Source organism: Lactuca serriola, chromosome 2 (assembly GCF_051521515.1).
Source record: "Lactuca serriola cultivar US96UC23 chromosome 2, Lser_US96UC23_V15, whole genome shotgun sequence".
NCBI classification, from domain to species: Eukaryota; Viridiplantae; Streptophyta; class Magnoliopsida; order Asterales; family Asteraceae; genus Lactuca; species Lactuca serriola.
Window position 1 is genome coordinate 172663194 of NC_136409.1, and position 72089 is coordinate 172735282.

The 72089-nt window shown below is 33.2% G+C and overlaps 5 protein-coding genes, 1 long non-coding RNA gene and 1 pseudogene across 11 annotated transcripts; 4 read left to right on the plus strand and 3 right to left on the minus strand.

The window, feature by feature from the left end:
• The first annotated feature begins 959 nt into the window (after positions 1–959).
• On the plus strand, positions 960–5241 carry LOC145087432 (putative cytosolic oligopeptidase A). Its single transcript, XM_079025377.1, has 16 exons — positions 960–1394; positions 1464–1631; positions 1820–1943; positions 2153–2229; positions 2359–2502; positions 2601–2831; positions 2925–3015; positions 3139–3260; positions 3374–3481; positions 3576–3821; positions 3942–4087; positions 4161–4278; positions 4368–4559; positions 4636–4701; positions 4769–4840; positions 4927–5241. The coding sequence occupies exons 1-16, from the start codon at positions 978–980 to the stop codon at positions 5002–5004; spliced, it is 2400 nt and encodes a 799-aa protein (XP_078881503.1). The 5' UTR covers positions 960–977; the 3' UTR covers positions 5005–5241.
• Positions 5242–20087: 14846 nt separating this feature from the next.
• On the plus strand, positions 20088–22192 carry LOC145087433 (putative inactive purple acid phosphatase 29 pseudogene; annotated as a pseudogene). 3 transcript variants are annotated; one of them, XR_013700809.1, is made up of 2 exons: positions 20088–20330; positions 20623–22192. The product of XR_013700809.1 is annotated as a putative inactive purple acid phosphatase 29 pseudogene, transcript variant X3 (transcript). The 3 variants fall into 3 exon arrangements; XR_013700808.1 differs by having other exon boundaries at positions 20751–22192; XR_013700807.1 differs by having other exon boundaries at positions 20089–20330; positions 20694–22192.
• A 2845-nt stretch (positions 22193–25037) lies between these two features.
• Positions 25038–27207, plus strand: LOC145087434 (endoribonuclease E-like protein). The gene is made up of 6 exons (XM_079025378.1): positions 25038–25296; positions 25602–25879; positions 25945–26110; positions 26195–26439; positions 26524–26711; positions 26799–27207. The coding sequence occupies exons 1-6, from the start codon at positions 25101–25103 to the stop codon at positions 27004–27006; spliced, it is 1281 nt and encodes a 426-aa protein (XP_078881504.1). The 5' UTR covers positions 25038–25100; the 3' UTR covers positions 27007–27207.
• Positions 27208–30037: 2830 nt separating this feature from the next.
• On the minus strand, positions 30038–31770 carry LOC145090600 (uncharacterized). Its single transcript, XR_013701663.1, has 3 exons — positions 30882–31770; positions 30585–30816; positions 30038–30506 (listed from the first exon to the last, which is right to left on the minus strand). It is a non-coding gene; the product is annotated as an uncharacterized LOC145090600 (long non-coding RNA).
• A 786-nt stretch (positions 31771–32556) lies between these two features.
• Positions 32557–35433, plus strand: LOC145087436 (glycine-rich domain-containing protein 1-like). The gene is made up of 5 exons (XM_079025379.1): positions 32557–32702; positions 33119–33288; positions 33383–33500; positions 33595–34284; positions 34361–35433. Exons 2-5 carry the CDS (start codon positions 33131–33133, stop codon positions 35171–35173), a joined length of 1779 nt encoding a protein of 592 aa, XP_078881505.1. The 5' UTR covers positions 32557–32702; positions 33119–33130; the 3' UTR covers positions 35174–35433.
• Positions 35434–38739: 3306 nt separating this feature from the next.
• LOC145087437 (Homeodomain-like superfamily protein) lies at positions 38740–41351 on the minus strand. 3 transcript variants are annotated; one of them, XM_079025381.1, is made up of 4 exons: positions 40859–41351; positions 39851–40416; positions 39002–39766; positions 38740–38899 (listed from the first exon to the last, which is right to left on the minus strand). In XM_079025381.1, the coding sequence occupies exons 1-3, from the start codon at positions 41223–41225 to the stop codon at positions 39011–39013; spliced, it is 1689 nt and encodes a 562-aa protein (XP_078881507.1). In that variant the 5' UTR covers positions 41226–41351; the 3' UTR covers positions 38740–38899; positions 39002–39010. The 3 variants fall into 3 exon arrangements, with proteins under 3 accessions (XP_078881507.1, XP_078881506.1, XP_078881508.1); XM_079025380.1 differs by having other exon boundaries at positions 38979–39766; positions 40859–41350; XM_079025382.1 differs by lacking the exon at positions 40859–41351 and adding an exon at positions 40519–40787 and having other exon boundaries at positions 38979–39766.
• Positions 41352–55187: 13836 nt separating this feature from the next.
• On the minus strand, positions 55188–55992 carry LOC145087438 (uncharacterized protein At5g65660-like). The gene is made up of 2 exons (XM_079025383.1): positions 55552–55992; positions 55188–55416 (listed from the first exon to the last, which is right to left on the minus strand). The coding sequence occupies exons 1-2, from the start codon at positions 55789–55791 to the stop codon at positions 55246–55248; spliced, it is 411 nt and encodes a 136-aa protein (XP_078881509.1). The 5' UTR covers positions 55792–55992; the 3' UTR covers positions 55188–55245.
• Between the last annotated feature and the right edge of the window lie 16097 nt (positions 55993–72089).

Consider the following 72089-nt stretch of genomic DNA (forward strand, 5'->3'; position numbering starts at 1 on the left):
TTTAAACAGAGAAAAAAAAGACAATCTTCATTTTTTTATTTATTTTTATTACAGAACAGGGTTGGAACGAAAGAACCCCAAGTTTTTAATTCGTTTAGAGCCCCGAATATGGTTGAGCCGTCCCTGATTTATATCATTTTAATTGCGATGATAGTTTTAATTTCTAGCTATCCATAATAAGTTTCTTTGAGAAACGTTGAACATTACACATATAAATATAAATATAATGTTGAAATGAAAATACAATGACTCTTCCTTCAAGTATCGTTAGACGAAATATCTTTTTCTAATTAGTCGATTTTTATTATATTATTAAGTTGTTTCTTTTAACATAAGAAAACAAAATGCTTCTTAGAAAGACTTAATTTTATTTGTGTAATATTACATAAATATAAATATTAAATGCTTCTTAAAAGACTTAATTTTATTTATGTAAATATTACATAAATATAAATATCCCTATACTAATAAAAGAGTAGTTCTTTTGTCATGTGTCATCATATTAGACTTCTTAATTAATGTGTTGCCACTTGTCAATATATGAGTTCTTCATTTTAAATTTTTTGAACATCCTCTTTAATGTATTAATGTGATGCTATTTGTCAATGCATTTATTCTCTATTTTAAAATTTAAATTTTATATTAATATTTTCATTAATTCACGAATAAAAAATATCTAATATATATTAAAAATTAATTTTACGTATTTATTTGAATCAACGATTATAATTTCACATAATTAAAAAAAATATCTCTTAAATTAATAATTTATTTAAAATAACTGATTAATAATTTTAGACTTTCATTATAAAAATTTAATTAATTTTATAACCTTGATTCAAAGGGTTATAAACTAGTCTATTTAACAGGATAATAGTTCTACAAGAAGTTATTCATTTGTCTTCCAACGGCGTGTTCAAATTTACATCATGAATTAACAGAAAACAAAACAAAAAATAGAAAAAAGAAAAAGGAAAATGAGGAGAAAGATCACGTTCGTCGGGAGTCTCGGAACTACTACCCGTGTTATCGTGGTAGTTGCGATGGCTATCGTCATTTCCCTTGTTCGCTCTTTCCATCGTCCCCTATGCTCTTCTTCATCTTCCACACCTAAACATCTTCTTAAATCTCGCATCTGCCCCCTCTGGTCTCCTTCCTTCTTATTCTGCCTACCTCTTCCTCCTCGCAGTACTCTCCTCCGCCACTCCTACTCACCTTCGCTTTCCCCCGCCGCCGCTCATCGCCGTGGTTCATTCTGCTCCGCCACACTACCATCCTTAATGTCGACGGTTTCTGATGATAATCCTCTATTGAAGGACTTTGTATTCCCTCCGTTTGATGCAATCGATGCCTCTCATGTGCGCCCTGGGATGCGTGCCTTGTTGAAGAAGCTTGTAAGTCTGTGTGATTGATTATAAATTTGTGTTTATTCGATTGCTGATTTGTGGAAAAAAACATTGCAGGACAGCGATTTAGTTGAATTGGAGAAAACTGTGGAGCCGTCGTGGCCTAAGCTGGTGGAACCGTTAGAGAAGATGCTGGATCGGTTGAGTGTTGTTTGGGGAGCTGTTAATCATCTTAAGTCTGTTAAAGATACCCCTGAACTACGTTCTGCTATCGAAGAAATCCAGGTTTATTTCTATTACTTTTGGCTGATATGATTTACCTTTTGAAAAGGCAATATCTATACATATAATGATGTCTGCTTATGTGCGTTTATACGTGTTTTCATTTCGAAGGTAAAACTTTAGTTGATACAGTATATTATAGAGGAAATGGATGTTGTGATCTTCTGACTTTGCTTAAATTCTTGTTGCAGCCTGAGAAAGTCGAATTTGACTTGAAATTGGGTCAAAGTAAACCTATATACAACGCTTTTAAGGCTATAAGGGAGTCACCGGACTGGGCAGGACTAAGTGATGCTCAGAAGCGAATTGTTGAATGTAAGTATCTTCAAGTTCTTCTGATTGTCAGAGAACAGTGGTTATTTTATTGTGTTTATTAGTTATCACTTCAAGTTTATTGTGTCCAACTGATAAATGTTTGTATGATTATGATGTAAACTAACTATCTCCAAGTTCTCTGTTCAATCATGCAATATCAAGCATCTGTGGATTTGGTCTGACATGTCTCACTTTGTGTACACATGCAGCATCACTAAAGGAGGCCGTTCTTAGTGGTGTCTCCCTCGAAGATTCTAAGAGAGAAGAATTTAACAAAATTCAACAGGTTTGATCTTTTTATTATTAAAGGCAGTTAGAATTCTTTTGATGATGCTTGTTCAAGTTTAAATCAATTTATGTTTCCTGTTATCAATTTCCCTAACTATTTTGTTATTCTCTGTGAATTGATCTTCAGGAGCTGACAAAGCTTTCTCGAAAATTTGAGGAGAATGTTTTGGATGCCACTAAGATTTATGCAAGACTAGTAACTGACAAAAAGGAGATCGAAGGATTGCCAGCTACAGCTCTTGGCTTAGCTGCACAAACAGCCATATCTAAGGTTCTTGTCATCTTGTGAGCTTAATGTTATTGGGTGCTTCTATTATGTAACCAGTGTCCCAATTGTCCTTATTTCATTATATGCATATTTGAATCCAGGGTCATGAAAATGCAACTGCTGAAAATGGGCCATGGGTGTTTACGTTGGATGCTCCAAGTTTCATGTCTGTCATGCAACATGCCAAGAACCGAACTTTACGGAGGGAAGTTTATGATGTTTATATAACCCGTTCATCTGTTGGAAAACTAGATAATACTCCAGTTATTGAACAAATTCTGAAACTTAGATTGGAAAAGGCCAAACTTCTTGGCTACAATAACTATGCAGAGGTTTGAATTTCTGTTCATTGCTTATACTTCCCATCTACCTTATAGCTTCTTAGTTACTTTATATGATTGGGTTATTGGGAATTTTATTATCAGGTAAGTATGGCAACCAAGATGGCTACTGTTAGTAAAGCAGAAGAGCTTCTTGAAAAGCTCAGAAGTGCTTCCTGGAATGCTGCAGTTCAGGGTAATATCATTATCTTTTAAACATTCAGTGTTATATTTGATTCCATTTTATATTGTTGATGTTCTTTTCACTAACATTCTATTGAAAAATGGTTCATGATACCTATTCCTGTGTATCTTGTAGATATGAAAGATCTGAAGCAGTTTGCCAAAAGTAAAGGCGCCCCTGAAGCTGATGACTTGAACCACTGGGATATCGCCTTTTGGAGTGAGAGGCTACGTGAATCAAAATATGATATAAATGAGGTTCCCTTTCTTGAATCATGCTTTTATTACAAATTCTGAAACTAGTATCATTAATAATTAATACCCCTTTTTCATTCACAAATAATAGACATTTGTATTTATATATACTGCAGGAAGAACTTCGGCCTTATTTTTCATTGCCTAAAGTGATGGATGGCCTTTTCAACCTAGTGAAGATGCTATTTGGCATTGATGTTGAAGCAGCTGATGGTTTAGCACCAGTAAGATATAATCTAGATTCTAAATTATCTATTTCTTTTATCATCTGGGATTTCATTTCGTTCTTATGGTTTTGTTTTTCTTCTAAATGTATAGGTTTGGAATGCTGATGTCAGATTTTACCGTATCAAGGATTTATCAGGGAAACCCATTTCCTATTTTTACTTTGACCCATACTCGCGCCCAGCTGAGAAAAGAGGTGGTGCATGGATGGATGAAGTTGTTGCAAGAAGTCGTGTATTATCAGATGACAAAAACTCTGTTAGGTTACCAATTGCCCATATGGTCTGCAATCAAATGCCACCTGTTGGAGACAAGCCAAGCCTTATGACATTTCGTGAGGTACATACATACATACTTGTGTTGTTTATATTTTGGTTGAAATCTCGTAATTAATCCAAGGAATCCATTTGAGTTTGGGAATATATATATATATATATATATTTTTGGTTATTAATTTAGGTGGAGACTGTGTTCCATGAGTTTGGTCATGCACTTCAGCACATGCTAACAAGACAAGATGAAGGGCTTGTAGCTGGTATTCGTGGCATAGAATGGGATGCTGTTGAATTACCTTCCCAGTTCATGGAAAATTGGTGCTACCATAGGTAGGTACCTATATAATATAGATTTTTTGAATCTAGAAATTAAAAAAAATGATTAATATATGAGACACTACAGGGATACATTGATGAGTATTGCAAAACATTATGAAACTGGAGAGACTCTCCCTGAAGAGATATATCAAAAGCTTCTTGCTGCTAGAACATTCCGTGCTGGCACCCTTAGCCTACGTCAGGTAAGATTCACATTAATTCATTTATCAAATAAAATAATAATTAGTAAATAGAAAAATAAATTAATGACATGTTGTTATGTTGTTGTTAGCTAAAATTTGCAACAGTTGACCTGGAGCTTCATAGCAAGTATGTACCTGGTGGGTCGGAGTCGATCTATGATGTTGACAGAAGAGTGAGTGAAAAAACTCAAGTACTTGCCCCGCTTGAGGAAGACAGGTTCCTTTGTGGTTTTAGCCATATTTTTGCAGGTGGTTATGCTGCTGGATACTACAGTTATAAGGTATCTATCCATCTTATATACTTTTATTCTTTATGCTAAATTCAATTGCTAATGGATGTTGATGTTATTTTTGAAGTGGGCGGAAGTGTTGTCTGCTGATGCTTTTTCGGCATTTGAGGATGCTGGATTAAATGATGACAAGGTATGATGATATTTGTACATATAATAATAATATTTTCATCAACAAATTAATAATTAATAATAAACAGGCGGTGAGAGAGACAGGGAAGAGGTTCCGTGAAACTATTCTTGCACTGGGAGGTGGAAAAGCTCCACTAGAGGTTAGTTACTTACTTAGACAATGTCCCCTTTTCAACAATACAATTTTACAAATTTGATTATTATGTTATGATGACGTACATGACAGGTTTTTGTTGAATTTCGTGGGAGGGAACCATCTCCTGAGCCACTTCTGAGGCACAATGGGCTGTTACAAACTGCATGAACATGAACATGAACATGAACAGGGAAAAAGAAGTTGTTGGTCCTTTTATTCATCACCATCAGCAGCAGCATATGATTTGGTTTTTTCTTGAATTAAAAGTATGATGCATGCATATGCACTTGAGATGACGTTTCTAAATGAACCTTTAAATAGCAAAAGCCAAAATGATGGATGGTACATTTGCTTTGGTTTGCTTTGCTTGCACAATCAACAAAAACTAAAATCTCACTTTTAGAATGGTTTGGTTTGGTTTGGTGTTTTTTTTCAATCTATTTAGTGGTGCGAATATTCCAATGTGCTTATTTGGTGGTGGTGGAAACGGAATGGAGTAATGGACTACTACTTACTGCACCTCCACCCATTGTTGCTCAAATGAGATGCCATCAACCCTAACTATAAAAAAATACATTGTTTTTTATTTATAATACTGTCATGCACTTAAAAATGGAATACTCGAGTGAGATAGATATTATTATAAAGTTTTCATACAACGAATCAAACACTAGAAAAGTTTAAACTTGATGTTTTTAATATAAAAAATGCTTGTTTTTTAAGACAACTCTTTTGACCATTTTTCCCTTGTGTATAAACATGGATGATGTCATTTGGAATCAGACACATTATAACGTCTAACATTTTTTTTTTGTCGGTATGAGGCCCTCACAAACTCACTACATTATCGAAATAGAGCCATGCATCTGAGTGGAAGATGTTTTGAGATCATTACGACGTTAAAATTAGGGCATAATGCAGTTTCTAACCAAAACCAAACCGAAAACCGCAATAATCGGTTTTTTGATTTTCAAAACTGAAACCGCACCAAACCAATCAGTTGCGGTATTCCAATTTTCGGTTTTAAACAATGCGGTTCGGTTTTTTTTACCCCAAACCGCAATATATGTTGTAAAATTCAGTCCAACTTAGACCACATCAAACAACCTCAAATGAGTTAGAGAAAACCAAACTGATTAGACATTAAACTTGTCAAAAGAAAATTTTAAAGTTTTAAACAATAGAGGCTAGCCCAAACTTTTCACACGGCTTAAACATGTAGCGTTGTGGGACTAAGGAAACAAAGGAAATTTCTTATACATATTGTTTTCAGCTTTAAATCTTTTAGTATATTTTTAACTTTGAAAATATACTTATAAGTTATAACAATGTGCTATCTTTTTCAAACAATAAATAATAAAAGTTAATAAATTAATCCCACAAATTATGAGCGTAAGTTAATGTTAATTTATATATTCATCAATTGTATATACTTTTTTCTTTCTCGATTCAATAGTTGTTCTTGTATGTTAATCACATTAAATACATGAGACAACTATTGAATCAAGAACTTGAAAACGAATTTTGTCCATATAAATCATATGTGATTAGATACATCTAATCACATGTGAATACATGTATCCAATCAAATATAATTTATATGGAACAAATTTGTTTTCGCATTTTCAATTCAATAAACTTTCTCATGTATTTAATCACATGTATTATATGTATTCAATCTCATGTGATTTATATTGACAAGATTCGTTTTCGCATTCTCAATTTAATAATTGTTCTTTTTCCACATTAATCATATTAAATACATATAATCACATGTGATTATATGTATGAGAATAATTGTTGAATCAAACACTTGAAAAGAAATCTTTTTCACACATATCATATGTGAGTAGATATATATAATCACATGTGATTAAATATAAGAGAACAACTAATGAATCGACAACGCGAAAATGCATTTTGTTTACATAAATCATATATGATTAAAACATAGAATCACATGTGATTATATATGTCTAATCACATGTGATTTATGTGGATAAAATACATTTTTGTTATTCTTGTGTATCTAATCATATATGATTATATGTAGCTAATCACGTATAATTTATTTAGACAAAAATCAATCTTATCCATATAAATCATATGTATACATAAATCACATGTGCTGATGGTGGGGGTGTTGGACAAAGTTCACGAAAATAAATACTTTCCACATAAATCATATCTGATTAAATACATTAATTACATGTGATTATATGTATCTAATCATATATATTTATATGGACAATATTCATTTTCGTGTTCTTGATTCAATAGTTTTTTTTAGTAACTCTAATCACATTTGATTAAATACACGAGAACAACTATTGAATCGAGAAAACGAAAATGAATATTGCCCATATAAATCATATGAGATTAGATACATATAATAACATGTGATTATGTGTATCTAATCACATATGATTTATGTCGCTAAGATTCATTTCCACGTTCTCGATTCAATAATTGTTTTTTTTCAACTTTAATCATATGTGATTAAATACATTTAATTGGATGTGATTATATATTTCTAATCATATATGATTTTATTTGGAAAAACGAATATTGTCTGTAAAAAATCATATGTGATTATATACATACAATTACATGTGATTATATACACGATAACAAATATTGAACCAAGAACACGAAAACAAATCTTTATTCAAATTAATCATATGTGACTAAATATATCTAATCACGTGTGATCATATGAATCTAATCACATATGATTTATGTGGACACAATTCATTTTTGCTTTGTCGATTCAATAGTTGTTCTCATTTATTTTATCATATGTGATTATACGTATAATCGTATGTGATTAAGTACATGAGCATAACTATTGAATCGAGAAGGAAAAAATGAATCTTGTCCACCTTAAATCATATGTGATTATATACATATAATCACATGTGATTATGTACATATAATCACATGTGATTATATGTATCCAATCACATATGAGTTATGTGGACAAGATTCGTTATCATGTTGTCGATTCAATTATTGTTTTTTCTCAAATTTAATCATATGTGATTAAATATATCTAATCATATGTGATTATATGTATCTAATCACATATGATTTATATGGACAAAAAAGATTATTTTCCATATAAATCATATGTGATTAGATACATATAATCACATGTGATTTTATACACGAGAACAAATATTGAATCATATGTGATTAAATACATAATCATATATTAATAAATGCATTAGAAAATTTATTGAATAAAAAATACAAAAACAAATATCGTCCATATGAATCATTTGTGATTAGATATATATAATCACATATAAATCATTTGTGATTAGATACATATAAAAGTAATTATTCAGTCAAAACCGCAAAAATAAATATTGTCTACACAAATCATATCTGATTAAATACATATAATCACATGTGATTATATGTATCCAATCATATATAATTTATATGGTTTAGATTCATTGTCACATTCTCGATTCAATAATTGTTCTTTGTCCATTTTAATCATATGTGATTATATGTATCTAGTCACATATGATTTATACAGACAAAAAATAATGGTGTCTATATAAATCAAATGTGATTAGATACATATAATCACACATGATTATATACACAATAACAATTATTGAATCGAGAACACAAAGATAAATATTGTCCATATATATCATATGTGATTAAATACATATAATCACATATGATTATACATATCTAATCACATATGATCTATCTAGACAAGATTCATTTTCACGTTCTCGATTCAATAATTGTTTTTTCCACTTTAATCATACGTGATTAAATACATTTAATCATATGTGATTATATGCTTCTAATCACATATGATTTTATTTGGAAAAAACGAATATTGTCTATATAAATCATATGTGATTAGCTATATACAATCACATGTGATTATATACACGATAACAAATATTTAATCAAGAACGTGAAAACAAATCTTTATCCACATTAATCATATGTGATTAAATACATCAAATCACATATGATTATATGAATCTAATCACATATGATTTATGTATCTATTCATATATGATTAAATATAACTAAATACTTATAATCATATGATTAAATATATGAGAAAAATTATTGAAATGAAAACTCAAAATTGAATATCGTTCATATAAATCATATGTGATTGGATACATATAATCACATGTGATTATATGTATCTAATCACATATGATTAAAGTTGACAAAAAAATAAGTATTGAGTCGAGAGCGCGTTAATGACATATGCGATTAAATATATCTAATCACATTTAATCACATGTGATTATATGTATCTAATCACATATGATTTATGTGGAAAAGATTCATTTTCACGTTCTCAATTCAATAATTATTTTTTGTCCATTTTATTCGTATTTGATTAAATACATTTAATCACTTCTGATTAAATACAAGAGAGCAACTATTGAATCAAGAACGCGAAAACAAATCTTGTCCACATAAATCACATGTGATTAAATACATATAATCACATGTGACTAAATACACATGTGATTATATGTATCTAATCACGTATGATTTATGTAGACATGATTTATTTTTGTATTCTTGATTCAATAGTTGTTCTTTTACAACGTTAACCATATGTGAATATTGTACATATAAATCATATGTGATTAAATACATTTAATCACATTTGATTATATGTATCTAATCACATATGATTTATGAGGACATTGTTCGTTTTTGCTTTCTCGATTCAATAGTTGTTCTCATTGTATTTTATCAAATGTGATTATAGGTATAATCATATGTGATTAAGTACATGAGCACAACTATTGAATCGAGAAGGAAAAAGTGTATCTTGTCCACCTTAAATCATATATGATTATATACATATAATCATATGTGATTAATTACACAAAAGCAATTATTCAGTCGAAAAATGTGATGGTTTTGGTGGGTGGTGGGTGGTGGTGGCGAGTGGTGCAGGTTGGGTGGTGATGGTGGTGGCGGGTGGTGGTGATGGTTGTGGTGGGTGGGTGCTGGGTGATGGTGGTGACGGGTGGTAATGGGTGGTGGTTGGTGGTGGTGGGTAGTGATGGGTGGTGGTGGCGAGTAGTGGTTGGTGGTGGTTATGGTGAAAGTTGGCGAGTGGTGATGGGTGGTGGGTAGTGATGGGTGATGGTGGCGGGTGGTGGTGGTTGGGTGGTGATGGTGATGGGTGGTGATGGTGGTGGCGGGTGGTGGTTGGTGGTGGTGGTGGTGGGTAGTAATGGGTGGTGGGTAGTGATGGGTGGTGGGTGGTGGTTGGTGGTTGGTGAGGGTGGTGGTGGTGATGGGTGGTAGGTAGTGGTTGTGGGTGGTGGTGGTACGCAAATGTGATGGGTGGTGGAGGTGGTTGGGTGGTGATGGTGGTGGCGGATGGTTGTTGGTGGTGGGTAGTGATGGGTGGTAGGTGGTGGTTGGTGGTGGGTGATGGTTGCGGGTGGTGGTGGGTGGTAGGTAGTGATGGGTGGCGGGTGGGTGGTGGGTAATGGGTGGTGGTGGTGGATGGTGGTGGGTGTTGGTGGTGGTGATGGGTGGTAGGTAATGGTTGTTGGTGGTGTTGTCGGGGTGGTGGTGGTTGGGTGGTAATGGGGGTGGGTGGTGATGGTGGTGGCGGAGGTGGTGGTGGTTGTGGGTGGGTAGTGATGGGTGATGAGTGGTGCTTGGTGGTGGTGGTTAGTGATGGGTAGTGGAGGCGTGTGGTGGTAGTGGTGATGGGTGGTAGGTAGTGGTTATTGGTGGTAGTGGTCGGCGGTGGTGATGGTTGGTGGAGGTGGTGGTAGCAGGTGGTGGTGGTTGGGTGGTGACGGTGGTGGTAGCAGGTGGTGGTGGTTGGGTGGTGACGGTGGTGGGTGGTGATGGTGGCGTCGGGTGGTGGTTGGTGGTGGAGGTGGTTGGTGGTGGTTGGTGGTGATGGTGGTAGCTGTGGTGGGTGGTGGGTAGTGATGGGTGGTGGGTAGTGGTTGGTGGTAGTGGATGGTGGTGGGTGGTGGTGGTGGCCAGTGGTGGTGATGGGTGGTAGGTAGTGGTTGTTGTTGGTGGTGGCGGGCGATGGTGGGTGGTGGTGGTGGTTGGGTGGTGATGGTGGTTGGTGGTGATGGTGGTGGCGGAGGTGGTTGGTCGTGGTGGTGGTTGTGGGTGGGTAGTGTTGGGTGGTGAGTGGTGGTTGGTGGTGGTGGTTAGTGATGGGTGGTGGTGGCGGGTGGTAGGTAGTGGTTATTGGTGGTAGTGGCTGGCGGTGATGATGGGTGGTGGAGGTTGGTTGTGGTGGCAGGTGGTGGTGGTTGGGTGGTGATCGTGGTGGTAGGTGGTGGGTGGTGGTGGTGGTGGTGGTGGGTAGTGATGGGTGGTAGTTGGTGGTGGTGGCGCGTGGTAGTGGTGGGATGTGTTGGTTGGGTGGTGAGTGGTGTTAGTTAGTGAGTTTTTTAATTATTTGTAATTATTTTTTGATTTATATGAATTTTATTTTATAATCTTATTTAAAAAAATTGTGTTTTTAAAATTTGTTCTCAAATGTTCTCGCGATAAGAAATGGTCTCCATTTGATTGGGCGTCTTCCTATTTATACATATTCTACCGGACCTAGATATGATACATTAGAATCTATTGGTCCAACGACAATGGAGAATAGAGATAAACTCCCAATGAGGTAGGTTATGGTTGAGAAGGGTACACAACGTGGTCTCAACAACTTAATTTATCACCAAAAGATCAAGGTCGAACCAATTATTGCTCAAGGCAAAGACGAACCATGCTCTAGGTCGAGCCATGATCAATGTCCATATTATTAGATCGAATGTCATTCTATTATAATTTACTGTCTTGATGATCAAAAATTGTATTTTTCAAGTCTTTTAAAGAAGATAGAACTTGGAAAATTAGTTTTTTAATTGTATTTATAATTATTTTAAAGAAAATAAACTTGGAAAACCAAAATTTCCATGATGATCGTATAGGAGTATTAATTTCATACAATAGTTTTATTCATAAAAACTAGGTGTGAGACTCATGTATTACATGAGTTTATTTTAAAAAAAAATTAGATATGAAATTTTAACAATTTGAAAAGTTTGAATTTATAAGAAAATTGAATTTTTTTTTGAATTATTAAAATTAAAGAGGCTTTAATGTATTAAATATATTATATATATAAACTTTTCTAATAAATACCTTACATATTGAATGTAGAATTTTAATTTAATAAAATGAAAAATACAATAAAATGACAAGTGGAAAATAAAAAATTTAAAAATTCTAGAAAATGTCATATATCCAAATGAAAGAGAAGATCACATGTGGCAAAAAATTCTTTATTTATTAGGTAAGATATGATTCTAATATATTTGAGTTTCTTTAGCATAATATTTCTAAAGGTTTTTTTGAAGTTAAAATTGAAAACAATATTATACATGCCCGACCCTGACATTTTGGAGACCTTGTGCAAAAACTAAAGTGAGGTTCCATAAAAAATTTCTTGTAAATATTATTAACTACATTTATTACCACTAATTCAAAATATAAAGTTGCTAAAAAACATCTCATAAATTTACTACCACAAAATAATGTCTTCACTCATTGGTAATCAAATAAATCTGTAAAACTGTTATAAACAACTTTAAAAAAAAAGAAACACATTATTATTTTCTAAACATCGACCTTGTAGCATTTTTAGAAGAAAATTCATCTATGAAATTTTTTCTTACTTTTTGGTGAGTTTATAAAAAAATAAAAATGTTTTCTAAAATTTATAAAGAAAACAGATTTGCATTTTTTTTGGATATAGATATTTTCCTTAAATTGTTGATAAATTTTAAATTTATGATTAGATTTTGATTTTTATTGATTTTTTTTCAAAATTAAAATGCATCTAAAATTGGAACCAAATGTTACCGGGCTAATTTTATTTATTATAAAACATAAAAATAAATTTCACAAAACTACCAATACTATAACTATAAATTATCCCAAAAATCGAAGGCCCCCCAAGATCGGAGGCCCGATGCGACCGCACCGCCGGCACCCGGGCCGCCACTAATATTATATGTACCAAAGAGATTGTTATTCATTGTCCATTGAATTTAATTCCCTCCTTATCTTGAAATTTAACTTTTATCATCCATATGCCCCACAGTGCATTTGTCTATCTATAATCAGACTGGGATGCCGTTTCCAAAAAAAGATAATCTGCGAACATGTGATGGCGAATTCATCGGTTGTAATTTATTTTGTGGACCCAATTTGGATACGAAGAATGAGTTGAAACGATTTTTAAATACCCACAGAATTTAAAGAGTGTGTTTTTATAATGGAAAATAATAAAAAAAAACGTTAAATTTACATAAAAATTCTAATTTGGCAGTGTATATTTTTTTTTTCTTAAATTTGACATTGTGTTTTTTTAAATTTTTACATTTCTGACAACTTGATCGGTCAACCCGGTTACTTGCTGACGTGTCGAAATTGAATTTTTTCACACAAAAGACACTAAGTTTTTATTCTTTTCGATTTTGACACTAAGTTTAATTTTTTCTTTCATTTTTGACACTCCGTTTTTTTTTGTTCCAAATCGAAATTTTTTTTTTCAATTTTGTTCAATGTTGATCATTTTCCATTTGAAATTGTATAAATATTTTTTAATAGATTTTAAACCGTATTAATACATTTTTTCATTTAAAACCATATTTTATATTAATACAATGTTTTTTTTTTTTTTTTTTTTTACATTCAAACCATAATTTTGTATATAAATATGTATTAGTCATATAAAAATCGTATTTTATATTAAATACGCAACTTTAAAATGAGTTTGGAGGTGTGTAGCTGATCAATGCCCAGAGATCAGGTTTGCAACCCTTGAAATTTTTACATCTTTTTCGAAACATATGGTTAGTTTTTTGGTTATCATGATATAACTAATGCATATTTATACATAACATTATGTTTTGGATATATAAAAAAAACTTTTATTTATATAAAAATGTGGTTTTTAAATGAAAAAAAAAATCATTTATACGGTTTAAAATGTAATAAAAATATATATATTTATACGGTTTCAAATGAAAAATGGTCAAATTGAACAAAATTTGAAAAAATGATGTTGGATTTGGAACAAAAAAAAACAGAGTGTCAAAATTGAAAGAATAAATTAAACTTAGTGTCAAAATTGAAAAAATGAAAACTTAGTGTATTTTGTGAAAAAAATTCAATTGTGAAATGTCAGCATGTCATGTCAGGATGCCAAATCATCAAAACTGACATGTCATCATGCCGCATCAGCAGGTAACCGGGTTGACCAATCAAGTGGTTAGAATTGTAAAAAATTTGAAAACACCGTGTCAAATTTAAGACAAAAAAAACACAGTGTCAAATTAGAATTTTGGTGTAAACTTAGTGTCTTTTGTGCTATTTACCCTTTTTATAACCTTTGTTTACATATTCTCTTAAATAGGGGCATATGGAAAATCTATTGAACAATGAAGACCAAGAATGAGTTGAAATGATTCTTAAATACATCTAGGATGGAGATCAATATTGTAAAACTCGTCGAGTTGGCCGATTACTCCTCCGAGTAGTCATTACTCGGCCCCTTACCGAGGTAAGTTATAGAATCTCGAGTACTCCCTGATCGGCCCCTTACTGAACTGAGCAGTATTGTAAAAATCGGTCAACTCGATGATTAATATGTATAATATACTTAATGATTTATTATTTAACACACACACATGTGATTATTACTACATATATATCTTAATTTTTCAGTAATTATTCACGAAGTGAGATTATGTGTTTTTTTTAGATTTTGCATATTCATATGTATCTAATTTTGTTATATATTTCAATCAATTTATGATTTTAACTTGAGATTTTGACATATATAATTTTCCTAAAAATATATTTACACGATTTACCAAATCCGAGTACTCCTGAGTACTCCCGAGTACTCGCTACTTGGTAGTCGGCCGAACAAGTACCGAGTAACGAGTTCTACAACCTTGATGGAGACCTTTGAAGCTGGACCTTGCCAGATTCAAATCCACATATGTTTAAACAAGTTTGATGTTTTCTTAAATTTATGCCCATAACAAATGTTTTAGTTGCCCTTTGTTTTCTTTTCAGTTTTTCCAATGCATAATTGAGTAGTACAACCCTTCTATATAGAAGAATAAAATGGTCAGTTACTTTAATTGTGATCTTGACCCCTTTTAGTTATTTTGAATGTACAAAAAGATGTTCATATTGTATATACTTTGTTCTAATTTATAGTTTGGTTCATTCATTTTCTACTTATTGGATTCTTTTAATTAAGCATGCCTAAATTATTGTATTTTTCATTTCAAGATGGTTCTAAATTCGAATTAACTTCATACATATAAATTAAATAAATTAAATTGTTTGATGAATTAGCAATACTACATCAATATGGGGTATAAAATTGATCTTTTAATATACAATATAGCATCATTTACGAGCATATGAAAGTCATGTATTAATCTACATCTACAAATGCTAAGTTCATGGAACACAAAGACTGAGTAAAAGCCATTATGGTAAATATTAATAGAATTTTGTAATCAATTGGTAAACTTCTCATTACAAGTAGAGTTATTTATACGTGTTCGAGTCTTATGAAAAATCCAACACGTTACAAGATTGGTCTTTGGGCAAGAATGGTCATTTGGACATTGTTCTCTCATTGATTTTGGATAAAGACCAAAATCAAAGTGAGGTTAGATTGGACTCTGGAAATATGCATTCTAATGTTTACCGAAGTCGGATTTTTGCCTGTTTCTGTGCATCATGGTTGTTTTGTTAAGCTCCAGATCAACAATCTCATATGTCCAATGTCATACATGAGCTAAAAAATGGTCAACGGCAGGAGGACATGCTTCTGTTTCATGGTTTATTTGATTATTTTAACAACATTTGTTTAACAAATAATCATTATTAGTTGCGTTGTTGACTGATATCTGAATCTGAAATTGAAAAATGTTTAATACTGTTAAAAGTTGTTGGTAACAACATTTGGGGAAGTTTAAGTTTGACCCGAAGAAAATAATACATCGTTGTTTCATGTTATTGTTTTTGTTGATCTTTTAGTCCTACTTTTATAGCAAAAAAAAAAAAAAAAAAATCGACGAAGCCCCAACTTGTCCTAGTTTTGACTAAACTGCATAAATGGTCCTTATGGTTTGTCGAAAATTACCACTTTTGTCCATAAATGTTTGGATTAGAACCACAGGTTCAAAGTTTTTCATTTTGTTGCAAGTTTGGTCTACTTTACTTTAAATTTTTTTTATAATGATGATTTTACCCTTGTTTTTTTCTTTTCTAGTTTTTTATTTATTTAAACATTTTTATGATTAAAAGAAAAATAAAAAAATACCTGTAACGCATGTGTTTCTGGGCTTGTCATTAATGTTGATATAATAGTCTAGGTTAACCTTTGTAACCCGTTTTGAAATAATAAGAGTGTATTATTTGAGTATTATGTGTTTTGTGCTTAATTGCTTAATTATGTGGTTTGATTAATTAAGAATAAAAATAAGCGTCAAAATTAAAGTGTAAAATAAACTTGATATCTTTGGATAATGTTGTAGTAGTTGAAACGAGGTTTCCGAATATATATAGAACGCCCAAATCTGACTTCGTAGGAGGAAGTTATGATTTATCGAAGTTTCGGGTTAGCGGTATGCAGCCTGAAATACTCGATTTGAGATCGAGCGGTTTTTAGCTGAAGCAATCTAAACGAGGATCGAAGGTCTCGTTGTTGGTATCGAAGCGATGAAAAGTTAGGCGAGAACAGACGTCAAACGAAGAAGTTATGAATTTATAACGAAGTTTTTCGGTCCCAGCCTATTAAAAATAAATAATAAAAATAAAGTCAAAATTAGTCGACGGAGTCTAAACGAAAGTTGTAGAGCGTAGTCTCACCTACGCGTGGATATAAAGAACGTCGAAAACGGATTTCGTATGAAGAAGATATGAATTTTCGAAGTTTATTAAATAATTAATAATTAAATTTAATTATTAAATCCGACATTATCCGAAGAGGAGTCATCAGACTCATCCGAAGTACGCCCAGCGTACTAGCGTACGCCCCGCGTACAGCGAAGCATGACACGGCTCGCACTCGAGTTCTTCGGATGACGAACGCCATGACGATTTTTGACGAGTACGCCCCGCGTACTCGTGTACGCCCCGCGTACTCCGAGGCTCCAGCCTCCTATAAATAGGATGCGAGGGCAGCCGACTCCTTTGCTATTTTTCTCTATTCTCTCTCCCGTTTTGCATCGATTTGCGTGCCATAAGTACCCCGAATCCCCGGTAATATTCTCGAGCCCCGAAGCAAGTCCCGAGATCCCGAAGATCCCGAGAAGTGCGGTTCCCGAGCCGAAGCTCTGCCCGCGAGAAGTTCGATTTTTGTAGAGATCTTCCAGATCTGCTGAGGATTACTACTTCTGCAAGCCGTAGTGCTGTCTGATCATCTTCTGATCAAGTGAGTGTATACTACCTTTCATAAACACGATAATAATACAAGTATGGTTCGAGTGTATTAAGTATATTGTTGTATATATGTGTGAGTGTGTAGTTGCTTTCTTCTAACGCATGATTATGAAGTATTTTATATGAAATACGTGTTATGTGTATAATTTTGTTGTTATGTGTGTGAATGTATATTCACTCTCTTCCATCTCATAGATCTGAATTGCTTTCTATGAAATACGTGTTATGTGGGTGTGCCTCATCTGTTATGTGGAATATATATTGAATGAAAATGCTATACAAGTTTTAAACTATGTATAAAAATATATTTTTATCTACTAATATATTGGGTAGAACATGGGTAGATAGTTGGTGTGAAATAAACAGATGAGAGGCCTCGATGTTGTTGTTGTTGTTGATCTAGTTATTCAGCGGAGTATGAATAACGACCACGGACTCTTTCTAGACAGTCCAGTGGAACGCTAGCAGGTTCATAACCTGTAGGTGTTGTGAACGATGTGTTCACCGGTGTACTCTATCCCCCTCATGGTTGCCTTTAGGATATCTATTGTTGAGGAAACCCCTTAGCAGTGATGTCTGTCCCGATGAAAATCCTAGATTAGGTCCCTTGAGATAGATGTTGTTTTAGGGACGTAAAGTGAGGATAACGGGAATGGGTAATCGGGATAGTGATTGGTTGGTGAAATTAAATATAAATAATTTATTGTGGGTTGAAAACCCTATATGCTCACCAGGCTCCCAAGCCTGACCCACTCAGTTTTATTTGTATTACAGGAAGTGGCGCAAGGGCGTAAGATGGATGAATCATCGAGTTGTTTTGTTTACAAGTCTGTATATGTATATATTTGTTGAATGACTTGTAATGTTATCGTTTATGCTTTATGGTCTGTATCGGAACATGACATCCCGAGTTTTGAATATATAATGAAAATGCATCTCTTGATGAAATGCTTTGATAAATATTATTTTATCATGTTTTGTTTGGGGAACAAATTCTGCAACACTTTTAAATCAAAAGGATTTACTCTGAAGTTATTTTAAAAGAAAGCATAAATGAAATCGGTCTTTTTTGGCCGAGATTTTGGGGATGTCACAATACCTCTCTCTCTCTCTCTCATCTCTCTCTCTCTCTCTCTCTCTCTCTCTCTCTCTCTCTCCTACACAGTTCATATCTTCCACCTGGTTTTCACATGCTGAAAAATACGACCACCACGATCATTAGCCGGAGACATGAACATCACTAATGTTATTGATTGGTAACACCGATCCTTTACAATGAAATTGTTCTTGGATATCATCATAGCTTCCTTCTCATCGGGATTGCAAATTTAGGCAATATCCCTTTTAAATTCGAGCATAACCGCATAGAGGTACCAGATTCCACATTAGAAAAATCCACCAGCTTAATAATGTTACGAGAAGGGTCAGGAAGCTCATCCATAATAGCATCAACAACAAAAGGGACATAAGTCGACGAACTAGAACCGAATTTATCAAAGTTGCACTACCCTTCAAACTCGAAAATCGGTTTTCTGGGAATCTCTTTTATATCAATCTTTTTGACAAGTAATGAAACCGGTTTAGGTTGCAAAGGGTCAAAATGATGGTTAGAGGCGTCAACAGGAACCGATTTTGAGCCAACAGTCGATTTTGCACTTATTTCCCCTTTCAGTGTAAAAACATTGAGATTCAGATATGGAGGATACCCTCCATGAAAACAAACAACAACTAAATTCAAGGAAATAGGAGAAAAAGGCGGTCAAGAAGGAAAGACGAAGGAACCAAAACATCTACCTGAAAGTCAACTACAACCCACCTTAAATCTTCATTGTCGAATTCTCCTTCTTGTTTTTCCAACATCTCAAAACACAAATTGATTTTGATTTTTGTTTTGAGGTATGAGAATGGAGGGTAACAAAAGAGAAGGGGCTGCCTTTTTTTTTTTTTTTTTTTTTTTTTTTTTTTTTTTTTTTTTTTTTTCCTCAGAGAGTGTGTTTATGTCTTTGGGAAAATGATAGGGGTGGCGGTGATATTTAGAGAGAGATAAAGAGAGAGAAATGTATTTTTTTTATTTTTCTTTTAATCATAAAAATATTTAAATAAAAAAACTAAAAAGGTAAAAAAAAAAAAAAAAAGATAAAATCGTTATTACAAAAAATTTTAAAATAAATTAAACCAAACTCTTGCAACAAAATAAAGCGATAATTTTGAGTAAACGTCCGAACAATTTAGTCCCTAGTTTTTAATTCGTCCCTAGCGAAGAGATTGTTAATTGTCTATTGAATTTAGAGAAATTAAATATCTTTTTATTTTTGTTCCTACAAATCACTCCTATCTAATTAAATGAAGACATATATTATGTGTTATATTAATATATTAAAATATCATTAAATAATATACATATTACTATTCAACTGTGTCCGAGGATTTTACTTGAAATTAATTCCCACCCTATCTTGAGCTTTGAGTTTTAATACTCACTCATTGCCCACATGCCCCACAGTTCTGTTTGTCTCTCGATAATGTCTGATGCCGTTTCCAAAACAAGAAACCTTCGAGCAAGTCAACCGTAAATTCAACGGTTGTAATTTAATTGGCGGGCCCAATATCCAGATTAGTTGCTGTAAACTTATAATCCTCATAAATATTACTCCATGACTTTTATCTTGAATACTTTATTTCTTACAATATACTAAACGTTAATATATTTTGATGTCATTTTTATTTAAGGTTAATTCCTTTTTTTTCTTTCATTAGATAACTAATTTTGTTCCAAAAAATATTTATTGTAACGTCAAAATAAACCGAAAAGCCCATATCCAAACACCGCCACCATTGTCTTGCTCGCTTTCGCAGCTGTTTCTCTTTCAAATCCTACTTTTACCAGACTACTGGCCGTAGACTAGAGTGTCTCCTCCACTCGTTTGAGCTCCGGCGTATTTCATCACCACCGATGCCTCCGCTTCCTTAAGGTATGATTCTTCTTATTCTCGTCTTCCTCTTCTTATCTCGCTTTTCTTTTAGGATCTGAAACCCTAGAGTAAAGGAAAGCTGACTCTGCAGTTTTCATACTTGGATGTGATCTTCAGAGTAGCTCAATTTTTATTGTCAAAAGACACAACAGTTAGAGAATTTCCTGTTTGATTGTGATTTGTTTTTTTAATATGAGTCAGAAGATACTCGTCTCATTTTTCACAAACGTGTTCGTTTTTTTCTAGTTAAAGGAAATCCTTAATCCTACAACTATTTATCATCGTTTTGTAGTTAATTTAAAGCATCTTTGAATCAAAACAGAAGATCTGGCTTGATATTAAACATTTCAACGTGTATTTTAGGAATACTGCTATATTCTCATCATATTCGCTTTGAAGAACCTTTCATCCACCTTGTAGATAACCGAAACTTCAATATTTCCCTTCAAGATGGCGAGATTTCTGTTGATTGTATTCGTTGTACTCTGCTTCCTTTCAAGTTTTATCACAGTCAACACTCAGAGAACTCGAAGGTCCTCTAATGGTAGAACTAGAAAACAGCTACGATTTGATAAAAAGAAGGGCGAGTTTAAGGTTCTACAGGTGGCTGACATGCACTATGCCGATGGCCGAAAGACTCCATGTGAAGATGTCTTGCCCAACCAGCTTTTCCATTGCTCTGATCTCAACACCAGTGTCTTCATCAACCGAATGATCAAAGCTGAAAAACCCGACCTCATTGTTTTCACAGGAGACAACATCTACGGATTTGATGCAACAGATGCAGCATCCTCCATGAACGCAGCTTTTGCCCCTGCAATCTCATCAAACATCCCATGGGCTGCAGTTTTAGGCAACCACGACCAAGAATCAACCTTATCAAGAGCAGGTGTTATGAAACATATTGTTACAATGAAGAACACATTATCTCAACTCAATCCTGAAGGTATTGAAATCATAGATGGTTTTGGGAATTACAATCTTGAAGTCCATGGAGTTGAAGGAACAAGCTCAATGAACAAATCGATTCTCAACTTATACTTTCTTGATAGTGGCGATTACTCCACAGTATCTTCAATCCCTGGATATGGATGGATCAAACCATCTCAACAGTTTTGGTTTCAAGAAACATCTAGAAAGCTTCAAAAGGCATCAAAAGCACCTGGACTTGCGTATTTTCACATCCCATTACCAGAGTATGCACGGTTTGACAAGTCAAACTTTACGGGTGTGAGACAAGAAGGGATAAGTTCTGCTTCTGTGAACTCAGGGTTCTTTACAACTTTAGTTGAGACAGGTGATGTGAAGGGTGTTTTCACTGGACATGATCATTTGAATGATTTTTGTGGGAAGTTGAGTGGGATTCATCTTTGTTATGGTGGAGGGTTTGGGTATCATGCATATGGGAAGGCAGGGTGGTCAAGAAGGGCGAGGGTGGTGGTGGTTTCTTTAGGGAAGGATGAAAATGTGAAGAGTATTAGAACATGGAAGAGGCTTGATGATGAAAAGTTGACTGCCATTGATGAACAGTTTCTTTGGAGGCGGAGTTCATCTGGGAGTCGTAGGAAGAAGCCACCTGTTGTTAACCGTGGTTGAATCATCCGGGAGTTTTGGAGATTTGGGTTTGGTTGAAATTTTAGACAAGATTTTGAATCTTGTTGTAATTTACACTATTATAAGGATATAAGGTTAGGTTGGTCAATAAGAGGTATGTTTACTATCTTGGTCACAATGTGATCTTTTTTGTTAGGAATTGAGAAGTGAAAGAGGTAAGTGGTTTGTAGTAGGCTCTTATATTTAGTAATGTTATTTCTTTGTGGCTAGAAATGAATGAAGTCAAAGTATTGTTATTTTTTTATGCATTTTCTTGTGCTCCAACTATGTTTTATATTGGGCAAGACATAATATGACATAACAAATTGTGTTCTACCAAAAAAGAGACGTGCTCAACCACAATTGAGAAAGAAAAGAAAAAGAGTTGTGTGATTAAAGAAAAAACACTACAACCAAGAACGTTGTAAGGAAAGTGGACCAATGGTAAGGTGTGATCGGAGGGAATCATAGTAAAATGGTAAAAAACTATGTGGCAAGCACAACCTTCAAGAACCAACCTTCGGCTGGATGCCACATGAACTCGGTATGCCAATTGCCAAGTTTGACACCCCATTCGGCAGCAGCTTGCATCGTCTCTTTTCTTTTTCTTTTTCAAAAAACTATTTGTTTTTTAACCTAAAAATCATTTTTTTAATCAAAATAAATACTACAACTATATCTTCATTTTCTATCACCCTCGAACCTTCATTATTAATCTTATTTCACTCGAATCTTCAACGCTCATCATACCTCTCTCAATTTTATATTTGCAAAATGTCTTCTTCAAATGATCAACCCGATTCCAATAACAAAGGAAAAACCTTGTTGTACCTTGGAGCACGATAGAAGAGGAGGCTTTGCTCGTGCATGGGTGAATGCATCGGAGGGCCCGATGGTTGACATCAACCAAAATGGGTAATCTTTTTGGACGTCATCGAACTTTTCCTCAACGAAATGAATTGGGGTCACTACATAAAGAAATATCAAATATACATAAATTTAAGGTACACGAAAAAAGTAGTAATGAAGTTTAACACTCTGTTTAATAAAGTGAAATGTGATTGGAAAATGGTAAAAATAATGCAATGATTTTAAAAATTGCTCTTGAAATTTCCATCAAGAAAACGAAAAAACTTTATACTATATAGAATTTTGGAGTATTGTCAAGGGGCGTAGTAAAATGTAATAATAATTTTTATGTTTATTATTATGTTTCTTAAATTTTAATTGAATGTTATGTATTTTTATTTTAAAGTAATGAAATTTCTAGTTTTTAATTTCATATTACATAATTTCCTTTTTAATTAAATGAAATGTCTAGTTTTATATAAATTAAGTAGTTTAAATAATGTGACATGTGTGACACCATTCCTACATCCTAAACTACTCTACTCTTGTGATGTTAATCCTCATTTTATTGCACTGCACCCTACGTTTGGTCCTCTTTGCATGTTATCTTCACACTTCCTTCTCAGACATCGTCCTCTTTTGAGCAAACCATCAATAATCACTATCTCCACCCTCATAACTGTTGTTGGTTGTCTCTAATAGATATATCTGAAGTCTGAACCGCCATAATCTTTCTTTCCTTAATTTCTCAATTATTTGTGTCTTACAACGAATTTTTATCAGTCGTAGGGCGTGTCTCCTCTCCTCATATGTGCTCCATCGCATTCCATCATTGTCGGTGTCTTCAATTCCTTAAGGTATGATTCAATCTTTTTTTGTTAACAGTTGGCAATCGAAGAGGTAAGTGGTTTAGTAATGCTATTTCTTGTTGATAGAAGGAACAATAACCAACTTCTTCTTGCTCCTTTTTATGCATTGTGTTCCGATTATGTTCTTTGAAGCCTATTTTTGACATAGGATATGAAAGTTTTGTACCATATTTAGTATCACCAACATCACAGACATTGCAATGGAAGAAACTTTAGATCGAATATAATCATATATGGCAAATATTTATATTCCTTCCGTCCCACAATTATAGTTCATCTTTCCTTTTTGGTTTGTCTCAAAATAATAGTCCACTTCTAAAAATAAATAACATTTTTACCAAAATACCCCTCATTATTACTTAACCAACTAAGCATTTAATGGAACATTAAATGCAAAGTAAGAACAAAAATGTCATTTTATTATATAAAGTTAGTGGTAATTAATATTTTTCTTAATCTGTGTGTTTTTTGTCTATCGACAATAATATTAAGATGGAGGGAGTATTTTATAATTGGGGTACAAAAAAATTATTAAACAATAATTACAACAAATATCATTAGTGTAACTTTTAAGAAAACAAACAATATTCTTTAGTTAATATTATAAAAGATATTATATTTTTATATCTTTTCTATTTAAAATTGATTTTTTTAAAGAAACAATCACATTTTTCAATTTTCCGTTTTGTCACCATTAAGAGGTTTACTGGTAATCTTCCATTAATTGACAATGCTTTTTTTTTTTTGGTTGAAAAAAAACCCTACAAAAACTATGAAAAACCCTCATATTGGACAAACTTTTTCGTTTTGGCTCATAATTCTTTTGTTTTTGTTGTTGATGTTGTTTATAGTGTTCCTGAAGGAGAAATACAGAGGTTTGATTGTATCCATTCTTGCTAATTTAGAAAGTGAAAGTTCTACATATGCTACAAAAGGTTTTTGTGTATTCTAATTTAGAGATTCAAAGTTATGAGTTATCTGTTAACTTGTATTCAATCCTATCACAAATGGTTATGTAGCAATTAATTTGGAGGCTATTAAGGTTTTTTTTTTTTTTTTTTTTTTTTTTTTTTGAATTTGAAAATGAATAGCAATCAATGCATAAGAATTTTGTTAACTAGAGGTCCGGAAAATATGTTATGTCAATTCTGCGTATCTTACAAATAGATTTAGTTTTCCATTAAAATTGGATACAACAACCTTTTTTTCTGAAAACAATCTTATGTTTCCTTTGACATTGAAAAATCTAAAGGATTTTATTAAAAATTATACATAGATTTAAAGAGAAAAATATAAAAATATAAAGTGTTATAATAAATAACAATAACCTTTTAAACATAAATCGTACTAGGGCAAAATGGGAAATGAAAAACAAACGTTGGGTTTTAAAGAGGTTTTACGAATGTTTCAATTATCCAGATATTTCTCGCACTCAGGTGAGCAACAAAACTGAAAGAACATGAGCAACTTGACGGGATTCGAAGCTCCGATCTCCACCATCGCCTGTGCCACAAAGCCTTTTATCTTCAACTCCCCAGTCCTTCCGTTCAGTAGCGAATTCCTCTTGGCTACCCCTAAATCATTCCCCATTCTCATCTTATCCTTCAAATCCCATAAACCCCCAACCACCAAATTCAACAAATTTCAAACATCCAGTAAGTTTTCACGTTTTCTCAACTTACTCCGCTTCATTTCGAACTTTGATATGGATTTGCTATGCTGTTCTTATTGTATCTGATATTTGTATGGAACCTCGAAAACTTAAGGGATCCTTATTGAGTTCTTCGAAGAATTGGTGTTATCTGTGAAATAGATATTCAAAGGAATTACACGGTTTTCCCCTTGGATATTGGAGGAATTCGATTCAAAACTTGAAAATTGTCGCTTATTTTCCTTTTCTTCTCTTGATTAGAGCGAGTATTAGAGATTGATTTTGTTTTCTTTTTTCTTTTCTATATAGAGACTTCATGTAGCAATTCGAGTACTGCACAACTTGAGGAGGACCAAGAAGTTGAAATCGCTGAAGGATATACAATGACTAAATTTGTTGATAAGATCATTGATCTGTTCTTGAATGAGAAACCCAAACCCAAAGACTGGATGAGTTACTTGATTTTCAGAGAAGATTGGAATAAATACAGAGACAACTTCTACAATCGGTGTAAATCACGTGCAGATACAGAAAACGATTTCACATTAAAGCAAAGTTTGATCACATTGGCAACAGAAGTCAAAAAGGTAAAATTTCTACACCATCACTTAAATTTCATGTTCTTGATTGATTCCTGAAAAAAAAATTACAGGTTGATGATGAAATGGAAAGACATTCCGAACTTCTTAAGCAGATAGAAGACAGCCCAATGGACATAAACGCCATAGTTACAAAGCGTCGCAAGGATTTCACAGGAGAATTCTTTCGTTACTTAACAGTAGCTCAAGAAACACATGATAACTTAGAAGATCGTGATGGTGATGATATCTTAAAACATCATATTCAATTTTCAAAAAAATTTCATATCCACTTCTGATTTCATCTCACTTCTTTTTAAGCAGCCATTGCAAGGCTCGGAGCTCGATGCTTATCTGCAGTGAGTGCATACGACAACACATTGGAAACAATGGAGTCATTTGATGATGCTCAGGCCAAATTTGATAATATTTTAAACTCACCTTCCATTGAAGCAGCATGTGCTAAAATCAAAAGCCTTGCAAAAGCAAAAGAACTTGATTCCTCTTTAATTTTGTTGATTAATAGCGCCTGGGCTTCTGCAAAAGACTCCCCCACCATGAGAAATGAGGTAAAAATCTCAACTTTTTGTTCAAATGCTTTTAGGGTTGTTTCTTTAACATAAATTTGAAAGTTTTGTTCTTATGTTTTGAAGGTGAAATCAATAATGTATGAGTTATATAAAGCAACAAAGAGTAGTTTAAAAAGCATAGCACCAAAAGAAATAAAGCTACTGAAGTATCTGCTTAATTTCACGGATCCAGAAGAACGATTTTCAGCTTTAGCAACTGCATTTTCTCCTGGAAAAGATGATGAGGCCAAGGATCCCAACGCAATATACACGTAAACTGACTCTAATTTTAATTTATTTATTTAACTGTGAAATTGAATTTTCAAGATTATGTATGAGGATGTTGTATTTTATTACAGAACTCCAAAAGAGCTTCACAAGTGGATTACTATAATGCTTGATGCATACCAGCTTCATAAAGAGGAAACAGAGATTATGGAAGCTAAGGAGATGAATTTACCAATGGTTATTCAGAGACTTTCTATTCTTAAGGAAACAGTTGAAGAAGAATACTTGGAAAAGGATACCCCTGAAGGGAAAAAAGAGACAAATGCAGAAGAATTTTGAGGTACTATTGTTTTTTAATGATTATTGGTTAGTAGTTGCTATTCTGGTTAGTATGGGGTACAAATTTTGTTAGCAAATAGTTGAAATGTCAATTAGAATAGTTAGGTCAAAAACCAATTAGACCTTTAATTTCTTAATTATATGTAAAAAGTTTGTTCCTGAAATGTTCTTAAATCAACCAGGTCTTCTTGGTTTAGTTTATATCTAATGATTTGTTCATTGATGTTATGAACTAGAATTTGTACAACTTCACCATGCTGCTGCGAAAAAAATGGATATATACAATATACAATAAGCAATATATAATTTACAATATGACTATTTTAATTATATATAAAAGTGCAATTATGATTTGTGAAAATGAATTTGTAAAAAAGAATTTGTATGTCTTTTTGCAATCTTACATGCTAAAGACTTGTTTTCTTAAACAAATTTTATAAAAAGCAAAGTCCTAAAAAAAGATGTAAAACAAGTTGTACAAATATAATTTTGTAATAAAACTATGTTATAGAAAACATATAAAACAAAACTCTAAAAAATGTTGGGAGAAATTTTGAAAAAAAAAATCCAGACCAAAATCTTAACAATACTAAAAGTTGTGCCGAAACTGTAAAAAAAAGTATGGTGGGACCAACTTCATAAAACAAAAAAAAAAATTGATGTACATAGTAGATTAGATGCAAATTTATATATTGTAAGAAATAGAATTGTATGACATTAAATTTATGAAATGGATTTTATTTTTTGTATGGGTCAAAACTGTAATAAAAAAAAAAAAAAAAAAAAAAAAAAGTTGGATGGTAGGACTTAGACAAGAGGTGGATGAGGGCAGAGTCATGGGAATACATTTGATTGGAGAATAAACAAGGATGGAAAGGAGGGGAGTCGGACTCCTACTCCACCCCGAGTAAAATCATCATCAACCTTAGAGCATCCTAATGATTAATCTACCATATCATTTAATATTTTTGCCACATCATTACTCTAATATTTTTAGAGAAAATACCGGCAATAGTAAAAAAATAGGGGTAATTTCAAAATTTAGACATGAAAATGGACATTTCCAGGTATAGACATGCATTCTGCGGAGCTCTGCAGTAAATACTGTAGCTCCGCATAATGGATCTTTTGATTTTTTTTTCACATTGTTTCTTCGGGATTTATATTAATTCCACAACTAATTATTTTCAAGAAAAAGATTATGATGGTATGATAATCTTTGCTTAAATAATTAATTGGGGAATGAATATAAACTTCGAACAATCGATGCGAAAAAAAAAAACTGAAGATCTATTCCTCGGAGCTACCTCCGCGAAATGAGTTCATTCCTCGGAGGTAGCTCCGCAGAATGGATCTTGAGTTTTTTTTTAATACACTCATTTATTACGATTTTGTCATTCCGCGGAGCTACAGTAAATTCCGCGGAGCTATCTACGCGGAATCCATATCTATATCCGGAAATCCAATTTTTGTGTCTATTTTTTGAAAATACCCCCCCCCCCCCCCCCCAATTTTTTGACTATTACCGATATTTTCCCTTTTCAACTTTTAATTAAATAAGTCGTTCAATGGTTAAACTTTTTCAATAGTTTTTTTTTATGAATTTAACTTTTTGATCATCATCTATCTAAAATGTTCATAAAACATCCTCATTTAATTAATAGTCTTTAAACATATTATACTTTAATATGAAATATTTCAAAATTAAGATTATCATTAAAAATTAGTATATAAACATTTAATAAATGAAAAACTATGATATAAATAGTTAAGTAGTTAAATAAACGAAAAATATTTAAAATTAAAATATAATTAAAAGGGTAAAAATAGAATATGTTAAAAATAGATGTTAGATGTTTAAAGTTTTATACTATATTGACCACTCAATATATATTGAGTGGTCAATATAAATGCACAAAAAACAATCCACTCCAATGGTTTAAATGAAAATAAGTGATGAATCAATTAAAAAAAGTTCTAAAATAAGTCCCCATTGTATGTTTCGTATTTGTTTCTAACTTTTTTAAATTTCTAGCTAATTCTACGTCTCTTTTAACTATGATGATGCTGCAAAATTTGTTTATGAAGTTTAAAATATGTTACCCTGAATAAAGATAAAACAAAGATGACTACCAAAGGTGCATCTTTGGTTTTTCGAAGAAGTCCGTTCCTACTTAGGGATGTCTAATATCGTATTTCAAATCTGGTCCTGCCTTGTTGGGTACCAAATTAGTAAATACTTATTAGATTTTCATGTATATGTATCTCATTTATGATTTTACCAGGTTAAACTTTATCGTTAGACTTTTCATTACATAAAACGTGATCAAATTTTCATCCAAAAAATGACATCAAATTTTAATTTCTAATCACGTCACAAGTTTAGTATCCAACAAATGTTGCAATAGATATAATTCTCACTGTACAAAATTTATATTATTCAAATTTCATGATAAACTAATCATATCTAATAACATAAATATTAAAATCAATATTTAATAATCATATCTAATAACATAAATATTAAAATCAATATTTAACAATTTTTATTAGTAATAATTTTGAAATCATATATATTACTAATAAAAGTATAAGTATTACAATTTTTATTTTATTTATCAAAATCAATTCTTAGAAATTTATATTTTATACTTACTAATAATAAATATATAAAAAATAAAGTTCACATCAAGAAACAACAAATACAACAAATTTTCAGCCGCCTGCCAATTAGCATGGTAAAGACTTATTGGGATTGGATTTAATCAGGATTAATACTATGTTTGACAGACTAACTGAAAAGCTACCTGTTAATTGAAAAACTGATTGTTGTCTGAAAAGGTAGCTGCTAGTTGATAAGGTAGGTGTTAGCTGATAAAATTTAACGTTTGATAAAAACTAGCTGATAAGGTGGTTAGAAAATGTAAAATGACATAAAAGGACATTTGCGAAAATGATTCAGTTTTTATAAAACAAATATGTAAATCATAAAATTAAATTAAAGAAAATACTAAATAACATTTTTACGACTATTTATGTTTAAGTGAAATGTCGTGCATTCCAGATCATATTCGCAATATTGTCACGAATTTCTCGCATCTCATGTCGTGACTGTCGGGTATTATCATGACTAAATCTTGAATAATTTTCTTGTTCTTCTTCTCTAGGTATGTAATTATGTTGTTGAACAATGTTGAAAATCATATCTTCCGAATCATTTCTTCAAATATAGTTATGAAGGGTAAATGTCGCCATGATCACATCTATTTGGGTCTTCTCACTAAATTTTGACATTCTGTTCAATATTTTCCACCTTTTCTTCAACACTCTAAACGAACGTTCAATACAACTTCGAAGAGATGAATGTACGCGGTTAAAAGCCTCTTGAGCATTAGTTGGAAGTACATGTTTAAAGTGTGACTGATGATATCTAAGACGTGGATATGGTGCCAGATATCATTTTCGGTCAGGGTATCCTTTGTCTACTATGTAAAATTTTCCTATATAAAAATAGATAAATAATAAATTCAAATGATTGTTAACGCAACAAATATTAAAAGGTAAAAAAGTAATTGTACATTCGTGGGGCTTAGGAAAATTCATAGAAGGTGTCTCAATTGCATGAAGGAACACTCGAGTATCATGCGCCGATCCTTTCCACCCTACAGATATAAACGTAAAACACATGTCAAAGTCACATACGTCCATTACATTGAACATATGGACTCCTTTTCTTCCCCTATATCTTATTTGGTCGACCATCGAGATACATGCATTTATATGAGTACCATCAATGCATCCAATGCAACCCTATCAATAAAAGGTTTAAATTACAATACTGACACGTATGAAAACAAAATACCACAATCAATTACCTTGAAATAAGGCATATATCGACTATCATTTCAATATCAGACGATATGCAACGAAATGTTGCGTCTTTAGGTCTATTATACTCACGTACAAGACCCATGAACCCTTTGCTCCTTCCACATATTGATTCCAACACATCATGAAAAGCTCGACTAATTGTCTCTCCAGAACGTTGAAAACTCTCGGCAACATCTCTGTTAGAAAGACTTAGTGCAATTGTATACAAGAATATACCAACCTTTTCTTTTACTGATATTTTATCATTTGACTTCAACCCATAATTTTTTTCCAAGCCTTCACATAGTTGTGTAAATAAACTAGCACTCATACGGAAAGCATTAATACATCGTATTGGATGACCGTCCAAGATCTCGTTCATTCACGCTTCTCCTGTCTGTTTTGAAGTCATACACGACTCCTTGTAAATATAAGTGTAGTAAAAATTAACCACTGCTACATGTTATTCTAGACTACTCAATGTTAAAAGTAAAAGAAGTTGATTCCTTTTATTGTCATCCATTGCAAGCTATATTCATCAATAACATTACAAGAAAAATAAATAAATACCAAGTAGGAAGGTGGTAACACCAAACTAAAATACAAAACATTGCAAATAAACTAACTTAAAATTAACCCCCGACGTTGCGTAATAGAAAAGACATTGCAATTTGGAATGAAAAATATCTTGGATATAATAAACTAATGAAACAATAAAGAAAATCAAAAAGATGCTTACTTGATGATGATAAGCAAAACCCCACGATTCCCACACAAATTGGTATCTTCAACAATGTCATTTTCTAATAGAATTAATAGCATCAATAATGCCTCGCTTTATAGAAATCTATGGTGGAGGGAAAAGTTTTTGAGATTTGGAGGGAAATTTCTTGATTTTTTGTGCTAGTTCATATCTTTTAGCTATTTTATGAAGGACATAATCGGAAGAAATATAACAAGCTCTTTCAAACGTTTGTTGGAGTAGCTTATCAAAAAGCTAGCTTATAAGGCATATTATAAGCTAATTTGTGGCTTACCAAACATGACACACCTAAAAAGATAAAAAAATAAATAAAAATAAATTACCTTATAAGCTAATTGTGGCTCCCCAAACACACCCTAAGTTTTCATTAAGATTGGAATTTAATGTAAAGACATTGTAAGATAGAAATATTAAAAACTAATCATTAAAAAAGATGAAAGAATAATAGAGATAGATAAAAATAAGAATAGACAATGTTTACCATAAAATACCAAAAACAATTATATAAAACAAATCCATTCATTTTATATATCTAGAAATTATTTAACATAAAGGTGTTGTCTTCAACTTTATCATTTGCATAAATTATTAATTAGAATTTTAATAAGTTTTGTGTCACAATCAATAATATTTCAACATACCAAAACTTTTTGAAAAGATTAATGTCTTTTTCCATCTTATTATCTTTTATTATACAAATACAAATCCAATAACTAACACCAGTTGAATTAATTAAAAATTAATAACTAATAATAATAATAATAATAATAATAATAATAATAATATCATCATAGAAAATAGAAATACAATCACTCTTCTTGTACTTGTTAGACTGTTGGTACATAATAGCAAGCAAACGTACAATTAGTACACTTTTGTGTCATGAAAAAAGAGTGTTATCTACATAACTTGCGTATACGAAACTGATAACGAATATACAAATCACCTTCAATTCTGAAAAATTGAATCGGGTTCAATTTGATCAAGCAATCGGAACCTGCAGCCATTGCCGGCGCCGGCGCTTTTCAGTTGTGATCTTCTCAGACACTCTTTTTCTCTTCAGGTAACCAGTCGTCACAAATTTCACCAGTTTACTTTGATCAGATTGATTGATTGATTGATGCTTAACCAATGATGACTATATTATAATCGTGACGCATCCTGCTTCTCTTAAACGTTGTTTTTTAATCGTTCTTTTTCAAATTTCATCCTAAGTGTTAGAAATATCGTTAATGTAATTCTGAATCATCCTGATCAAAGATCATTGTTTCCGAAGGTGTTCGTTAGATGAGAATTAGATCTTCATATTAGTTCAGTCCATTTCATTTAACAGGTTCCTTAGCATTTCTTCAATGATATACTATTTAATCTCGTGATTGATTATTCCAGCTGAACTGAAATTGTTTGTATTTCGATTTCCAATATTCATTAAAACCATATTCAAGCTTTTTGTTAGTCAAATTCATATTTGTTTTGTAGGTGAGAATCAAAATGGATATGGAACAAGAATCAGAGTGGAATTCAGCGCAAAATATCACGATAAGTGAAGATCTTGTGTCTGCTGCTAAGCGTCACCTCCAATTTCTTGCTGCTGTAGACAGCAACCGTTGGCTATACGGAGGCCAATCCTTGAAACGGGCCATCTACAGGTTAATAAATCACCATCTTCTGATGATAAATTGATAATACTTCATTCAATTTCAACATTCTCTTTTACAAATCATCAGAGACACTCAATTTCAGGTATAACGCTTGCTGGCTTCCTTTACTTGCTAAACATTCTAAGTCTCATGTCACAAAAGGACCTTTGGTTGTTCCTCTTGATTGTGAATGGGTTTGGCATTGTCACAGGCTCAATCCTGTAAGTCTCTCAACTTAAGAACCTTGGATGAAGTTTCTAGAATGTTCTGGAGACTAAAAACATAGTAATATATTGCTCTTCATCTCTTATTCAGGTCAGGTACAAATCCGATTGTGAAGAATTTTATGGAAAGATTCTTGACAACCATCATGTTGCATCCTCTGTTGAAGGAATATCAAGCAAGGAAACAGAAGAAATATGGAACAAACTGTATCCCAATGAGCCCTATGAAATCAACTTGTCACTTCCAAACACAGAACATTCAGAAAAGCTCTACCACAGAGATGAAAAACATACAAAATACAATCTTGTTTTAGCTATTGAGAGACAAGTCCCTTTCTTTTACCAGGTATCCAGACCCTATATGAACAACAATCACTTTCTTGAAGCAGCATTAGCTAGATACAAAGGCTTTTTGCATCTAATCAAGAGAAACAAAGAGAGATCCATAAGATGTTTTTGTGTCCCCACTTATGATATTGACCTAATCTGGCATACACACCAGTTACACCCTGCTTCTTACAGTAAAGACTTGGTGAAATCACTTGGAAAGATTCTTGAACATGATGACACAGATCAAAAAAGAGGCAAAGGTCAGAAACTAGATGTTGGATTTTCTCAAACTATAAATCAATGGGAGGAGATGTTTGGCTCAAGGTATTGGAGAGCAGGAGCAATGTATAGAGGTACTCCACCTTCTCCTCTCTCTACCACTCAAGTTATAACCAAAAAGGTTGATGGGTTTCAGAAATCAATCGATCTTCCTGAAGAAAATGTCATTGAGGTAATTCTTGAATAACAGATGAATATTTCTTGATGATTTTTTGAGATTAAGTTATAACTGAATGTTGTTACTTTAGGTTGTATTGGAGATTGTAGAAATCAAAAACTTACCAGAGACCCAAAAGAAAAAAGTTTGGGTTTTTTTCAGTAAGGCAAAACCTGATGGAATCTTTGATGTTAAAAGGAAAGTTAATATTCAGTCTGAATCTGGGAAGAAACAGGTTGCTACATTCCACTGTGAGGCTAGTGGATCTATTCTCTTTGAACTTGTTTCTGAATTAGATCCATCCAAATTAGGTGAAAGTGAAATTTTGGGTTGCTGTTTTATGTCTGTGGAAGACTTTTTTACCCCTGTGTTTAATCTGTGTGTGGAAAAATGGTTGGATTTGGTTCCAAATTCTGGAATTGTTGGTTCTGAGCCAATTCGTGTAAGAGTTGCAGCCTCATGCACTCCTGCTTTCTCAAAAAGCTCAACCTTTTCCACACTTTCCGGTAATGGACAGTTTGCTGTGAGCGGTGGTTGTGGTGGTGGATGTGGAGGTGGTTGTGGGAATATGGTGAAGGGTGGTGGATGTGGTAGTGGTTGTGGTGGGGGATGCGGAGGTGGTTGTGGGAATATGGTCAACAGTGGTGGATGTGGTGGCGGATGTGGAGGTGGTTGTGGTGGCGGATGTGGAGGCGGATGTGGGAATATGGTTGAGGGTGGTGGTTGTGGCGGAGGATGTGGAGGTGGTTGTGGGAATATGGTGAAGAGTGGTGGCTGTGGTGGCGGATGTGGAGGTGGTTGTGGGAATATTGTTGAGGGTGGCGGTGGTTGTGGCGGGGGATGTGGAGGTGGCTGTGGGAGTATGGTTAAAAGTGGTCGCTTAGAGGTAGCAGTTAATGCATAAGGGATAAAATAAGTGATCCTTGTATCTCGGGAAGTTTCTAAGTAATTGATGTGCTGCATAAGTATAAATAAGTGTGCAAATGGTGTCTATGAATGCCAATGGTGTGTTGTATTATGCATTATGTTATAAGTTATGTAATGATGTAACCATGGATCTCTAACACAAATCCTGGTTCATATATGTATATGTAATCTGTGTTTGGACATGGCCTAATTTAAAGTTGGGTTAAATGCAAGAAATAGCAATGTATTTTTTCTCTCTCTCTCTCTCTCTCTCTCTCTCTCTCTCTCTCTATATATATATATATATATATATATATATATATATATATATATATATTTTCAAAACAAAATTTTCATTTCTTAAAAACATGTTTTCATCCAAAACAAGTCATAAAGATCCAATGTATCATATCATAATACAAATCATATAAATCCCAAGATCATAAATCCTCCATCAGTGTGTACAGATCACGTCGGCGCCTTCCCACGGTCCTCGCTAGTACCTGAAACACATAACGCAACAACTGTAACCATAAATGCTTAGTGAGTTCCCCAAAATACTACTTACGCACATACGCCTTTCCAGGCCATGACCTCCCGGTCCATGTGTCTTAGGGGACTTCCGTCCCGACCCGGTAAACCTTCCGGTCCTACCCGCGTCGACCTTCCGGTCCACATCACAATGCCTTCCGGCCCATAACATAAAATGTCTTCCGGCCCATAACATAATGTCTTCCGGCCCATATCAAGCATAGCATACATAGCATATACAAACGGTTAACTTAATCATATACAATGCATACAACTCATAACATATCCGACCTCTCGGTCACATATAAATACCCTTCCGGGTATAGTATAGTGAGAAGACTCACCTTGCAGGAAGTCTAGAATCTCACGTGCTCGCTATCTCCGAATCTCGAAACGAAGACCCAACCCCGCCTAATCATAACGAAATATCATTCTAATTAATATAGGCTTCCAAGACTAGGCTACACCCTTATCATTATCCCACAGAGGGGTAAAAGACCATTTCACCCTTCCTTGACTCAAAGTCCACATGTTGACCAAAACCCTAAAAGTCAACAAAAGTCAACTGACCACAGTACGCAGGGCGTACCAGCTTCTGTACGCGGGGCGTACATCGATGAATCACAATCGGGGGTCGCAACCCCTTACACTGCGCGTACCGGGAGTTACGCCCAGCGTAAATCCCAGATTCAGCCATACCATATTTCTTGTCTTAAATGGTTAAGACACTCCTTCAACTTCCAAATCTGGCTCTCTTTAAGTCTCCTAACCCATAAAGTCGGAACCTTTAAGCCTTGGCATGGCTGTAAAGGCTCCTACACCCTCGAATACCTTCCTTTTCACCTCCAAAGATCTAAATTTCATGCATGGCTAAATATTTACGTCCAAGATCACATTTTTATGAACATACAACTCAAATAGACCTGGAATATGGTAGATCTAAGCCAATGGAGACTACTTGCTCATAAAGTCTCCATCTTTGGGACCAAAACCCTAGAAATTGGTCCAAGAAGCATACCATAAGAACTACAAGGCAAGATCTGAACTTTTTACCTCAGGAAGAAGCTCCAACCTTTGTTATCCTCATATCTACACTTGTTCACCAGCTCCTAGCATCCACAATGGACTTCTCTTCTCCTTTGCTACCTTGAAATGAAACCTTGAGGCTTAGAATACTCACACTCCAACTAAAAACGAGGGAAACGCTCTCTTAGGGTTTCTTTCTGAAGGATGGTGGCTGAGGGACAAGGCCATCTCATTCCTTTTATTGCCATCAAGCCAAATTAGGGTTTTGGGTCTGGACAGGTTACGCCCGGCGTAACCTTGGGTACGCCCAGCGTACCCGGGTGACAACGCGTTCCAGAAGGCGCGCAAGTACGCGCAACGTACTCTTTGTACGCCCAGCGTACTCGCCCAACACAAAGGCCAAAAATGACAATTATTTAAAAGATGAAGGGCTAATCGGTTGTACCTGAATTTCAGGTTGTTACAATATATATATATATATATATATATATATATATATATATATATATATATATATATATATATATATATATTCTTATCATAGCATTGTACTTTCATTTGTCCTCATTACAACATTGTATTTTCAAATTCCTTATTAGAGAGCATTATACTCTATGAAGTAACCCCGTGATTTAAATTATGATGACATGGCAAAGTTTAACATGCTTTTATGTCAAAAAATAACAAATATGGTTTGGGATCTTGTTCTTCTTTGGATTATGGGACTCTTTTGCTGCCATGACTTCATATTTTGTTGAAGACTGTAAGCTTCCTCCATTATTAGAACGAACTAACTACTTATACAACTCATGGAGAGATATAAGGTAAATACAAATGATTTGTGTATGATATTCATAAACAAGTTAATGTTATAAAATGGCCACCAATTAGGCAATTACTATCAGTTTGCTCTTCAAGGTGGTCATCTTTTAATTGTACTCAATAGACAATAAGACCAATAAACTTTTTTTCTATGTTTCATTACAACATTAAATAAATAAATAAATAAGTAATTACAATGTTACACTTGGATGGATTTTTTGAAGTACGATGTCTTAATAAGAAAAAAGTGAAGGTATATTGTTGTAAAAAAAAGTAAAAATAGGCTGCTATTAAAGAAGGTTGTTGTTGTGCACTTTCGTGCTTTGGTGACATGCCATCCAATACTTGCTTTTGTTTTAAACTATCAGTTATGGAATGGAGAAAAAATAAAGGAAAGTAAGATTTTATAATAAACAATTAAATGGAAGTACATTGCTACTTCTTGAAAGACAATTGAAAAGTTTATCTGATGCATGAGAAACTGGTGTAACAAGAAATGGAATTATTATGCTATGTGTATACAACATTCCATCATCTATAAGTTATAGTTCTAATTTTATATGATCCAAAGACACGTAGTATTCTTATATAGTCACTGGGTTTATTTTATTTCATGCATGAGTAACTTGTATTTGTGTGTAATTTGATTCCATCAATATGAGTTTGTGTTACAACTCCAGATTATATGAAACTTATGTTGACTTTCTAATGTTTTCAACCCATCTCCAGATTATATAAAACTGAAAGTACAAGGATATAGTTGGATACAATTTCTAATGTACAATTGAAAAAACTGGAAGTACAATACCTTAATAGAATTAAATTAGAGTAGAATATTATCATAAAGACACAGTTATTTCTTTCATTTAGCCCTAAAAAGATATATGCATAAGTATACATACTTTATGGTAACAAAAATCAAGATCTTTTTTCTGTAAACTGTTTTTTTAGAAACTGTACTTTTGTGAAAACGCTTAGAATGCATCCACCCAATTGTAGCAATGTCATTCAAATGCAAACACATTTGACTTTTTCTAAGTATAATGTCCAAATAAGAGAAAAAAAAATTGTTTGATAGATATTTCGAAGTAGAGTGTTGCAATAGAATGGAATGTAACCATTGGATAACATATTTAATTAGTGGTTAAAGTTAGTGAAAAGATGATGTGACAACAGTTTTAATCATGTACAAAAACAGTAAATGATCACATTTCTAGGTATAAAGGAAAGATCAATGATCAATGTACAACATGTTTACACTTATTAGTAGTTAGTCTCTTCACCTAAGGCTAACAGACACCACCGATCCATTACACTCAACTTCTTCACCTTCATTTCTGAGAACCTAATTGCAACAACACAAAATCGTATTTCAGTAAAAACAAACTTTAAATTAAAAAAATATATATATATAGAAAATATACCTCTTCATCACCCTCAAAGTTACCTTAAAAACCTAAACTTGACCACCACCACCATCATCATCATCATCATCATCATCATCTCCAACAATACACTCATCCTCAAAAATATCAATCAAAGCCATTCCCTGTTTACACTCAAACTCATTAATAGCATCTCTTGCACCAAAAACCAATGCATTTTTTGCAACTTTAATCGCATTCCTTCTTTTTTCAGAACTTCCCCCTTTCACCCCTTCACTTCTGCTACTATACTTTTCAGCCTTTTTACTTGCCACCTTCCTACTAGCCTCCCTACAATGCAACTGATCGATATACTTTTCATGTAAAGCCTTGTTCTTCACCTGCTTCAAAACAGGAGGGCTCACAAGTGTAGCACTTGAGCCACCACTAAATCTTGAAAGACTCTTTTTATAATGAGCTGTTGAAGAAGATCTCTTGAATGCCACATCCATGTCCAGGTGGCGTACAGGTGTCGTGAGAGAGGTTAAGGACTCTGTGAAAGTGGGCTCAAGAACTGAGAATAGGTCAGCTTCTGAAGAATCTTGTTCCCCTTTATTATACTGATTTTGTAACATGTGTCTTACGTTTCTTTGGATTACATGACTCTTTTGTTTATAAGATTTGGGCTTTTTAGTTGTGGGACTTGAAGAACTGAGAAATTTGCTTGCTGATAAAACCGGGTCTTGTGAATTTGGTAAGCGGGCCCGGGAACGAAGGCGAGGTGGAGGGGGTGTTAGGTGGCTTCCATGTACTTTGTCAAAACATTCCTGTGCAGATTTTCCAGGCACCTGTGTAATTAATTACAAGGAGTGATGACATCATCATGTACATATGGATTTTATATTTAGGAATTAGGATAAAAAGTGAATTACCAGTTTGGAAACTTTCTTCCAGAAGTGTGGGGTGGGCTTTGCTTGAAGGTAAGCTCTTTCCAATGCTGATTCTTGATCTTTGGTCCAACCATGAGAAATTCCTGAATTGCCCTCGTGCTGATTTCTTTTTCTTTTAACCCCGATATTCTTTTGATTTTTCTTAATAGTATCCTTCTTGTTCATGGGTTGTTGTTCATCATGCGATATACTAGGAGTTGTAATGGCAACTTCATTTTGATTTGCCAATTTAGCTATACTTTTTTCGGGTAATTCTTCATCCAAAGTTGGATTTTCTGTGATTGGTAAAAGTAAAGCCCCTTCATTTGGATTATCATCAAATGCCAAAGTTTGAAATCGGTCAGAATTATTCTCCCATTTTTTCTTACTGTTTTTCACTTTCTTCTTTAGCAATGTAGACTTACATCTTCTAGATGTATTTGTATCCACTTGGGTTAATAAACAATCATTGCCTGTATTTCCAGTAAAACCACCATAGCTGGTCTTCTTAACATTTGTATCTACATCCCCATGAGAAGAGCTGCGTGTTACTCGCCTCTTGAATTCCCCTACATATTAGATTTCAAATTACAAGGGAAGAAAATAACAAAAAATATATGCAGGAAAGGAAAAAATAGTTCCACTTTCAAGGTGAAAAGGATAGAACCTACATTTCTTTATCATCCCAAACTTTGCAACAATAACTAGATTGAAAGAATGGTGGTGTTGGATTTGTAACTTCAACCATATCAAATCTGAATACAGGAATAACTACATTTGACCACAAGAATTAAACAATAGCTCTTAGGTCTTTACTATTAAAGCAGGGAAGAGGAAGGATAATGAAATCGTAAGTTAAGCATCTTGAATCAAGGAATTGCAATTTAGTGAACTAGAGTTGATCTCAATTGAAACTCGTGGACCATTCAGAGCAAAAAAGATATGTAATTCGAATAACTAATTAGCTGAACCATTGCAAGTAAAACAAAATAAAAGCAAAAAAACACTTACTGTTTCTCCGTTTTGAACTACGTGATGACTTTTCTTCAGTGCGCTCTTCGGCACAAGGAGTCAGTCTGGTAGATCTTGTCGACCTAGTTTTCGAATTATCAGACTTTTTTCTGGCATTACGAGATTCACGATGTTTCTGTGAACATCCTTCTGACTTAGATCCTAGGCTTCTCCCTCGGGAAGAAATCTTTACCTTTTCTGTGAAGTTGAGAGGAGTCGCTGAAGAAGGAATTCGGGTCCTCCGTGGTTCTGGCTTAGGGGTTCTTGGGTCTTCAGGATCTACGAGCACAACTTGGAGAAATCTTGGAGATCTTCGGAGTGGATAGGCTGGCGTTCTATCCTTCTTCGATGAATTTTTATGGAGCATTTTCACAAACACCTGGTGTACGTTTGCCACGAAGACTAGGCGACTGAGTTCTGGAGGAGTGGAGGGAAAATCGACTGTTCAAAGGGAAGGTGAAAGTGAAGACGAACGAATAAAACCTGGGCCTGAGGTTATTCAGCCCAATTTGTCTAAGCAATAGGTAACGATGGTTTATACTTTATAACATTATATCAATATCAATTATTAATACAAGAGAAGAAGAAAAAAAACTAAATTTAGTAAAAAAGTAGATTTAAATAAATACTAAGAGTTTTTCAAAAACAATCATAAATTTTATAAGTCTCACTGTCATATGAGAAATTGACACGACACTTAGGGGGTGTTTGGATAGGAAAAAAAAAGGTGCTTATTGCTTATTCCCACAATAAGCTAATTTGAGTGTTTGGATAAAATCCAGCTTATTATGCTAAATAAGCTAATTTTAATAAGCATTCCTCCCTATGCTTATTGCTTATTGTTTATTCCCACCACAAATAAGTTTTAAGCAATAAGCTAAAAATCTAATCCAAACACCCCCTTAGTCTAAGGGATATGGTGTTTTTTACGGTAAAAATGTGATACGTAGGAGCCACGTCAACTTTAACATTTTTTTATAAATTTCACATGTACGGTAAATAGTTTATCTATGAGTTTTATTTTTATCTTTTTTTTTATTTCAATAAAAAATAAGAACTTTTTAAAAAACCATACTAAATTTAAAAATTACATTTTAGAAATAAAAATAACATAAAATTAAAAATTACATTAAAAACCTTTAAAAACATGAAGTGAAAAATTAAAAAACTAAAAGAAAAAAAAGAGAGAACTAGAATAAAACATAACATCGAAATTTCATTTGCGGTTTAGCTTATATTTTTCGCTAATCGATTGCTTCTAATTATATATTAACCATAATCATCCCTAATAAATGAAAATAATTTTGTCATTTTAAGATATTTTTTAAGTAAATAATATTCATATGTCAATTTATGAGTTTTTTCAATTTTTAAAATTAAAAGTCACATAATACCTTTACTTATATAGGTAAAGTATTAAATGTAATAAATATGATAATAAATTGTAATTAATATGTTTCTTTATTTTTTATTTAAAAATGCTTATTATTTAAATTTTAATATTTAGTTTTTTTAATCGACGACCCGTATAATATACGGGTCTTACACCTAATAATTAATAAACTAATTTTTTTTTTTTATTTATTCTACTCAATTTGGTTCTTGATGGCAACCCAAAGAACCCTGTTATCATTAGAAATATTATCAACAGTGTTCCACTTGGACAAGCCATCATCTATACGAGGTCTAATATTTCTCTAATAATCACCAGAGAGTAAGTCATCCAATGTAACTACCGAACTCTTGATCTCATCAAGATTTAGCCCTTAGATAACTAATCAAACTAATCAACCATCTGTTCGTTCTAAATATCTCTATGAATTCTAGACATGGATAATGGTAAATCTCATAATTCAGGATTATGTTTTCCGATATAGATTTGTGACGATTGCATCTGACTACTAAATTGAACATATTAATTCTAGTCAGGGCTCGGCCAAGCACTTTAGATATCAACACCAAATCATCGAGAAGGTCATAGATATCGATTCTCCTGTTAAGGCAGAAGGAACAAATAAACTTCGACTACATAGTTTTTGTCTATTTCATGATGTCATACATGGACATACCCTCTATAACTACCAGTTATGGATAACATTGGAGTAAACAACCACGTACGTTTGGGTTCGCCCAACGTACGCACACAACTTTGTGTTTTTCATTTAAGTGCCAAGGGGTCAATTTTGCAAACAATTCTCATACTAAGGGTCACAAATGAAACTACTTGAACAAGGATGTTACATCTCCTCTTCCTCTACTACACACACACACTATATATATATATATATATATATATATATATATATATATATATATATATATATATATATATATCTTCTTATGGGCAATCAAAACACTCCATCGACAAATTGAAACTACAATTTCAAAAATACTTTTGGGTTAGACACAACACCTCATCAATATCTGAACATAGAATCACCCCATGGTGGTTTTGTGAACTTGATCTAAAGTGGATCCTCTATCCCACAAAGACCATTTTTTTTCAAAAACAATATCAACACTTCCAACCTTATCAACAACCCTTTCAATCTGCTTTCATATACCAACAACCTTACCGAAGATAACCATAACCTTGACAACCGGGTTCTCCGAATTTTGCAAAGAAACTTAACGTGAACAACCATGACCATCAAAGAAGGAAGGAAAAAAAACGCTCAAACATAAGGAAATGTGATTTGGACAAAGAAGAAAGAATTGAATTTAGCAATGACGTGGAATTTCGGCTTCCCAAGACCCCATCGTTAGAAATGCTCAAACAGTAAATTGTTTTTGGAAAAAAAAAAGACTTAACCGTTTTCTATGGGTTAGTGGGAAATGAAAACTGAAATCTCAACCAAATTACTTCGAATGACGTTATATGAGTTTGAAAATTATCGAATTCAACGAAATTTACAACAACCTCACCAACTTGCACAAAAGTGGGTCTAACGACTTCGACGTCTTCAACATAGCCATGTAACAATGCGAAAAATTAACACCAACCCGCAAAGCTTTTTCCTATGTCGAACCTTGGCTAAAGTTGAAGGGTTATCCAAAATGAAACGTAGTCAATAATCGACTTCTCTTCTCGTTCGAAGGGTACGAGAAATGTCGATGGACTACACAATAAAAACAATCGAACGACCGGACACACATCAACATCAAACTAGGTACAAAAACCAAAATAGGTGGTTTTCTACTTTTACCATACATAACACGTAATTGTTATTGAAGTTTGAATTCTCAAAATTAGTCTTGTGTCCATGTAAATTAGGAGAGAAAAAAGACAAGCAAAAACAAATATTGATTGAAGACGACACAATAGAGGAAGATGAACCATGTTGTATCAAAGATTCAAAGATTATTTTCAATGTAACTACTTCCTAGTCATACATCATATGTGATTGAGAAATAGACACTACCTTTGATTTCCATCATTACCACCTAATTTTCTACTCATTAGAGCTGTAAACGAACTGAACGTTCGTGAACTGTTTGGTAGGAAGTTCGTTTATGTTCGTTTATTTATAAATGAACGAACATGAACAAAAATTATCGTTCGTTTAGTTAAATGAACGAACATGAACAATGGTCTCGTTCGTTCATTTATGTTCGTGAACGTTCGTTTACGATGTTCATTTATGTTCGTTCGTTTAAGTTTATTTATATTCATCTATATTCAATTATTTTTTATTATATTGCTATATTATATGTTCGTTTATGTTCATATATGTTTAATTGTGTTTTTTTATTTTTGTTCGTTTAGCATGTTCACGAACATAAATGAACGAACATGAACAAATAATTTGTTAAACGAACGAACATGAACAAGAATATCTCGTTCGTTTATCCGTTCGTGTTCGTTTGTTGTTCGGCTAACTTAAACGAACGAACATGAACAAGACCTTGTTCGTGTTCGTTTGGTTCGTTTACAGCCCTACTACTCATACAAGGATTTCCACTCTTGTCATTCAATGGTTTTCCTGGGGTGTGCTATAATTATATTCTATTTTATCTCTTATTTCAGATGCAAATACCTAAATAATATTTTCCAATCAATGTACTTTTTATCATATATTTCATTTAAAATCATGTTTGATTTGATGTAGAATTAATGGCTTTATTTCTTTAGATAATAATATTTAATTCTTGATCAAAGTTTTAAAATATCTTTCAATACAAATGAAATTGAAAAAAAAAAGTGTGAAGATAAACTATAAAACTGTTTTATGCATCTAGATCAATATCATCGTTGAGATGAAACAAAACTGTATCACCACCAAAGGACAACTTAAAATTTTTCGAATAATTACCTCTATGTTTGTAGTAATGTCGCTATCTATGTTCATATTATTAAATTCTAATGTTTTTTAACCTCTCGTCAAGCCCCGGAGCTTAACCAGACTCAATAATATTTACACTTTTACCTTTTATTTTATTCATATTTATATAATCGAGTCGAATGAACTCGAGCTCGCAAGCTTTATCGTATATTTATTGGAATTTGATGTGATTTTATTTTCTTAATAACTAATTGAGTCGAGTCGAGCCGGATTCGAAAGTGTCGTTTATTTTATTGAGATTGGACCTGAACTTGAAATTAAGGTTCAATTCGAGCCGAACTCGAAAGACGAAAGTGTTGATTACTTTGTCAAGATTGAGCCCTACCTTGAAATTAAGACGTGAATCGAGTTTCATGTTTGGGTTTTTTAGTTGAGTCGAGTTTCGAGCTTCAAAGTGCTTGACTCAACTTGATTACAACTTTATCTTTAAATCATTATTTACATTGTTTATAAAACAATCAAACACCAAAGGGCCTGTAGCCCATCGGTTTCAGATGTGGTGGAAATGTGTCATTCCCTAAGAGGTTGAAGGTTCAAGTCTGATTTTAGACAAATGAGTTGATTGTAGACAAATGAGTAGCTTTAGGAGTAAGATTAGTGGATGTGTGTTAGCTGTTTTAAAAATAAAAATCTTTATAAACAAACACACACAATGGAAAACACATTGCATTTCTTTCACTCATCACAGTGGACAATGTAACATTCATTAATAAATAACCTTAGAACAAAGCAAAAATTCTAGTAGAACCCCTATCTCAAACTGTCGTGGATTTCACCACCTCATGCTCAGGTAGTATAGTACGTATTGCACCATAAACACGAGTACCGCATACAAGGTTTGCAAGCCATAATTAAGTCAACACGTTCTCTATTTCAAACATGATATCCATTTTTCACTCCTTGTGGGATTGATGGTTTTTTATGTAAGGATTCTTGAAAGCATTTTGAGCCTAACAGCCTAATATTGGGAAGTGCTTACATTTATTTCCACATATTTATTATATGATAAATCCGTAGTCACTTTTGGGTTTGCTTTCATGGTCACACCCATATGCAGCAATTTGAGACTTGTACTTGATTATCTTTATCATTTTTAACCATCTTAACAAGTAAAATCCACAACAAAAGAAAATCATGAGGTTAAAGAAAACAACATATCACAGATGTCTATCAAAAATCGCAAACAAACTAGGCTTGTGTGTATTTCGTATATTTTTAATGTAATAACCATCAAAGGTACATATTAAAATATCAGTATCAATTACAAATGATAATGATACTTTCCATAAAGCTTACATTACTATTATTGGTAAAGCCGTAAAGACTAAAGTTATATGAAATGACCATTGTGTTTGGTAGGCCATGATCCCATGTGATGTTGGTGCACCCTTAGGGAACCTATACGGGCACCCCTCCAGGCTCCAACCGATGCCCCCTTTTGACGTCGCTTACCATCCGTACGTTTCCACCACCACTTTTCCACTATGCCGTTTTCTCAACTAAAAACAATTTTCTAGTTAGCCTCTCAATATTCTAGCCCCAACAACTTATCTTTCATCCAATTTTGCAATAAATTGCATTCTTAATTAAATATAAATAATGCAACTTTTTACCAAAATTACGTCACAAACCACTTTTTATGACTACAAAATATATATATATATATATATATATATATATATATATATATATATATATATATATATATATATATATATATATATATATATATTCTAATAAATGAATAGTTTAATCTATTTTTGTTAAGTTTCACTCTAATACAAATTTTCATTAATATCATGTTATGTGTCATGTAGATATATTAGGTAATTCATTTCAAAATTCAAATTTATATTTTTTAATTATATGTTAAATTTGAAGTTATAATAACTTTAAAATTTTGATATATCTTTTATTTAAAATGACTTATTTAAAATAACTGATTAATAACTATAAATTTTTATTATAAAAGTATATATATATATATATATATATATATATATATATATATATGTATGTATGTATGTATGTATAGAGAGAGAGATAACCATTATTAGCAAGAACCAATGAATCAATCGTTAGCGTCAAAATTTAAAGTAATCAAGAGACAAAAGAATGAATGTATATTTGTACATTATACATATATACACCGGATTATATACCATAAACCCATATATTTACCAAACAGCTCACCTATTTATCATATAACTTATTTCAAATTTCAAATTTCAAATCTAATACATATATTGATTTATTTGAATTTTAAAAACTGAATTAATAGAGAAAATTTTATGAGACTACAACGTGTCAACCTGAAAATAAAGTATAAATTTTTTGAACTAATACATTAAAAAAATGATATGTGGCACAAGTAATTTTTATTTTTAGCTAGTATATATATATATATATATATATATATATATATATATATATATATATATATATATATATATATATATATATATATATATATATATATATATATAGGGTACAAAATTAGGTAAACCTTTTCTGAAGACGATAGTGTTGGTACCTTTAGAGGACATTTCTTATCGGTACTCATTTGTGACCCTATTTGAAAAAGAAACTCACCTGTCACCAGATTAAATGACGTAGATGTCCAATTTTAGGCATAAAAATATCAAATATATATTTTAGTGATAACGTATAAAAGACTATTTATTTGGCCCAATAATTAAAAGTCTTGCTGTTAAGATGTATAATTAACTAAAATAAAGAAGATTTTATGTATGAATATTTCACTTATTACAAAACATTTTTATGTTCTGTAATTTACCCCATATCATGGTTAAATGGCGGATTTGGTGTGGACTATCTAAGGACAACTTATTCTTTTGAAAGGCTAAAGAGAACTTTTTTTTTTTCTATAAAATTAGCAGACTTTAATGACATTAAACATTATCCAACATCTTATTTGGTTTCAGTTGCATTAAATTCATGTAAACAATTGTTATAAAATTGGTTTATTTTTAAATTTAATCATTTACCATCAAATTCCGAAGGTACACAAAGCTCAGAACCGGTAGATTGTCATCAAAGATCCAAGCACATTGTGTCATTGTCAAAGGTTGCATGGTTAGATATCCCATATTGGGGAAATTTTTAACTTCGTTAAAATGGAGAATGACATTAGAATGGCACGACGAAAACAATGTAGTAAAACAAAAGACTTAACTAACCAAACGCAAGCTCATAGCACTCCAATATGAGATTAAGCAAAGAATCGAAGACCAGTATACACGACCTTATCAGGAAGAGGAAGGGAGCACAAATCAATCATATATTGTCAAGAGATCATTGATTATAATTAACTTTATAATGACTTCATGAATGAAGATAGGAAACACACATAAACCAACACCCTTGGTATAGCAAATTAGTAAACTACATTGGATAAAATATCCATGATTTATGAACTATGAGTATTGATGATTTTAATAATCTAGATATTCGTACATCATTTGCTAGGACTGGTCTCAAACCCGGTTTTGTGCATCTCTAAGTGATACAAATGAAAGGATTCCATCCTTTGGTGTTAATGAATGGCCTTATACCCTTCCGATTATGACAACTCTCCCTGTCCCTTATTCTATGTTGACGTTACATAACCACCATATTCCCTTTTTCATACCTTCTTTTTTTATCTTTTTGAGACATTAGTATTTGGAGAAATGGTTTCAGATTCAATATTTGTTTTTGGCTATCATTGCTAATTGCACTCAAGCTGTTACCATTGGAAACAAGGAGAACTGGTTTTAAAGTAGTTTAGTTATAATTGCTTACATCTGCAGAAGTTTAATACAAATGCAACACACGCAAACAATGGGTTATGAAGTCGATCAATTTCAACTAAATAAACTAGTTTTACAACATATCACTACTAACTACTAAGCTCTAAACTATGGTTCATATTAAATCGAAAATACCAAAAAAAAAAAGGATAAAATTGTAACGACCTTTTTCATTTCCAAGAAATTGCATAATATATACTAAATTGTCGCATACATTTTTTCAAAATTATTTAAAAGGTGTGGTGGGAAAATCACTTTACTTGATTTGATTTGATAGAAAAATTAGGTCAAGGAACTAAAGTAGGCAACAAAAGGAAGAAAGAAAATGCACATTTTCTTTTATTTTTCCAAATTTCTTTAATTCCTTTTTTTTGTCGTTTCATATTTAAATGTTGTGTATTTTATTGTATATGATATTAGGAGAAACTTTACTCCGACATGTAAAAACCCCAATAAAGTCAAACAAAATAATGACTCTTTTTATATAGTGGATGTCACAAAATTAAAAATAAAGAAAAAGAGTCCCCAAAACATGAGTGATCGTTACATTCACGATGTTCTATATTAATTAACGACCTCTATTTATGTTGTAATTAACACAATACGTAGGGGTCGAAATGTACCTAGCAATATGAGAATATGGAGATGCACATGCATACGTGTGCCGACCATATATGAACGTAAAATCAAACAAAGAAAACAAATTTATAAAATACCATAAGCAACATACTTACAACATCAACTAAAACACACCTCGATAATCGCATTAAAATTGTGTAAGGCAGAGGTAGATATCAACAGTAGTCTTACATTGGGGTTAGAGGGACTATGTCACAATGATGACCTCCAACGGAAAAAAGAATCCGCTCTTGCTAAATTAGGGTTGTCTTTTTGACAGGACCTCTCAAATAAAACAATTAGTTCTTTAGCAAACTGGACATTTGTTGTACTTGTAAAGAAAGTGTATGCAACGCAAGTGAGAGAAATATGACTATTTACCAAATTTCATATGTTTCCAAATTCTTAAATAGAAAGGGAAATATGACTATTTACCGAATCAAACTGAATATTGGACAAACAGTCAAATTATATTTTTAACTTTCCAATACAAGTTATCAACAAAGGGCTTCATATTAATATAAAAATATAGAGGAGATATGAGAGAACAGGAGACTTGTCACGCATCGCCTTGCACAATCGAGAATGTGACGTCAAATATCATAACTAAATTTGTACCTTAACATCTTTAACATCCCTAGTATATTTAATATTGGTATCATGGCAGTTGCGGCCTTAGGGTGGTGCCAGCAGTGCGGTCGCACCGGGCCTCCGATCTTGGGGGCCTCCGATTTTTGGGAAAATTTATAGCTATAATATTGTTATTTTTGTGAAATCTATTTTTAAATTTTATCAATAAATAAATTAGCCCGGTAACATTTGGTTCCAATTTTAGATGCATTTTAATTTTGAAAAAAAAATCAATAAAAATCAAAATCTAATCATAAATTTAAAATTCATTAACAATTTAAGGAAAATATCTATATCCAAAAAAAATGCAAATCTGTTTTCTTTATAAATTTTAGAAAACGTTTTTATTTTTTATAAACTCACCAAAAAGTAAGAAAAAATCTCATAGATGAATTTTCTTCTAAAAATGCTACAAGGTCGATGTTTAGAAAATAGTAATGTGTTCCTTTTTTTTTTTAAAGTTGTTTATAACAGTTTTACAGATTTATTTGATTACCAATGAGTGAAGACATTATTTTGTGATAGTGAATTTATGAGATGTTTTTTTAACAACTTTATATTTTGAATTAGTGCTCACAAATGTAGTTAATAATATTTACAAGAAATTTTTTATGGGGTCTCACTTTAGTTTTTGCACAAGGTCTCCGAAATGTCAGAGCCAGGCCTGTATCATGGTATATATATATATATATATATATATATATATATATATATATATATATATATATATATATATATATAGGTTGTGGTGAGGACTCAAAATATAACGAGGACTGCAAGGACAATTTTCCGTCACCTATTTCATCAATGACACAAACAAACGTCAAACCAAAATACTTGTATGTGGTGCGTTCGTATGTGACTCACGTCCCATAGTAATTAATACGGACTCGAAGATTTAATTATGTGTGATGAACGTCCATGAAACGTAATTTAACTGGGTTTTATTCTTTACTTTGTTTTTTTTCGTTTTTTTTAACTTAAAAGAAATCATTTTTTTAAATAGATATATACTCGGCTTTAACGTTTTTTTTTTCGTTATCTTTATATTTTTTTTGTTTTTTAATATATTTACTACATATTTGAAGATACTAGTGTTTTTGTTTAATTTTGTTTTTAATTTATAATTCTTTTTTGTTTTTTTTTTATTAAACTAAATACCGGTTTGAATTTTTAATGTTTAAGAATTATAAAATTTCAAATAAGAAGAATATTAGTGATCAAAATATTTTTCGTTCATACTTTTTTAAATCATATTATTTTTGGATTATAAAATTTGAATCAAATTTTTTTGAATCATAATATTTTGAATCAAATCATTTTTGAATCATATGATTTTTGGATCAATAATATATTCAATTAAATAAAGTTTTTTCATATGGTTTTTTTGGAGAAATTTTTTTGGACTCCAAATATATGTGACATGATATAATAGTCGACATCGTGCACCACCTTCACTTGACACATTGTATATCCCTATCAAGTCTTGGTCGAGTGTTATACGTATCGCTATATTTAAATAGACATTTAGTATGGTATCTTAACATTTTGAGTTGTGTTTTGATGTAAATTGAGATATATGATGCTTATAATGTTTGGAATTGATATATTGTAAGTAAATAGAGGTACTGAGGAGAAAGGAAGCAAAAATGAGCTGAAAGCAATGTTGGACTGATAGAAGCAGAAAGTATGAAATCATAAATACGTGACACATCTTATCCACATTACACGACATGTTGAAGTTGAAGACTTAGAGGAAAACATAGATTCTTTATGTACGTAATGGGCCCACTTGACTTAAGCGACGCGTGTTTCGACGTATTTTTAATTCTATACATAGAGATAAGTTACACCTAATGAGTATCAAACAAACAATATACATTTTTTGGGGGACCAGAAGCCGTTCATAGGCGATTTCAGGGCCATAGATGCGATTTGGAGCAAAGATCTAAATGATCGGAAGTTAAAGCATCATGGAATCGTTAGGTTTGCTAAATCCAATATGTTTAACATACTTTTAATTATTTCTTTGTGTTCTATGTTTATGATTATGATTTAAAAACTCTTTGCTTTCACTTAGAGTAGATAAACCCTTAGGTTTTTGTTAGATTTGTATGATTTAGATATTTGGAGCTCTTTAATTCATCATGTTTGATTGATCAAAGATTCATATGTGTTAAAGTTTATGTTATTATTGTATATCGTTGAGTAAATATAGACCAGATGACCAATTTGACTGTATTCGCTTAAATCATAATTGTCTTATGATCATTAGACTTTACGATTAGGGACATACCAAATCTCAATGTTAGGTTAGTAAAATAATAAACTTTAATGTGTATGAATTGTGAATGATGTTCATTCTATGTAACCGATTGATTTAATGATCATTGAGATCAATAACTAAAAACTGATAATAGATAAATTAATTTCTTTACCAATGAGTTAATATCCTTAGAATCACAAGCGTTAGAATTTGACCAAAAGGTTTAACCACATTAAGAATCGGTGAACGACAACTAATATCTATTGCACTTCACAAAACCAACTATAACTACCAGGGGTAATCGAATGTTAAAGTACTTTATTATTTTTGTTTTCAAATCTAATTGTTTGTTTTTGTCTTGTTACTGGTTTAGTTTCCTAGTTAAACAAGTTCCCAAATTTAATTACTATTTTTTAGTTTAATTTGCATCTCTCTCTCTCTCTCTCTCTCTCTCTCTATATATATATATATATATATATATATATATATATATATATATATGACTAGGTTATTTTGTTTCTTGCATTTATTGTGTGCTAGAATTCACCAATAAGAATTTAGTAAATTAAATAAATATAGATACTAAATGATTTCCATAATTATATGTATATTAAACGATATCCATAATTACAATTCTTTTTTTATGGAAACTAATTAAATCCGTTATTAATGTCATCAATAACATTCTTTCAAAATGAATTCGCATCTAGGTTTTTATATATGAGTTTGTATTTTGTTTCAGGACTCACTCACTTAAAATACAATAAAGTTGCATTAAATATGAAGAATGAGAGTGTAATCTAGTAAAATACACTCTCATTCTTTTAGATATGAATTCATTCTGAAAGAATATTATTGTTGACATTAGTCACTAATTTAATTGGTTACCATAAAAATGAATTCATTCTGAAAGAATATTATTGTTGACATTAATCACTAATAAAATACACTCTCATTCTTTTAGATATAAATTCATTCTGAAAGAATATTATTGTTGACATTAATCATTAATTTAATTGGTTACCATAAAAATGAGTTATAAGTATGGATAACATTTAATATACATATAATTAATACTAAATTCCTATTGGTGCATTCTAGCACACAATAAATGTGAGAAACATTTAAACTTAACTCTATATACTGAATCATAGCCCTTCCCCTTGATTACCGTTTTTTAGTTTAATTTTCACTTTGTATCATAATTAGTTCTTTCATTTTATTGAACAACATATATTATTGAAAAAAAAAACTAACAAAATGCTAAAGAATTACATGAAAGTTATAGAAAAGTTTTGTAACCACTCATATTAAACAAACAAAAATAAGATTGTCAAACTATGTCTTAAAAAATGGCATCTTTTCGATGCTTTTCCAATCCGAAAAGTAAGGCATTCATGTAAGACAAAATCGCCCGTCAAGGGGTTAAAACTTAAAATGAATGAATCTAAACTTTGTTGATGCACTTGTGTTAAGGCCTGCAAACCCAAATACCGAAGCATATCTGGACATATAGTGAAATGAGGGATGTCTAATTCCAACATCTTTCCATGAGGCCCCAAATTGTAGATATTCGACAAGTGATAAAAGAATGGTTAATGCATCAATTCAATATATACGAGAATCATGGATTGAGCAAAATAAACCAATATTTAATATCATTATTGACAATTGATTTTAGGTTCATAAGATTTTATTTTGTTAGGACATCTCCAATCTAATACCATGTATTCCATGTTTCGCATTATTTCCTATATTATTTTGCTCCAATCCAACATTATTTCTTATATCTCTTGGTTAAAAAAAACATTATTTCTTATATATATCTCCTGGTTAAAAGACTAATATAATATCAAATTTGATGTTATATTATTATTGTTTTACATCACTATGACATTCGACTTCCATGTATCAATTTTGATATTTCAAGTTTTAGGTTTATACATTTTAGTTTATTTGATAGTATATTTATATTTTAAAAGTAAATTTTATTATTTGTAATATTATGTTTTTTTAACCAGCAAATTTAACCTACTCCTAAGTTAACACCTAATTTCATCTATGTCAACAACAAGACTTGAACTATTAACCTTAAAAAACGAAGACACCACCTGATATTGTGATACTGCTAGGTTAGAAATATATCTAAATGACATCAATCAATAATATATTTTAAACGTAATCCTTCTATTTACTACGATACTAGTAATTTAATAGAAACTGATATAAAAAAATTAAAATAAAAAGCTAATAAAGATATAAGATATTTTTGAAAAAATCTAGATAAATTACAAAAATAAACATACATATTTTTTTACCGCAAACCAGCATAAAAGTGATAAAAGTGAAGTATATGGGATTTGATTCTAAGACCTCCATTTTAGAAATATATACGAGCAAATATACTTTTTACTATAAGTCATAGTTTAATAAGTAAGGAATCTTTGCAAAATACTTTTTTGATTTTAATTGCTACATTTTTAGTGAAATAAATAAAAAATGGTGGGTAAAATTTCGATCTTTTCGCGGCGTGGCAAACTGTTTTTGTTTGTTGTGTAGCATATTCAACACAACAAAGTCCAAGTTTAATTTCCATTGTTGAAATCGAACCCAATCCTGTAAAAACTCCAAATGAAAATGAAAAGAACCAAGAAGACGAATTACAAAATCCATTTCATTTTCATATATTAAAAATTGATATATATGTACAGAGAAAAATTAACATATGGTGACGACTACATGCGGTGGTTTTGGCGGTTTCTGAATCTCTTCTGCCGTGATCTTTTCCTGTCTCGGTGGTTCACATGGGCACGGCATTGCTATGAACCTCGCGAACTGATCTCCAGCCATTATCACCGGTAAACTCCGATCACAATCTTGCTTCTTTTCCTGTTTCAGCAAATAATTATAAGAAATTTCAACAATATTGTTTGACAGAGAGGATTAATTAATCGTGGATTAAATTGGCCAAAAAACCTCGATTAGGTGCTTGATTTAAGATCTGATCGGAATTGAATTACATACCGAGCACGGAGGTTTAGGTTTAGAAGCGGAGTGATGTTGACTGTCGTCTGAATCAGGATCGGCGTCGGAGAAATCACCGCGGAGGTGACGAAGCTTATCCCAATGGTAACAACAGGAGAAGATGCCGCTGAGACTGAAAACGACAATCAAGAGCAAAGCGGTGCCGAGTGGAAAACCTATGGTGGGGCGAGACGAACCGTGATGTTGTTGCGGTGGCGCGTAGTAGGGAGGCGCCTCCATTGATTAATTAGCTTCGGTAGTCGTACAAGTGAAGATGGAACGATGAAATATGGTGATGATGTTGAGTTTTTCGAGCTCCAACTGGTTTCATGAGAGGCAACAATGGCGTTATGTGGTATCTCTGCGCCTAGTAAGACACAGACAGAGGAGTGTTTGAAATGGTGATGGGAGTGGTGGGGTGGGGTGGGGTGAGGTGAGGTGAGAAGGAATGGAGGGTAGGGGTGAGGTTATATAGGAAGGTGGGAGTGGGCATTACGTTTACATGGAAATGCTACAGCTGTTCGTCCCCGGCTGCGTACGGAGGGAGGCGATTTTGGTAAGGGTGGTGGGGCCTTCATTTTGAAATTTCAAAATATATAATAAAATCACCGATCTCTTTTATAATCAATTTCTAATTTTTAATTTTCTATATACATTATTTTATGAAAAACATAATATATGAAATTTTTAATGATAGTTTTTTTTAAACGTTTTTACTATTTTAAAAAGCTTTTAAAACTGGAAGATAAAAGTTAATTTTGAAATTTCTTTTGAACAACTTTTTTATTATTATTATTATTCTTTACTTCTACAATGTATCTTACACGGTGGTACGTGTATTTGGATATTATTATTATATAGATTAAATATATATAATATATTTTAAAAAAAGTATATCATAAGAAATAATTGTCAAATTTTTGAAAAAATATTAAAAATTCCAAAGATTAGATAACATTACTATAAGTCTGAAATGTATGATAATTTGGCGGTTGTAAATATAGAAGCTCAAAAGGAGATTTTTCAGCTAGAGTTTGGAGGGGGGGGGGGGGGGGGGGTTAAGCCATTGATAATGTAGACATCATAAGAGAAAACATCCACCCAGTATGAGGATGTAATTGAGCATTGAACATCATAGCTCATCCCATCTCGACAACATGTCTTCGTTCCGCCCGACCATTCTGTTATGGTGTATATGGAGAAGACAACTTTGGGAATGTGCCATTGTTTTTAAATAAGGCCTAAGCTTCATGATTCACAAATTCCGTTCCATTGTCACTTTGAGAAACTTTAATTTTTGATGAAAATTGGGTTCAGACAAATTGTATGAAAACCTCCAAAGCAGTGTACACATCAGGTTTTAGTTTTAATGGGTAGAGTCAACTAAAGCGAGAAAAATCATCAATGAAAATGATATAATATCGGTAATTATCGACCGATATAACTGGGGAAAGTCCCCATACATCACAATGAACAAGATCTAAAGGATGCAAAGCCCATTTTGAGTTGAGATCGAAAGGTAACCGTTGGCCCTTAGCCAATTGACATGATAAATAAACATCTGGTTTAGGTAAAAGTGAAGTTATAGATAAATATCCTATTTTTTTAAAGCAACAAGAGTATCAAAAGATGCATGACCCAACCGGGAATACCAAACTTCAAAAGAGGCCTTGGGCTGCGTAGAGGAAGCAAAAAGCGCATGAGAACTTGGTTGCAAAACATAAAGTGTGACAACCCTATATTTTCCAAAAGGCATTGTAACACTCGAAAGCTAAGTACAACGAAATTAACCTCGAAAATAAAGTGTTCAAGTATCTAAGTTGGGATGCATCGAATATTAGATATCATGCCAAGGTTTCCAAAAACATAAAGAACGCTCAAAACCGAGTTATATTGAAGAAATTATAACCACTCGTATATTTACGACACGACGTTAAAACATTATTTGTCATAAAAAGTAGAATCTCAATAAAATGCATTTTAGCCTTAAGTATCTAAACAAAAGTCGTAGATCTCGTTGAAAGGTGAGCATACATAAAAAGATCGCCCAAATTGGACCTCGTATGAAGAAGTTACGGATTTTCAAAGTTTCATAACAGTAGAAGAGGGCTAAAAACTCGGATTGAAGATCGAGTGTTATTTAGCTATCGCCACCTAAACGGAAGTTGAAGATCTTCTCAGTGGTAATAAAACAATAAAAAGACAAACGAAAACCGACGTCGAATAAAGAACCTATGAATTTTTAACGAACTTTAGGAGGCCCGGCCTATTAAAAATATATCATTAAAAATAAAGTCAAAACTAGCCGACGGAGTCTAAATGAAAGTTGTAGAGCATAATCTCACCTACGCGTGGATATAAAGAACGCGAAAAACGGAGCTCGTACGCGAAAGTTACGGAATTTAGAAGTCGGAAGCAGGGATTACGCCCCGCGTACTAGACCCAGAGTCGAGTCCCATCGGCCCGCCCAAGCTACGCTTAGCTAGACCCGAGTCGTAAGCCATGACGCCATATTACACCCCGCGTACTCCAAGATTACGCGCCGCGTACGGGGTTTTCCAGCCCTATAAATAGAAGGCATAAGCTTCGAGTTTTTGCACACTTTCACAACTTCTCAGTCATTCTTCCATACCACTAAGTTCCAGAGACCATTTTCTTACCTTGGTTTCCGCACTCGAGCCCCCGACGAAAGATTTACGCTGCAGAGATCCCCGAAGAGCCCGACGACGCAACCATCCGCGGTCGAAGTTCTGCTCAACCCTAACCTTTCTCTTCACACTTAACGAGTGAGTTCATACCCCTACTTTTCAATTCTTTTCACGTTTTAGGGGGGGAATACAAGTACATTACAAATCAAAGTATCATTTTATAAACATAATTATCGTTTATATAGGGTTTTGATACTAAAATAACTTTATGTTTAAAGGGCTATTATGTCACCAAGTTGTTATTACCAAATGGGAACATACTTTTGAGAAACTATAATGAATGTAGTATTCAAGTGATTCATACATTTTACATATACATCTCGACAAATGAAATGTTTTCAAAAGAAGTAAAGCCTTCATTATCGTAAATCTGTTTATACCAAGTAATGTGAGACATTTAAACTTCAACGTACTCGTATGTATGCATTTCAAGTCCTGTATTATATACCATAATCTCTTGGAGAGAGAGCGTGATACTTGTGTATAGATCTATACGGGATTGACAATCCCACACCTAAGTTGTTAGCTACAGCTAGGCCGGCAGGCCTGGGGTGACAAATGTCATAACAGTTCCAACGCCTGAAGAACGTTGTTACAGGCCATCAGTGTCAATAGCATGGTTATAAAACTCACATAAAAGTATAAAAACAAGTTTGATTTACGAGATTCATATATGCATTTCAGTTTTCCATCTTATTGTTAATACAAATTTCATCACTATTATTCAAGTATGGAAAACACAAACGCACTCCAACACGGGAAACTTTTCAAATCATTTATAGAAAATACTGGATATTCTGAAAACCTCGTTCATCAATTTACTATCAAAAAGCACATACTTTTCAATGCAAAACACTTATGAACTCACCAACTTAATTGTTGACACTTTTTCGAAACCACTTGTATTTCTCAGGGAATCAGTAATACAGGTAACTACCAGCTTTTGGAGAAGGAACACTAAAGATGTTTTATTATTGAACATTTATCATCTCATTGTAATATTCTTTTGCTATTATGTATAACGCAACAACATACGTTTTCATTATATATGTGATGGTTGTGTTACTTTCTTTACAATATTCAATGGTTGTGATACTACGTGAAGTCATCCACCCCCGAATGTTTCCGCCATTCTGGTTTGGGGGTGTGACATAAAGCGCGCCATCACATTTTCCTTGGGCTAGCATCTACTTTATGTGGCGATCCTGAATAAAAAATCGAGGGCAAGAGAGAAGAACATCCACATGGTTGTCTTTGGTGAGTTTACTAACGGACAACAGGTTTTTGGTGATATGAGGAACAACCAAAACATCCTTTAATAATAAATTAGGTGTAAGGTTAGCATGAGAGATTAGGAGGTGTTGACCATTCCAAAAGGTAACTGAAGCAGTAACTGGAAGGGAAAAAGTGTTGGAGACGGTCTCAGAAGATGCGGTCATGTGGTCCGTGGCACCAGAGTTGACAAACCAATCAGACATATAAGATGAAACATGACATTGAGATAGGAAAGCAGAAGCCAAGGCATCATCAAAGGGATTGGCCTGAGAGGCATAAGATGCAAGTATAGGGTAAGCGGAGGCATAATGGCCATTTTTACGATAGAGCTGGCAATGGGGATGTCGACAACCACAACCTCGACCGCCAGAGGAGGCTGAACTGCGAAAGGAAGATCGACCCCCCTTCCCCTAGTAGACGACGAAGCAGCATCAGAGAAGGCAACAGACGGAAGAGAGGTTCCATGAAGATCCTATAAGAATAATTCATGGCTTTCTACTCGTGCAAGCAAGTCAGCAAATGCGGGAGCAGGGCGAGAAGCGCGGACAGCCATGGAAAATGTTTCAAAAGTCGACCCAAGGCCATAAAGGAACCAGTGAAGTTGATCATCATAATCAACCGGATGGACAATAGCACGGTATTCCCATATCCATTATCTCTGATAAAGATAGTAGATTCACTTCGAGGTTCTGGCAGTCGCTTCAAAGTTCCCTAGGTTTGAGGCTGGACATGAGTACAACCTACCATCCGCAAACCGACGGATAAAGTGAGAGGAATATTCAAACCTTGGAAGATATGTTGCGAGCCTGTGTGATTAACTTTGGGAAGGCATGGGATACTCATTTACCCCTTGTTGAGTTTTCCTACAACAACAATTATCACACGAGCATAAAGGTTGCTCCATTTGAAGCCCTCTATGGCCGAAAGTGCAGATCCCCTCTGTGCTGGGCTGAGGTGGATGACACCCAGTTAGCTAAAGGACGAGTTCCTGAAAGCACTCTCACATTTCCGGAGATCATCCGGGAAACAACAGAGAAGATCGTTCAGATTTGTGAACGATTGAAAGCCTCTAGAGACCGACAGAAAAGCTACGCAGACAAATAAAGGAAACCTTTGGAATTCCAGGTGGGAGACCACGTTCTTTTGAAAGTATCACCTTGGAAAGGCTTGATACGCTTCGGAAAGCGTGGGAAGCTCAATCCAAGATACATAGGTCCTTTCGATATTCTCGCTAGAATCGGCCCTGTAGCTTACAAACTTAACCTACCTCGTGAACTCAGTAACGTACATCCTACTTTCCACATCTCGAACTTGAAAAAGTGTCTGTCCGACGATACTCTTGTAATCCCACTCGACGAGATCGAGATCAACGAAAGCCTCAACTTCGGGGAAGAACCCTGTAGAGATCATGGACCGAGAGGTCAATCGAACGAAGCAAATTCGTATCCTGATAGTGAAGGTTTGCTGGAACGCCAAGCGATGACCTGAATTCACTTGGGAGAATGATGATCAAATGAAACTGAAATATCCTCATCTGTTCGCTTAGTTATTTGTATTAACTTAATTGCTTAAACTCTAATTTCGGTACAAAATTCTCTCTAATGGGGGGATGATGTGACAACCCGGAATTTCTATCTTGTACAAACCATTCACTTCAATCAAAGTCAGACTTATTTCTGCTAACTTTTAGCAATGTTTAGAGTCTGTTTGAGTATTCTGAGACTAGTGCATCAATGGAATCAGAGTTTGGATTTATCAGTTAAGATTCCAAACCATATAGCAAACCGTAAACCTCCTCAAAAGGAGTTTACGGTCAAGAAGCTTAGAGCTTACGGTCATGGTGACCGTAAACTCCCTATATATGTATAATACATGATCATTTTGATCATTTCTTTCCTTTACAAGCCTAGAATCCCGAATTCTCTCTCAAGTATCATAAGATCTTCAACTTGATCTTCCAAAATTGTAAGTATTTCTTCCCTTGATTAGTGGATATCCTTCTATATCTAGTGATTATACATGATTTCATCCATGAAATCTCTTCATTTTGATAGATCTTCAAGTGTTCTTCATTTCACGAAGAACACCAAGAACACACACTAGTGTTCTTGGATCCTAATCACCCTTACAAACTTCTAATAAGTAAGTGCACTACCCTTAACTTGTTATATACTTGAATCACTTGTTAAAACACCTAGAAAACATCAAGAAACTCAAGAACAAAAGGTGTTTACGGTCTAGTGCATCTTCATAGACCGTAAACCCTTATAAAGGGTGTTCTTATAGCCTTTACCATTCCTAAGGCTAAGCATGGTCCCTGGAATTCGATACCTTTGATTGAAGCCCTTGAAAACCTTCATTTATGAAAGATTTGATGAGTTTACGGTTGACTCTCCTTAGACCATGAACTACATGACCGTAAGGTCATTAGACCGTGAACTTCATGACCATAAGGTCATTATACCATGAACACATTGACCGTGAACACTTGGACCGTGAATGCTTGGACCATGAACTCCCTAGGTCATGCCATTTGGACCGTAAACTCAATAGGGTAGCCATACACCCTAATTATGCAATCATATGTGATTGTATCCCTTCAATCTAAGAGTTTCCTAGTTTATTAGGGTGTTATCCTTTATAATTAGTTGTTTATACACTAATCAAATACACATACATGTCATTATATGTTTATTAGGATCTTTGTGTGCTCAAGGTTTCACCTGACACTCTACATCCTATTTTCATACATACTTCCGTATCACTCACTACATGTGAGTTCATTGATGGGTTTTAGACATAAGATCTTTCCTATGTGCACATACAACCCTATAGCTTGGATCTAGGTTTCTCTAATTGAACATGCAATATATCCAAGACTTTCATGGCTAGATATAATGTAAACTAAGAATCAAAACATATGAAAACAGATCTAGAATTATACCTTGAGTTACTTGCTTGAAACCTTCTTCTTCTTGGAGTTTAGAGTCACAATTGTCACTCCTCTAATGGCTTACAAACACCAACTAGCAAGAAGATGATTTGAGAGAGGTAAGGAAGAGGGAAATCGGCTCTAGGGTTACTCCAATAACAAGGTGTTCGATTTCCACAACCTTAAGGGTCTATTTATATTGTGAGCTCCTAGGGTTTCACCCTAAAACCCTAATTGGATAACTTAGCCTCAAAGCAATCCAATATCCCTTCTAGATAAGGCCTTGGATGATTTCTAGGTGATCCGCATCCCTAAAATCGTCCACCCCATATCCATAAGGATTCTTAGCTCAAAATACAACTATCACACATTTGACAGTTTATGCCCCTTTATTCAATTAACCTCTTTAAGTCACCAAATTAATTCTTAATTAATTTATGACTTATATTAATCAAATAATATTATTATTCCTTTAACATATTATTCTTATAATACATTAATAATAATATCTCTTCTCTCTATATAAATCACATTGTCAAGCTGCTATGGTGAAGGCAACCCAAAAGGACCATGCACAATCGGGTCAAGTACTTACCAAATATAATTACAGCCTTAGACACTAATCCAACATTCATACCCCTTAATCTACCTTTTAAACGATTTTAAATGCTTTTATGGGGGGAATACAAGTTGAAACATTATAGTTATTATATCAATCACATGTGATTAATAACTATCAAACAATGGATTTGTTATACTTTTAGCTGTTTTATCAATCAAACTACTTCAAAATGTTTATCAAACTCTTTTACATGTTAAACTCTTTATCAAACTTGTTCTTACATGTCAAACCTTTCTTTTAACTCTTTTAAACTTATATATTGTCAAAACCATGTCTAATGCATATATAGTTATATAAGTAAGGTTAGAAGGACTTAGGACTGATAACTTAGTTTATTTTCGTGTTCCTCGTTTGGTTGTGGACTTAGAGTACCTTGTTATTTGTCCGAGTGTCGTTTGATCCTTAGTTATATACTATATATATATATATATGTATAATACATAAAAGCTTTTATCTTAGTTCAATACACTCAGTCATACAAACAACTCTACTAGTAAACTATAATAGGTATAGTTTAGGAAGATACTACTCATTACTTCTAGTACAATGAAGCATACAAAGAGTCAGTTCATACATGAGTCAATACTTACTATATGAGAAACAGAACAAACTCACTATATGAGAAACAGAACAAACTTACTATATGAGAAACATAACGAATATACTATATGAGAAACAGAACAAACTTACTATATGAGAAACAGAATGAACATACTATATGAGAAACCGAACGAATATGCAATATGAAAAACATAACGAATATACTATATGAGAAACAAAGAGAACATACTACATACTTGATGGGTTTGAGCCATAAGAACATTCCTATGTGCACATACAAACCCTAATGCTTGGATCTAGGTTTCTCTAATTGAACATGCAATGTATCCAAGACTTTGATTGATAGATCTAACGAAAACATTCATATCATAACACATGAAATCAGATCTGAAAGATTACCTTGAATTACTTGCTTGAATCTTCTTGTCCTTGAGCTTAGAGTCACAAATGCCACTCCTCTAATGGCTTACAAACTCCAACTTAGCAATAGGATGATTAGAGAGAGAGAGGGGAGAGTAAGAAAAGTCGGCCAGGGTTTCTTCAATCACAAGAGTGCCGATTTTCTTAGCCTTAAGGGTCTATTTATACTAGTGAGCCTCCTAGGGTTTCACCCTTAAACCCTAATTGGATAACTTAGGCCCTAAGCAATCCAATCTCCTTATTGATAAGCCTTGGACGATTTCTAGGCCTTTCCTAACCCCAAAATCGTCCACTCCCTTATACGTAAGGAATCATAGCCCAAAGTACAACTATCATACAATTGACAGTTTATGCCCCTTTATTTAATTAATCACTTTAAGTCACCAAATTTATTACCAATTAATTTATGACTTATATTACCAATATTATTATTCATTATATTATTCCCATAATATATTAATAATATTTCTTCTCTCATTATAAATCATCCTGTCAAGTTGCTATGGTGAAGGCAACCCAAAAGGACCATGCACAATCGGGTCAAATACTTGCCAAATATAGTCGCAGCCTTAGACACTATTCCAACAGTCTCCCACTTGGATAAGTCTAGTAACTATATACACAATTATAATTTGATTAGCAATCGTAGCTCTCAAAGACGCTGTCAAACTCTGATCTAATCAATCTTGTCCTTTAGATAAGGGATCGTACAGTCCTCTGTTTAGATATCATGCTGACATTTATATGGAACTAATTTGTCTGGCATTTGGTTTCTCGATCTCCGATTTATTTGACATAGAACTTAATCGAACACATCAATTCAGTTCTGACCGGGCCCGGCACATAAGTCAAATCAAATCATCAAGCGGCCGAGATATCGCTTTTACCCCCTTGGGATAAAAGTAACATATAAACTTCGACTTATATGCATTTACTTATTCATTAATCAACTATACATAACAATGCGTTTTATAACATCAAGTTACTGATGCGGTTTCGCATTATCAATGTACAATCAATTAACAAATAACAAACCATATATCTAGGTTTGAAGACTATATGATATTATCGTCTTGCGATCACCCCTTTTATCATATTCCATAAAGTGATTCCAGCAAGCATGGTTTTGTTCCAATGCTCAAAACTAGTTCATAAGCACTCATGAACGTTGCAGCAACCCTTTGCTATGTCTAATACCATTTAGACAATCTACACACCAATTCATGACAATCTTCATTCATACCTACTTCCAACATATGAACGATTGTGGATTGTTTGAATGATTTGATTATTCTTAATAAACTCAATTATTCTGGAAGTCAAAACATACAAAGTGAAACAATAGTTAAACAATTAACATATGACAGTAACTTTACTCATAAATAATACTCCTTTATTTAATCATCAAATGTTAATTACATTTATCTATTACACGTTTCTAATACTATCTAATCTAAACTAATATCATCCTTCAGCCCAATACTCCTAACATGCTGCAAGTGCTTAACCCTGCTCAGTCCCTTCGTAAGCGGATCTGCTGGGTTATCTTCTGATGATATCCTCTTAACCACGAGTTTTCCTTCTTCTACTCGATGTCTAATAAAGTGATATTTTCTGTCGATATGTCGAGATCTACCATGATCCCTTGGTTCCGTGATCAAGGCAACCACTCCTTCATTATCACAGAAAATTTCCATAGGCTCCTTTATGGCAGGTACAACTCCAAGATCACCGATGAAGTTCTTCAACCATATTGCCTCCTTCGATGCTTCGCTCGCTGCAATGTACTCTGATTCGCACGTTGAATCAACTACGGTTTCCTGCTTGGAACTTTTCCAAGTTACTGCTGTTGGATATAGTGTCTAAGTCCATAACTTTATTTGGTATGTACTTGACCCGACCCGGCATGGTCCATTTGGGTTGCATGACATTGCAATACTTGGATAGACTAAATGAGAGAATAAGGCACTTATGATTATTAATATATTATAAGTTCTAATATATTAATAATATTATTATTTAATTAGTATTGATCAAGTATTTATCTAGTATTAATTTGGTGATCAAAGTGAGACTAATTAAATATATAGGGTTGATTATGACAATCATCAATTCTTTTATGGTGGATTAATGATCCATGGTTTATGGGTTATGGATGTAACCATTTGGAGCTCCATGGATAGTCCATGGGAGTTACAAACCCATGGTTCATGAGAAATGAAGAGTCATGACAATTAGGGTTTACATTTGTAACTCCTAATTATGACACACTATAAAAGAAACCCTATAGCATGTAAAATCGGCACTAGAGTGTTACTAGAGAGGGCATAACCGATTTTGAGTGCTAGAAGTATTCTCTCAAGTTATTCCAAGTTTTGTGGTGTTGTGTGAAGCATTTGAGGCACAACATTTGGGGTGCTAGGCTCACAAAGTCTTGAAGGAATCCAAGCAACAACAAGGTATGTATTTCTACTAGTTTTTATGTTTCATATATTCCCCATGCCATGCTAGTTAGGAAATAACCTTGAAAAAGAAATTTGCATGTATATAGAGAAAACATAGATTCAAGGTTATTAGGGTTGCATGTACACTTAGGAAGTGTTAGAATGCTCAAAATTCATCAGTGGTATCAGAGACTAGGATTGTTTTCTGTATACTTGATGCAAAACTGCTTGAAAATCGAAAATTCTACTCACTGTCGACTGGACTCGCCGAGTTCATGGGGAGGACTCGCCGAGTCCATGAACAAATTCATCCTACTCGTCGAGTAGGATAATGCACTCGACGAGTAGGAGCGTGCTGGGTAGCTTTTCGTGTTTTGTTGCTGGAAATGGATTAAAATCATTATCCCAATCTGTTTTGGACTTGTAAAATCTGTTTTTCAAAATGATAATGATTATGTTAACCCATTTTTGCATGACTTTTATCAATTTTCAAGTATTGTATATGTTAATATAATTCTTGAAATTGCTTGACATGAATTTGTGTTCTTATGAGTTTTTAGAAGATCATAGGAATTATGTGTAACCTCCATGTGTGTTTAATTCATGATCCTAATGGCAATGATGGTGTCCATAACTTGTCCTCAAGTTATGGATAACCAAAAGTCACTTCTTTAAATTGTGATTAAAGAACTAAAGAGGTTTCATTAAAACTCATAAGTTACAAATTGAAGAGACTTGGAATAGTTTCAATTCTTGCCCTCAAGTTTTGGAATTTGAAAAGTCTTACACTCTAATACTTTAATTCCAAATTAAACCTTAGATTTTTAAAAAGTTTAAAAATCAACACTTATACTATTATTATAATTTTAATTATATAGATATGTATAAGAATAAGTCATTCTTACCGTTAGTAGGCCTCATTCACGAAGCTGGTCTATAAGGGGGGTATAAGTTTGTTGCCTATAAAATGGTGACTTAATGGGTGTCCACTCTCACCCACCGCTTCCTTGATCGGTAGAGGGTCATTAGCCGAACGGGTAGGATATGACTTTAAATACTCATTAAAAGTATAATTAATTATAAAGTAACTATACATTATAAATTCCCAATCTTAGTTACTTTAGGAAAATGTGAAATTGGTGCTAGCCCATAAAATTATACTTTATACCTTACCAAGTCGTTAGTGGAGCGTGTGTGGTTAACCAGCACACTAACATGGACTAGTAAGAGTGGCAAAGGGTAACTTGACTTTATTATAGATCGGTGGAGCGTGTGTGGTTAATCGGCACATCGATTAGGTAATATTGTTAAGGGTACCAAGTCAATTTGTATGGTTATTCACACCTTGTTTGTGATCCTCGGCATCCCAGTCACAAACTTGAGAGGGCACATTCGAGATTCAAACATGCCATTCAAAAGTTCAATGTATCTCAAAGGATCTAGGAGTTTCAAATCCAATTAAAACTTAATTATATTTCGTTTTTCATGGTGGAAATTGGTAAATCGTCATTTACCTACCTTTAACTATTTTATAATTTGGATTACGGCGTCCCTCTTCCAGTTATAAATAGGTTATTGGGTCCTAGCCTTAATATTTCATATTGGGTGTTATATTAAGGACTTTAAATCAACTAACTTGAATTTCTCCCATTATAGATGTCTAGTTTAGGCAGCTATGGTCTTCTCAAATCTTTAGGAAGAAGCTTCCTAATGAAGATGATATCCCAAATGGCAACCAAGGTGAAAGATCAATCCCTTTGTTGTGCATTAGTGGGACTGAAAATCATACTTCACTTCCTCCACCTCCTCCAATAAATCTCCCTATCCCACAAATTTCAAGACCTGATAAGTTCTAAGTCACTCAATCCCTATTGGAAAACAAAGTCTGTATGTGCTTAGGTCTTGGAGAGTAAGTCACATATTGACAAGCCGGGAAAGTCGGGTGTCGAAGTCTTAAGGTAGCCGGCTGTTGGCTTGGTCACTCCCTGATGACAGATCACGACGTGACCCTTAAATGATCTTGTCTATTTGCTTGATGATGCTGAATCAGCAATGATTTGGAGCATTGGTAAAGCAAATTAGACTAGAAGATCTACTTCCGAAACCGATTTGGACATTGACAATGGTGACATCGGAAGTCTAGAAAAACTTTCTCTTCCCAATGGAAAGGGATTGGCCATAGTCAACTCGATTGACCAAATGGTAAAGAGAAAGGCTAAGTCTGTGATAGTCTCATTTACCATTTCAAAGAGTCCATATGTTTCTGTTGCCAAAGGAAGGGCCGTTGGTTACAAAGCTGCTAAATTTACCTGAAAGATCTTAAGGATGGTAAAGTCAATAAGTTTGACTCTACTTCAGGTAAAGTTCATTGTTTAACTCTATTAAGTTTCTATTATGAGATTCTTATTGCATGATGTGACTGGGTCACATATTGATGTTTTAAGAATCAAAGAAGAGTGAAGAAAATTAAAGGAAGTATATGCTGATTCTGATCGTGAAGATGGATTTCGATCGCATGGTTCGGTGATCAGAATTTTGAGCTGTTACTTAAGAGTTGAGACATATTGCTTAGGAATAGATAAAAACAAGGTTTTCATATGGGTTGTAAGGATAAGTTTTTCCGCAAAGTTATAAAATAAAAAGAAAAATGGTTTTGATTTTATTTATTTTAAGTATCCTTACAATGGCTTTTGTGAAAAAGGTTGTTGCTTATATGTTTCCATTGAAAACAATATGGGTAAATGGATTTGATTCTTTCATTAGTGGTAGTGTCATAATTTACCAAATAAGGAAAGATTCTCATCACCCAAGTTTCAGTTGGATAGAAACTTGGAATCATGCAACTTGTATTGTATGATGAATGAGAAGTTTTCATCTTTGGTAAATTAAGACAAATTCCTTGTTCACATGTACATGTGAGTCAAGTGAAGGACTAAATGATTGGGTACACTTGGTTGTGTGCTGGTCAGGTCCACCACAAAGGTTGATAAGATTATTCATTATGATTTACTAAAGTTTAGCAAATATGGTTATGCTTACGAGTTTAAGTGTAATTCTGAAACATTGGAAAAGTTTCAATGTATGGCAGAATGAATAAGAAGAATCAAATAAGGCAGAAAGATAAAAGTTTCTCTAATCTGAAGAGATGGGAGAGTACTTGTGTATTTTGTTTTATGATTATCTTAGTGATTATGGAACCATATCACAATTGATCCTCTAAGGACACCTTAGTGTGTTTGTTGAATGAGGAGAGGAATCGTGAATTGTTGAAATGGTTAAATCAGAAGATAATTCATACTTCATTCCAAAAACAAATCTTGGAGTTATACTCCAAGATTGTAACTTGAGTGATATAGTCTTTAGAAAGTTCATAACACTCGTCAAATGTAGAGTAAGATGTTTCCTATTCTTGTACATTTGAGATTGGTAAGTTGTGATGTTTTGGATAAAACAAAGACCAACTAAGACCAATAGTGAGAAGTGTTTAACTTGATAAGAATCCGCACTAGCTCTTGAATATTTGTTTTGTCAAGGAATGGTTCTTGACAAAGAGAATCATATATGTCAAGAGGTCAGTGGGAGTCTTAAAAAGATCTTAAGATAGGTTCAAGAACTAGTCAAGAGATTTGTTAATCACTAGCCCACGACTTAAGGTTTGTAACCTATCGTGTTGACATATTCTTATTTCTGTGTCTATTCCAGTTGAAAGTTGATTATGCTTGTGAGTTATATGAGTTCTAAATTGTTTGCATAACAACTTGGAAGCAATGGTAGGCCCTTGTGCTGCCAGGTGGCAAGAAATTAAGATTGCACAAGTTCAGTCCATATGAATTTGGAAGTGTCACTAACCTAGACTTGTGATTATGGTTTTGACAAAATTCACATGGAAAAGAACACATACACCATAAAATCTAAGTGTCGTAAGGTTTCTCTTCGATTCATGAAAATGATGGTGAGGAAACGCTTCCACTAAGAAGATTTTAAGTAGATAGCGGTTGTGATATTTACATTCTCATATAGTTAGTGGAGCGTGTGTGGTTAACCGGCACACTAACTAGTGAGAATTGCAAAAGGTCTAGACAAACATGTGAGCCATCTAAGGAAATGTGTATGTTTTTGATAAAGTCTTATCAAAGCAATCTAGAATAAAAAATATGAACTTTGGTAAGAAAGTCAATAAAGTAATTATTTCTAGAAGTCCAGTTGATTTCTGAGTACATGTCAAAGCTAGTGGGAGCATAAAGTGTTATGCTGGTAATCATTATGCTAGTGGGAGCATGATGATTATGTTAAATATTGCAAGTTAGCAATGTTAATTATAGAAAACAAAAGTTTCAATTTTCTTTGAAAAGTTGTTTGCTATAATTAAAGGAGAGGTTTTTATACTTCGTTCCAATTCTACCAGCTTAGATTGAATTTAATCTACTTTAGTCAAGAATATATATGAATGTTATGCTGGAATTGTTCAACATAAGGAATTTCTATATATGTTGCGTTCTCAAAAGTCGATGATGATTACGATATACCTCTTCATAGTTCGAATTGTGAGAACATGGAAAATAAAAATTTTATAGCATGAATCGTGTCCCATATGCTTCGGATATAGGATCGATTGCATGTGCTATAATATTCATCCATTCTAAATTTTCCAAATGCCTAGGGCATTAAGATGGAAAAAGGAATAGAACTGGAAATGACTAAAATGATTAAGCAAAATTGTCGAGGACAATATGAGGTTTACCAAAGATTGGTTGCTCATGGACAATTAGAAGTATAGAGTAAGGACCATATTAACATATTTTGAAAAGAGACAACTCTTGTTCAAAAGTGATGGTCAAAATGGGAATATGGAATTGTTTCCATAGGTGGAAGTTACTCTTTGAATCTGTGTAAGATTAGAGAACTTACTGCAAGAAGGAATATGGAATTGTTTCCATAGGTGGAAGTTACTCTTTGAATCTGTGTAAGATTAGAGAACTTAATGCAAGAAGGATGTTCAAAGGAATGTACTTTGAATTTGAGACTTCATTTCCATGGAATTGTTTTCCATTGGACTACTTTGTAATTTCTGTTGCCATGTCTTTGTGACTTCTGTGCATAGTCATTACAAGGGGATCATTGCATATAAGTTTAGAATCTAACCGATTATAGTAAATGGAAAGAGTTTGGTATTCTTAAATTTACAAAAAGGATTGGAATTGTGAAATGAGCATCATTGGAATATTGTCCATTGATCTATTTCACAAAGAGAGGACCTTATGTAAACATAGTATGCATACTTGGAGTATGGCATAACTGTTGTTTGGAAAAACATAGTGTGTGTGCCTAGATCATGGCATGACTATTGTTTTAATTCAAGTATTAAGTTGATAAATCGAAACATAAATAATGAGTAATCAATATGGTGCTTAGATAAAAGTTGTTTTATTTACACCCAAGTGTTGGGGCCATATAGGATTAAGTATTATTCTTGTGTTTCACTTTGCATGTTTTGACTTGCAGAATAACTAGGTCGTTCTTCCTGAATGACTAAGTTATTCAAACCATCCACAGTCAATCATATGTTGGAAGTAGAT

Bases quoted from the DNA above. Each gene is read 5' to 3' on its own strand.
- LOC145087438 (XM_079025383.1), bottom strand. From the start codon at position 55,791: ATGGAGGCGCCTCCCTACTACGCGCCACCGCAACAACATCACGGTTCG. The intron at 55,417-55,551 runs GTATGTAATTCA...TTGCTGAAACAG, and splicing joins AACCTAAACCTCCGTGCTCG to GAAAAGAAGCAAGATTGTGA.
- LOC145087437 (XM_079025381.1), bottom strand. From the start codon at position 41,225: ATGCTCCATAAAAATTCATCGAAGAAGGATAGAACGCCAGCCTATCCA. The intron at 40,417-40,858 runs GTAAGTGTTTTT...TCTAATATGTAG, and splicing joins TAGTTCAAAACGGAGAAACA to GGGAATTCAAGAGGCGAGTA. The intron at 39,767-39,850 runs GTAATTCACTTT...TTAATTACACAG, and splicing joins GGAAGAAAGTTTCCAAACTG to GTGCCTGGAAAATCTGCACA.
- LOC145087432 (XM_079025377.1), top strand. From the start codon at position 978: ATGAGGAGAAAGATCACGTTCGTCGGGAGTCTCGGAACTACTACCCGT. The intron at 3,482-3,575 runs GTAAGATATAAT...CTAAATGTATAG, and splicing joins CAGCTGATGGTTTAGCACCA to GTTTGGAATGCTGATGTCAG. The intron at 4,702-4,768 runs GTATGATGATAT...AATAATAAACAG, and splicing joins CTGGATTAAATGATGACAAG to GCGGTGAGAGAGACAGGGAA.
- LOC145087436 (XM_079025379.1), top strand. From the start codon at position 33,131: ATGGATATGGAACAAGAATCAGAGTGGAATTCAGCGCAAAATATCACG. The intron at 33,501-33,594 runs GTAAGTCTCTCA...TCTCTTATTCAG, and splicing joins ATTGTCACAGGCTCAATCCT to GTCAGGTACAAATCCGATTG. The intron at 34,285-34,360 runs GTAATTCTTGAA...TTGTTACTTTAG, and splicing joins CTGAAGAAAATGTCATTGAG to GTTGTATTGGAGATTGTAGA.
- LOC145087434 (XM_079025378.1), top strand. From the start codon at position 25,101: ATGAGCAACTTGACGGGATTCGAAGCTCCGATCTCCACCATCGCCTGT. The intron at 25,297-25,601 runs GTAAGTTTTCAC...TTTTCTATATAG, and splicing joins CAACAAATTTCAAACATCCA to AGACTTCATGTAGCAATTCG. The intron at 26,111-26,194 runs GTGATGATATCT...CTTTTTAAGCAG, and splicing joins TAACTTAGAAGATCGTGATG to CCATTGCAAGGCTCGGAGCT.